The 72,089-nt window shown below is 42.1% G+C and overlaps 1 protein-coding gene across 3 annotated transcripts; it reads left to right on the top strand.

Annotated features, from left to right (window-relative positions):
• Window positions 1-18,252: 18,252 nt before the first annotated feature.
• SLAMF6 (SLAM family member 6) lies at window positions 18,253-46,618 on the top strand. Of its 3 annotated transcripts, none has more exons than XM_060197670.1 (8): window positions 18,253-18,845; window positions 33,520-33,687; window positions 39,132-39,389; window positions 39,752-39,874; window positions 40,257-40,286; window positions 41,221-41,300; window positions 44,320-44,394; window positions 45,109-46,618. In XM_060197670.1, the coding sequence occupies exons 1-8, from the start codon at window positions 18,797-18,799 to the stop codon at window positions 45,154-45,156; spliced, it is 831 nt and encodes a 276-aa protein (XP_060053653.1). In that variant the 5' UTR covers window positions 18,253-18,796; the 3' UTR covers window positions 45,157-46,618. The 3 variants fall into 3 exon arrangements, with proteins under 3 accessions (XP_060053653.1, XP_060053652.1, XP_060053651.1); XM_060197668.1 differs by having other exon boundaries at window positions 18,256-18,845; window positions 33,520-33,855; XM_060197669.1 differs by lacking the exon at window positions 40,257-40,286 and having other exon boundaries at window positions 18,255-18,845; window positions 33,520-33,855.
• The last annotated feature ends 25,471 nt before the right edge of the window (window positions 46,619-72,089 follow it).

A 72,089-nucleotide genomic window follows, 5' to 3' on the forward strand; every position in this document is an offset into this window, starting at 1 on the left:
CTTAAGTTAGTAATTTTACTGACTTCAATCACAAAGACTAGACAAATCAGGAGGCTGGAGGAGTAGAGGCTCTATGAAGAAAAGAAACATTTAGCAGCTATCTGATTAGCGTTCTGCAGTTACGCATTTATTGGGGTAGTAAGGCATATGAAAAACATGTTTAGAAGAAATAAGCCATAATCTAGAAACATACAGGGCCATTGTCAGTCTGATAAGGAATACCTCAGCAGCAAAGGCAGAGAAAGTGTTCCTAAACCTGGGTTGCCCTCTGTGTGATAGGTGGCATATATAAAACCTGTAACCGTGTCCACAGAGATAGAAATAAATTTCAACTTAACAAACTGAGGGATATGTGAAACATCCATTTTTCAGAATCAAAGTTTAAAAGTCTACAGAGAAAAAAACATCCATAAAGGGGAGAGGAGTCACGTCAGTCTAGGCATAAAGGAACAATGGTTCATGCTATACCAGAGAAATATCCAATCATTTAACTAGAGTTTAGCACTTTGGTAAAAGAAGGACTGGGAATTAATAGCTGGTCAGTATGCACCATCATCCTAGCAGGATCATTTTCATGGTCTTTGTAAAGAGGGTATAGGGGTTATACGGTATAGCTCAGGTGCCATAGGGAAAATGACAAATTTTAATTTGCCCTGCACGGTCAATACCATTAATTTTAGAATGTGCTTGAGCACTAGAGAGGTTAACTAGAGCACAGTGGCAAAACATCAGTAAAAGCTATGGAGAGAGGACAACAAACACTGGTAGATACAGTTTCTGTTCTTACACTTTTGGTTAAAAGACACAGGAGTGTATAATAAATAGCATGCCACAATCAACAATGGCTTCTATTTGAGTCAATATATACATACATAGCTCATATTTAAATAAATCATTTCCCCATAGAGAAACTAGAAGGTTAAAGACATAAGTGATACAATGAGGCAATCCGTTAAGATTCAAGCCGGTAGTAAGTGACTATCCTTCAGAGTCATCCAGTAGTCCTCATTGCTTTGCAGGCTAGAAAGCCAGGGCCCTGCTTTTTGTTATCTGGCAGAGAATTATCTCCTACATAAGTTCTGGATGGACAGTGGATTGCCCAATGAAAGCCTCTTTTACAAAGTGGGCATTTGGTTAAGGGAGGTTTTGAATATCTATCATCTCCAGATACCTTATAATTAAATCGTTCGAGATTCATGATTTTAAAAAATACTGTCTAGAGAGTATAGGTCCTGAAAAAGAATGACAGAGGACCTAGTGAGGATTGTATTGCTATGTGGAAAACTGAGAAATATTATGCATGTACAAACTACTGTATATACTGTCGACTATAATATATTAATCTCCCAATAAAGAAATTTAAAAAGAAACAGACATCACAGAAATCCAAAGTATTGTGTAAACCTTCTATGAACATCTATATGCCACAAAGCTAGAGAACCTGGAAGAAATGGACAAGTTCCTAGATACATACAAACTTCCAATATTAAAAAAAGAAAAACTAGAATTTGTGAACAGACCAGTCACAGCCAGTGAAATTGAAAGTCATCAAAAACCTTCCCCAAAAAAATATACTCATGAAGGAGGCCAAGAGATGGACACCTGGTTAAGTATACACATTGCAATGTGCAAGGACCCTGGTTCAAGACCTTGGTTCCCACCTGCAGTGGGGGAAGCTTGGCCAGCGGTGAAGAAGTACAGCAGGTGTCTCCATTTCATTCTCTCTCTCTGTCTCCCCATTCACTCTCAACTTCTCTCTATCTATGTTTAACTAATAAATAAATATTTTTAAGAGCCAGGTAGTGGCACACCTGGTTAACACACATATTACAATGTGCAAAGACCCAGGTTCAAGCCCCAGATCCCCATCTGCAGGGGCAAAGTTTCACAAGTGGTAAAGCAGTGTTGCAGGTGTCTTTCTGTCTCTCTCCCTCTCTATCTCTTCCCTCTTCTCTCAATTTCTGTATGTCTCTACCCAATAAATAGATACAGATAATAAAAATAATATTTAAGAATAAATTTTTTTGAAAACTAAAAAAAAAAGATTAAGGAGAATCAATAAAAGCTTCATTAATTTCTTAGAGGAATCACAGGCAATCTAACTATCAGAACAAGAGGCCCTGAAGGAAACAGAAGGAACTGGATAAGTGATCGTGTGGGTGATGAACAAGATCACCCCAGTCCCTGCAGCTCAGCCCTGACTGATAGCATGGGGTTCATATGGAACGTAGGTACCCGCAGCTGTCCTACCGTGGCTCCAAGGGTTTCCCAGGATTGAGCAGGGCGTTCCAGTGAACAGTCACAGAAGCATTTCCCATATATGCTGGCCAGAATTAAATCCCATGAACAGTGCCAGACTGGAGAGCAGAAACTACACTTAACAGAAAGAACCTTCCATCTTATAAGAGCAGGCAGGGTTACAGGAGCTGGAGGGACAGAGTTAACCAGGAAAAGCATGAAGAAGAGGGAGAAAAGGAGCACCCTGGTGAGGACACCTGAATCTGTGTGACTCTGGGTGATTCCCCAAATACACCAGCAGGTCCACCTCCCTTCTTATATAGCACAATAAACTGATGGCTAGAGGGTTGCTAGCCTGTCCATTTATACCCCCTATACTAGCCAATCAAATGCAGACTCCCCAGTTGGGCTGCCCCTGGACTCACAAGTCAGGTTACTTATGGCTCCTTCTGCTTCCTTTCCCCCTTTCTTTCACTCTAACCCATTTCCTCCTTCCTTACAGTGAGGAGGATGGCTTGTTTCCCTGTCCTCAGGGTACAGTATTGAATGATGGGGCATCATGACACTCTGGAGGACAGGATCTTGAGTGAGACTACCTGCTGGTTTAAACCATGCACTAAATAGAAAGCGTAGGAGCACCTTCTAGCAGTCAAGATGAGCAGGACAAGATACTTCCTTCAATCAGTGTGACTTATGTGGAGTTCTACCCATTTTGTCTTTGTGCTTTCATTCGGTGCCAGAATGAACCCAGGACCCTCTGCATACAAGATGGACACTTTCCTGAGCTTCCTGGCTGATTTAGCACCTCATGAATAGTTCATGTCTGTAACAACAGCTGACATCATGGCCCAGGTCTGGTCCATATGTTGGCATATTCTTGTGGCAACACCCATTTCATCATTCAAGGCGGAAGTTATTGTTACTCCCATTCTACACATGGGTAAACCAAGGCACATAGTATTAAACTAACCTAGCCTCAGGGCTGTCTCTGTAATGGTTCATGACACAGCTCACTATCATTTCTTTCCACATTTCCACAGGTAGGAGAGACTGTTGCAAATGATTCTTAAGAAAATGACGCCAATTAAGGGAAACTTAGGGCAAAAGCAGATGACCCCGTTCAGTCTGTGTGGTGTCCTTCCTCTCTTCCCAGATGACCTGTCAAGTGCAATTCCTATGGGTTCTACTGCTTTCTTTGCATTTATTTATTTATTTATTTATTGCCACCAGGGTTATAACTGGTGCTTGGTGCTGACACTACTAATCCACAGCTCCTGGCAGCCTTTTTTTCTTTTTTTCTTTTCTTTTTTACTTGACAAGACAGAGAAAAGTTGAGAGGAAAGGGGAGATGGGGGACACAAGGTGGTACACCTGGTAAAGTTGACACATGTTATAATATACAAGGACCCAGGTTCAAGCCTGTGGGCCCCACCTGCAGGGGGAAAAGCTTCATGAGTGGTGAAACAATGCTGCAGGTGTTCTTTTTCCCTCTCTCTTTTTTACCTCCCCCTCTCCTCTCGCTTATTCTGATTCAATCCAAAGATAAATAAAAATATTGTTTAAGAGAGGCTTCTGGGAGACGTGGCCATGGAATAACTGGGATCAAATCACCTGTCCTCCCAGAACAACAAATAAATACAAGAGACCGAACTGAAGTCATAATCTACAGCTGAAAGTGCTGCAGCCTCAGGTGGGTGCATGCATGCAGTTGGACTGGAAAGAGGTGCCGGTGTGGGTTGAAGAACAGCAAAGTCAAATCAGAGCTCTGGGCAGTGCAGGCACTAAGGAGCACCATTTTGGCAAGTAACATTGTTCCTAGTGCCAGAAGAAAAGATAGAGGCTTAAAACCTCTCAGTCTTTGACTCAGTGGGGCTTTAGCCTTCTGAATTCAAAGCAAGGACAAAACATAAAACAGGGCATTTGTGACTGCAAGACAACCCAAAGCAACACCCCACCCCCACCCCATCCCACAAGCTGCAGATTATACAAACAGGAGAAACCTAAAGATCACAATAGCACCACCTGCTGGCCATCAATAATGAGCACAAAAACTGCACAGGTAGAGAAACAACAAGCAGGATACAAGTAGTCTTGGTTGAAAGCCCTTCTCACTGAGCACTCAATAGATATCTTGCCATTCTCTTCTGGTCTGTAGTGTCTGTGTGGAGAAGTCTGCTGCTAATCTTATGGGTTTTCCTCTGTACGTGACTCTTTGTTTCTCTCTTGCAGTCTTCAGGAGCCTTCCTTTATCCTTACTCCTTTCCAGTCTAAATAGGATGTGTCTTGGTGTCTTTAAGTCTGGGTTGATTCTGTTTGGGACCCTCTGGGCTTCTTGAATCTTTATGTCTTTGATGTTGTCTAGACTAGAGAAATTCTCAGCTACTATGTCTTGAAGAATGTTTTCTTCCCCTCCCTCTCTTTCTTCCTCTGGTAAACCAATAATACGTATATTATTTCTTTTGAAGTCATGCCATAGGTCTCTGCTTTTGTTTTCAGTATTTCTTAATCTCTTTTTGAGATCTCTTACTTCTTTTTTAGTTGTCTCTAATTTGTCCTTGATCTTGCTAATTCTGTCTTCAGCCTCATTTATTCTATTCTCTCTCCCCTCTACTGTTTCCTGGAGTTCATCTATTTTGTTACCCTGTTCTGATAGAGTTTTAGCTTGTTCAGCTAGTTGTATCCTTAGCTCAGCTAATTCAACTTTCAGCTCTCTAATAACCTTGAGATAATTAGTGGTTTTTTCCATAGTCTCATTTGTTGTCTCTGCATTTCTGATGACAATTCTTTCAAACTCTTTACTCACTCCTGTGATTATTTCCTTAACTAGTGTTTGGATATTGACTTCGTTATTTTGTGCTTCAACCTTTGGGGGATTTTAGCTGGACTCTTGTCCTGGTTCATTTCTCCAATATTTCTCCTTGTTGGTTTAACCATTCTATATAGTACGTTATGAGATCCCTCTCTCAGCACTTTTCAAATTACTGATCACTCTTGCCTGGATTGTGAAAATGGACAGTTTTTTCAATATTATTTTAATCCCTGAGTTGGAGCACAGTGAATTAAAAGCCTCTTTTGTTCTTTTTCTTCCCTGTAGACTATGGGAGCCTGAGGGCTTTTAAACTATAAGTAGGCTTTTTATCTTGATCCCTCACTCCTGACCAAGTGATAAAGCATGGTGGGGCAGAGATAATCCAGTGGTTATGAAAAGAGACTCTCACAGCCCTGCCACTAGGCCACTGAGGTATAGATCTTCTCCTGAGTTTCCTGGTTAGTTCTCTGTCCCCTGGTGTCAGCACAGGGCCTCCCCCCTGCTGTTCCTGCTTCTGAGGGCAGTAGCAATGGAGACTCACAGTTTTATTTGGTAAGTCTTAGGGGAGTCCTCTCCTCCCTTCAGCCATCTTTTTGTTGGTGAAACAGATTGGATGTAGTGTCTCAACTGGTAAACTTCCAGACTATTACCAGCCATTTAATCTCTCCCTAGGCTCCTCTCTGTCCATGAGCCACATGTATTTGCACTCACCAATGATTTGGTGGGTTCCTGAATTCGTTATAGTTCTGTCTTGTTGTGATCCCAGATGACCTCCTTTGGTATTCCTAGTTGACCCAGGAGAAAAGAAGAGAGAAACACAGCTGCTGCTGCTTCGTAGCCCCGCCTCCCAGAAATTAATTCTTATGACTTTGTTTGACTCAAAGAAGGTCAGGAAACTTGGAAAGTTAGGGCCTGAGGTCCAGACTTCTTGTCATCAAGAGGAACTCAGTATGATCTACCAAACTGCATGCCTTACCTGTTGTGTCCCCAATAACTACACTTTGAGTCACAAACTTTACCTGTTGAATGACTATGTACAGATAACAGTTGTTTGAGGAAACTAAAAGCAACAAAAAGTGTTTTTGTGTATTTAATCTGTTTTTGTGTATTTAATCAGTGTGTCTGTTCATTAAAGAAGCTTGGATATAAGCAGGTCTGCAGGTGTCTATCTTTCTCTCCCCCTCCCTATCTCTCAGCCACTCTCAATTTCTCTGTGTCCTATCCAATTAAAAAAAAAATTGTCCTCAGGGAGTCGGGCTGTAGCACAGCAGGTTAAGCACAGGTGGCGCAAAGCACAAGGACTGGCATAAGGATCCCGGTTAAAGCCCTGGCTCCCCACCTGCAGGGGAGTCGCTTCACAGGCGGTGAAGCACGTCTGCAGGTGTCTATCTTTCTCTCCCCCTCTCTGTCTTCCCCTCCTCTCTCCATTTCTCTCTGTCCTATCCAACAACTACGACAACAATAATAACTACAACAATAAAACAACAAGGGCAACAAAAGGGAATAAAATAAATATTTGAAAAAAAAATTGTCCTCCAGGAGCAGTGGATTTGTAGTGGAGGCATCGAGTCCCAGTGATAAGCCTGGAGGCAAAAAGAAGGAGAAGGAGCAAGAGAAGGAGCCTGGATATGGGTCTCTGTTGGAGAATTATACAGATGCAGGTTTTGCCACTCCCTGTGCCCTTTTCAACCAATCCTGTCCCGTCACGTCACTCCTGGTGGTTGCCCAATAAAGCCCTCCCACTTCCACGCTCTCTCTCTCTCTCTCTCTATCTCTATCTCGGTGCCCGCCCTCTCACTCTCTCTCTCCCCCGGGTGGTGAGGTATCGGGGACGGCCATTTTCGGCTGATTCCACGTGGCCTGAGCCACCCCCTCCTGATCCATTAATAAAGATTTGTGTACCCCATTTGCTCCATATCTCCTCTCTCTCTTCTTCGTGGTGCAGCCCAACAGGTCTCTACATATGGGGCTGAGTTGAGTTTATTGAGTGAGTGTCATAGCAAACAAGGGATCCAAGACATAAACATTTCTGATAAATTGATACAGAGCAGTAAAATTTTTCATTATTAATAACACAAGAATTGGGGCCAGGTGGTGGCACACCTGGTTAAGAGTACACATTACAGTATTGTTGTTATGCTTCACATTGGTTTGGTCTAGCGCTCCCCCCACCAGGAGATTTGGTTTAGCCCTTGCTAGTTTTCACGCTACTCTCTTCTCCCTGCCCCCTATCCTACGTACTTCCTGAGTTCCTGCCGCAGCGGCCAGAGGAGAAGGATGCAAGACAGATCTGTGTGGTGATTAGTTTAAGAGTCCCTCTCTGCCGTGGGAGGAGAAAGACAGAAGAGCACATGTTTGCCCGCTTGTGAATAAAGATTAAACTGTGTTCTCAGCTCAGCCATGTGTCTCTGGTTGTCTCTGTTACCTTCCCATGAAGCCAGCCCGGTTAAAACAACACAGTATGAAAGGACCTGGGTTCAAGCCCCTGGTCCCCACCTGCAGGGAGAAAGTTTCATAAGTGGTGAAGCAGGGCTGTAGGTGTTTTTCTGTCTCTCTGTCTCTTTCCCCCTTTCTCCCTTCCTTCTCAATTTCTGGCTGTCTTTATCCAATAAATAAAGATTTAAAAATAATACAAGAATCACTGAACAGATAAGGTGAGACTAAGGAAGCTGCACTATGGTGGTCAGTGGTTAAAAACTAGCAAGAGGGAACTAGCACAATAGTTTATACAACAGGCTGTCATGTCTGAGATTCAGAGATCCCTAGGTTCATTCTCCAGCACTATCATAAGCTAGTGCTGAACTGTGCTCTGGTAAAGAATAACATAATGGAAAAGAAAGAAAGAAAGAAAGAAAGAAAGAAAGAAAGAAAGAAAGAAAGAAAAGAAAGAAAAGAAAAGAAGGAAGGAAAGAAGGGGGGCCAAGTAGTGGTGCACCTGGTTGAGTGCACATGTTATAATGCACCTGGGTTCAAACCCCCAGTCTCCACCTTCAGGGGGAAAGCTTCACAAGTGGTGAAGAGGGCTGCAGTGTCTCTCTGTGTCTCTCCCTCTCTACCACCCCATTGCCTCTTGATTTCTGGCTGTCTCTATCCAATAAATAAATAAAGTTTAAAAAAAAAAAAAAAAGCCTACATGGCAAGAAAAAAAATTGTAAAGAAAGAAAGGGAGGGAAAACTAGCTGTGTGCATTTAGGTTTTTGATTCTGCCCAAGTATCAGGAGCCTCACTAAGCCTCACAAAACATATTAAAGTCTTAGCACATTGTGTGTGTGTGTGTGTGTGTGTGTGTGTGTGTGTGTATTAGTGCATTTTGACAAAGAACTAAGACTAAAAGTCCTGAGCTCTGACTAGAACATTCTATTGAGACTTGCAAACTTGGAAAAAATGCATCAAAGAGCAAAACCACCCTCTCTTTGATGGTGAGGACCAACTCTTTGTCAGACAGCTCCCAAATCCACCCCCAGACTCCCATGGTCTCTGAGTTTAAGTCCCATCAACTCAGAGACCTGAACTTGGACAGATCTTTGCAAGTGAGAAATAGAGGGGTTTTTTTTTCTTTTTTTGACAAGATTTTATGGGGGGCAAACAACATAATCTATCTTGCTCACAGATAATTTTTAAGTGTGATAATCTCAGTCATTTTGTTTATTACCTATTTTTCCAACTGTCAATGTGTCACCTCTGCATAAATGTTAAGAGTTGCCTTGCTTTGATAAAATTAGCTTTGGAGTGAGTGAGGGAAGTGTAATAGGAAGTTGGTGAGGAGGATATCTAAGTCTATAACTTGGATCCACCTGCATATCAGACTTCAGGCTCAGGGGAAAAAAAAATTGGTATAGTCATGGGCCCTTTGGAATATAACTAAAATAGGCCTACTAGCTATCTATAAAACAGGGACATTTCCCCCCCCCCCCAACTCTTCATTTGCACTATTCCGGCCTTTAGGTTCATGGTTAGTCAACAACTTGTTTGGCTTTATACTTTAGTTATCTTTTCAACCACCAGGTTCCAGATGTTACCATGATGCCAACCTGACTTCCCAGGGCAGACGACCCCACCAATATGTCCTGGAGCCCCGCTTCCCCAGAGCCCTGCCCCTCTAGGGAGAAAAACAGGCTGGTAGTATGGATCAACTTGTCAATGCCCATGTGCAGTGTGGAAGCAATTACAGAAGCCAGACCTTCCACCTTCTGCACCCCACAATGACCTTGGGCCCATACTCCCAGAGGGTTAAAGAATAGGAAAGCTATCAGGTGAGGGGATGGGATATGGAGATCTGGTGGTGGGAACTGTATGGAGTTGTACCCCTCTTATCCTATGGTTTTGTCAATGTTTCCTTTTTATAAATAAAAAATGAAAAAAAAATGAGTAAAATAAGAAAGCAGAGGGAAAAAAAGAGTCGCCTTAAATTCTGTGTGCACTCAATTGCATGTGGTCTCTCCTTGACCTCCTGACTTGCCTCCTATCTATTTTCCCTGTGAGGGATAGCGAGCTGTTATGACCACAATAGCTAACATTTACCCATAACTTTCTATACACAATTCCCTGTCCAATCCCATAACTTTCTTTCTTTTTTTTTTTCCTCCAGGGTAAGTGTGGAAGCTTGGTGCCAACACTAAATCCACAGCTCTTGGTGGCCATTCCCCATCCCCATTTTTTTAATTCAATATAACAAAGGAAAATTGAGAGGGGAGGAGGAGATAGAGAAGGGGAGAGAAAGGCCAACACCCACAGACCTGCTCTACCGCTTGTGAAGCGTCCTTGATGTAGCTGGGGAGCAGGGGCTTGAACCATGGTCCTTGCACATACTACTATGTGTGCTTAACTGGGTGCACCACCACCCAGCCCCCTACCCATAACTTTCTATACACAATTCCCTCTCCAACAAGATGTTTCTAGTCAACCAGGAGCATGTCAGGCTATTAGTTTGGTAACATTTGTATTCAATGTTGCATGAATAAGACATTTAGGGAGCCCAGTGACCCTTGTAATTGGACACAAGGGCAACTAAAAGGGGCAAATAACCAATTAGTGTAAAATAAAAAATAGAGTCCTACATTTAGTCATTCTGTTCTAAGATAAACTGGAATCATATTACTAGTACATGAAATAAATGTACTGGCTCATTTCAAGGCCATAGAAAGATTAAAATTCACCCACTCCTCTGTCATAAATGAATTTGCCCTTCATTTTGTAAGTAAAGAAACTGAGTCACGGAAAGGCTTCTCTACTCATCCAAATAAATAATAAAACCAAGATTCACTAGGTATCATGAGATAGAGCATATGTTCACATGTATCCATAAATCAGAGCAAAATATATACCTGAAAAGCAAAAATACATAATAGTCTGCAGTGAGTACCCCCCAACACTTCATCTGCACTGTTCCAGCCTTTAGGTCCATGATTGGTCAACAATTTGTTTGGCTTTGCACATTAACTCTCTTTTCAGCCACCAGGTTCCAGATGCCAGCATGATGCTGACCAGATATCCCTGGGCAGACGACCCCACCAATATATCCTGGAGCTCCGCTTCCCCAGAGCCCCACCCTACTAGGGAAAGAGAGAGGCAGACTGGGAGTATGGATCAACCAGTCAACGCCCATGTTCATCAGGGAAGCAATTCCAGAAGCCAGAACTTCCACCTTCTGCATCCCACAATGACCTTGGGTCCATACTCCCAAAGGAATAAAGAATAGGAAAGCTATCAGGGGAGGGGATGGGATAAGGAAATCTGGTGGTGGGAATTGTGTGGAGTTTTACCCTCTTATCCTATGGTTTTGTTAATGTCTCCTTTTTTAAATAAATAAATAAAAATTTTAAATAAATAACTAAAACCAGGATTCACTCCTGGGGCTCCCACCCAGGGTATATGCTGAATTTCATTCACCTCCTTTCCACCAGTATATTAAATATGAATATTATTTATTTATTATTGGATAAAGACAGAGAGAAATTGAGAGAGGAGAGACATGGAAGGAAAGAGACAGAGATACCTGTAGCCCTGCTTCACCACTTGTGAAGCTTTCTCCCTGCAGGTAGGGACCAGGGGCTTGAACCTGGGTCCTTGAGTACTATAATGTGTATGCTTAACCAGGTGCACCACCATCTCACCCCTGTAACTCTCCATTAATAAAAATTATCTGCAAATGTTTTTTTTTTGTAAGTGCTGAAAAGACAATGTTATGGACTATTTCTCAGAAAATACACACACACAAAATAGTTACTAATGCATCTATTTTTATTGTGTGCCTTGTTTTGGTTTTCCAAGAAGAGAAGAGGTAAGGGGCACACCTGGTAGAACACACACATTACAATAAGACTGAATTTTAACAGTGGTCTCAAATTGTTAGGACATTTCTAATAATGACTTGTTCTTTGAAATGTTGACTCTCCTAAAAGCTTAGACCAGGAAGAACAGAAGCAACTGGTGAAGTTCTTTATAAGACACAGCTATATACAAATAATGTCAAAAGACATAAATTATGGTGATGTCATGTATGATACAACAAATCCTAACAACGGGATTTTCAAAGTTAACACAGTTGCCAAATAATTTGATTATAGCAAAAACTATCTATTGCCTTCTTAAACCCTAAGACAGCAGGAAACTCTCACTTCCTCTGTAGAGCCTATATTTCCCCCAGTCCTGGGACCTCTAGGGTGGGGCTCATTTTCCTGCATGCTTCTCTCAATTCCTACCAAATGATATTGCATCTGCCGATCCCAACCTAATCAGTGCAATGTGTACCACGTTGGCATGCTTCACTTCAGACTATGTCCAGATATGCCAGGTGTGGAGTGTCAACTCCTCAGCCTCATTACTCAGATGAGACCTTTCCTTTCTCATAAGAATCTCTAATTCCATTTCAGGTGGTTCACTTCCTAACAAAGCCTCAAAACCTAGATATAGACCAGGTCCCATGAGATAAAGCATATGCTCACATGTATCCATAAGTTAGGGCAAAATATATACCTGAAAGCAAAAGTGCCCAATAGTCTGCAGTGAGTCAGTATATGAAGCAAGCTAGTGGAAAGGCCTAAAAAGACACCATAAAGTTCCTAATAAAAGAGTTTCTACTTAGACCTACATATACTCCTCACCTACTTCCTATTATACTTCCCTCACTCATTCAAAAGCTAATCAAAAGTGAGGACTTATCAAAGTAAGGGCTACAAAAGCTGAATAAGGGCAAGAGACTGGCATTTGTTAATTTTTTTTAATTTTTTATTTATAGAAAGGAAACATTGACAAAACCATAAGATAAGAGGGGTACAACTTCGCACAAGTCCCACCATCAGACCTCCATATCCCATCTCCTCCCCTGATTGCTTTCCTATTCTTTAACCCTCTGGGAGTATGGACCCAACACCATTGTGGGGTGCAGAAGGTGAAAGGTCTGGCTTCTGTAATTGCTTCCCCACTGAACATGGGTGTTGACAGGTCGATCCATACTCCCAGGAGACTGGCATACTTTAATGATGACTCTTTACTCACTGTCAGGCCACCCCATTAGCTGGGGCCCTAGTAGGGAAGTCCTGGGATTCCCAAACAGACACAATGGGCCTAGACCTTGGATAGATCCCTCTCTCCATTTTCAGTGGTCATTTCCATCAGGAACAATAAAATGGACCCCTTTGGGGGCCCCTGTAGGACCTTGCCCTCAATATGGATCAACAACGGTAGAGAATTTCCATCCCCCAAAGGAGGCTGGTTAACATAATCTATCTACCACCTGAGGAAATGGGTCCTGATATTGGGGCAGCTTGAAACATTCCTACTGAGGACCACAGAATGTGAACTCAAACCTACAAGGATACAGAGGTCACATAGGCTCCTACGCTGAATATGGGCCCCAGATCAGATCAAATTGATGAGGTTTACAATTAACAATATTTATACCCCTTTCCCATACTAGGGAGCTACTCTCTTCCCTGATCCAGCTTTCCAGTCCTTTTTCCAACCATGACATCACCTCCCCAGACAATAACTTGGATCCGCTTGCATTGCAGATTTCAGGCTCAGGGAAAAAAAAAAACTGTATGGCCACAGGCCCTTTGGAATATAACTAAAATATGCCTACTAGCTATCTACAAAATGGAGGACCCCTAACTCTTCATCAATACTATTCCAGCCTTTAGGTACATGATTGGTCAACAATTTGTTTGGCTTTGTATGTTAACTCTCTTTTCAGCCACCAGGTTCCAGATGCTAGCATGATGCCGACCAGACTTCCCTGGACAGACAACCCCACCAACATGTCCTGGAGCTCTGCTTCCCCAGATCCCTTCCCCACTAGGAAAAGAGAGAGACAGGCTGGGAGTATGGATTGACCTGTCAACACCCATGTTCAGCGGGGAAGCAATTACAGAAGCCAGACCTTCCACCTTCTGCATCCCACAATGACCTTGGGTCCATACTCCCAGAGGGATAAAGAATAGGAAAGATATCAGGGAAGAGGATGGGATACAGAGTTCTGGTAGTGGGAATTGTGTGGAGTTGTACCCCTCTTATCCTATGGTTTATTCAATGTTTCCTTTTTATAAATAAATTTTTTTTAAAAAAATGAAGGGAAAAAAAGAAATCGAAACAGTTATCAAGAAACTTCCCAACAATAAAAGTCTAGAACGACAAAAAAAAAGAGGGGGGGGGGAGAAGGAAGAAGAAAGGAGGGAGGGAATACAGGGAGGGAGGAAGAAAGGAGGGAGAAGGGGGGAAAGTCTGTTAGAAGCACTGGATTCATCATGTAGACGCTAAACTTCAGTGATAACCCAGGTGGAAATTTAAAAAAAAAAAGAGGTAAAATAAGGAGCCATCAGCAATATAACAGCTCTGTGCTAATCTGGACAACAGGCAAGCCTGGAACAAGCATGGGGCCATGGGATCCAGGAGCATGAGACTGAAAGGGGGAGCTAAATCGAAAGAGTATTGCAGAGGCAGGAGAACGGTACCAGGAACAGAAGCCAGGGGGCAGCAAAGGCTGGTAGCTGGAGGAGGGTAGACTCCAGAGAGGACACGGGATCTGAATGGTTAAACCACCTCCTTGCCTGATAAGGGCTCTTAGTCATCTCTCACTTACAGGGCCATCACCTGATGCTTCTTCAAGTTAAGAAATATTTGTGGGAACTGGGGTGGGGTGGGGTAGGGGAAGTAACAGCTAAACTAGTAGAGCAACTGAGCCAGAGGCTGAGTGTTGAGGTGCACTCAGTTCAGTTCTAATGGTACTAAGTCCTTGGTCCCCACTTGTAGTGGGGAAGCTTCACAAATGATGAAGCCATGTTGTAGGTGTCTCTCTCTCTCTCTGTCTCTCTCTCCCCCCCTCTATCCCCCTTCCCTTGTCAATTTCTCTCTGTCCTATCCAATAAAAGAACGGGGGGAAGAAGTAGAGCACAGGATTTGCATGCCACTTTAATATCTGGTATTGCATATACTGGAGAGATACTCTGCATTTTCTCTCTCTCATTAAATAAAGAAAATACTATTTTTAGTTTTAAAAAAGTTTATTTATGGGGGTCGGGTGGTAGCACACTGTGTTAAGCACTCATAGTATGAAGTGCAAGGACCCACAAAAGGATCCCAGTTCGAGCCCCCATCTCCCCATCTATGGGGGTGGGGGTTGCTTTGCAATCAGTGAAGCAAGTCTGCAGGTATTTATCTTTCTCCTCCTCTCTCTATCTACCCCCCCCTCTCAATTTCTCTCTGTCCTATTGAAAAAAATCAACAGAAGCAGTGAATTCATAGTGCTGGCACCAAGTTCCAGCAACCAGAGGCAAAAAAAAAAAGAGAGAGAGAGAGGTTTATTTATGAGAGAAAGAGAAAGAACTACAACATCAATTTGGCACATGTGATACTGGGGATCAAACTCAAGACATTATTCAGCCTGAAAGTCTAATGCTTTAGCCGCTATACCAGATTTCAGGCTGTAACATAAGCTTCTGAAAGAGATAATGGGAGGAAGGAAGGAAAGTGGGTTTGGGGACCTACCCTTGGAGTCCCACCAGCCCTGACAATGGAGAAGAAAGGAGTCCTCAGAAACAGAATCTGGGTCTGGGGAGTTTAATCATTGTTGCCACAGAACTAGGGGTACAGGCCTCAAGAAGAAATTACTGTGCATGGCTCTGGGAGAAGATGCTGAAAGGAAGTGTGTGTGATAACAGGTGGAAGCTTTTAATGCCAAAACCACTTCCTCTAGCCATTGCCTAACTAGGGTGCCCCACGCTTCTACTCTGAGCACCTCTGAGTGGCTGTACGTTGCCACCTCTAAGCTGTCTCCCAGCACCCCAGCAGCATGTCTTCATCCTCTTCTGGTTGGGCTGAACTTAAACAGTTAACCCCGCCCCTCAAAAATATACAGAGCCCTTGTGTAAAAACACTGTCAGCAGGTGCAGAAATGGCTACAGAAGAAAAGGAAACTTGGTGGCAGTGTCCCAGTCTCTCTGATGCTCTGTCACATCTCAAGTCACTTCATCTACATGAACCTCTAGAACACTACCACCTGCTCTGAGCATCATCCCCACAGGAGTCTTCCTACATCCTACCCCCACCCCTACCCTCACCTGCACCTCAAGTCTGATGTCCATATTTTGCTCCCAGGGGCTATACTAATTAGCCTTATGCCAGTTTTCAGATCTTGTCTTGAAGTTTTCCTCCTTGTGACTACCCATTTTAAAAGAATTTTTTTTCTCATATGAGATGGAGTATCACATAAGATAGAAGCCAGGGCACCATTCTGACATGCCAAGCCAGAGATCGAACCAACAGCCTCAGGATGCAAGTCCTACATGATACCCTCTAAGCTCTTCCCCCCCACAGCTGCTTTCCTTGTACTATCTAACTAATGTCTGTCATTCCCCACTAGATGGTAGGTACCATCAAGACAAAGACCATGTCTGAGTTTACTCACCACTTGTGCTCATGGTGACTGGCCCTGCACATGGTACATCAAAAGGCTTCAATGAACAATATTTTCATGGGTCAATGAAGATGCAAAAACTTGTACACACTTGGACCACCTCACCTGGAAGGTGATGATTCTTTGGCCCATGTATCAATGGCAAAGCTTATCATCAGTCTATTTCCTCCCAAATACAGCCCTGTAATGAGTTTAAAGATTATTCCCTGTGCCTGCAACATAAAGAGGCATCAGAAAACCCAGAAAATAGTAAACATGGAAGGGCTGGCAAGAGAGCTCACCTGGATAGTGCATCTGCTTTGTTATGGACATGAACCAGGTTATAGGCTGAACCCTTTTGCATTAGAAAAAGCTTCAGTGCTGCAGTATCTTTCCCTCAGTCTCTCATCTTCTATCTGGGAACAAAATCTTGGAATGATGACACCTTGGAGATAACAAAAAAAAAAAAAAAAAGGAAGAAAGAAAGAGGAAAGGAAAGGAAAGGAAAGGAGGAGGAAGAAAAGAATAAGAAGGATGAGGAGGGGAGGGGAAGGAGGGAGGGGGAGAGAGAGAGAAAAGGAAGAAGAGGGGGCCAGGCAATGTCACACCTGGTTAAGTGCACACACTACAGTGCACATGGACCCGGGTTCAAGCCCCTGGTCCCCACCTGCTTCAGGGGGAAAGCTTCACTAATAGTGAAGCAGGTTTTCAGGTGTCTCTCTGTCTCTTTCCCTCTATCTCTCCCAGCCTTCTCAATTTCTCTCTCTTTGTGTCTCTGTCCAATAATAAATATATAAATAAACAAATAAAATAAAGTTAAGAAGAAGAAGAGAGGAGGAGGAGGAGTTAGCACTGAGGACTAAAACTACTCTGCTTTGAAAGGTGTGATTTTAAAGCTGACTTTAGTAATTGGGAACTTGGATCTTGTGAGTTCAGCTATTTCCTGATTTTAAACAAAGTTATCCTCTGAGCTTAACTGTTGTGGAAAACTACTGGGTTTGTGCAAAACACCTGCTTTCCTTCCAGGATTCTGGATTTGGGTAAGTGCTGGGCACATGGTGCCCATATTACCGTTGTTGATAAAAGTCCTGGACTCCTAGGCTCACACAAGCTTCCCTCATAAACAACACTCCACATACTTTGTCATGATGCCCTGCTGGAACTCAGTGAGTCTCAGTGGCACTCCCCTGGCAGAAGACTCTTGGGAACTTGTACTTCTAAAAATCCTCCACCCCCACCCCATCTACCCATGAACCATTCCTTTTGCTGAGATTTCTTTGCGTCTGCGCACTTTAATCAATCACAGGAAGGATATGACTGTGTGCTGAATCCTATAGCCCTATGAACACATCACTGAACTGAGTGGTCTTGAAAAATCTCCAACACACCTCCAGAACATCTTTGCAATCTACCAAATTTTTTCTCTTTTGATCCAGCAGGAGCTGTGATTAAGTATTCTCGCCACCACATCTGAAATGGCCCTACTAAACCATCAATGTGGAAATGCCATCTGGTGGCAGGGGACAAATGAGTTGCTGTGATGCATGGCATTATATCTCTAGTATATAGTGGAACATTTATGTCCACAAGTTATAAGTAAAGTATCTTTAATCAGAAAAAAAAAAAAAAGGTAGTCAGTGATCTCGTTTCCAAAAAATGTAACAAGTCTGGATGACCTTATAAATTACTTCTACCACCTTCAAAGAAAGGACTATCCCACAGAGCCAGGCAATGCACACCTGGCAAAGTACACCTACTACCATAAGTGATGACCCAGGTTCAAAGCCAGGTTTCTACCTGCAGGGAGGGAAGCGTCACGAGCAGTGGAGAAGTGCTATAGGTATCTATCCTTTTCTCTGTCTCCCTCTCCATCTCTCATTCTCTATCTCTGCCCCCATCTCTTACTCTCACTCTCTACTGAAACATAACAAAAAAGAAATTACTTCCAGGAGTGTTGGAGCCATCTTGGCACAAAGCACCAGTAATATCCCTGGTGACAAAAAGAAAACAACTGAAGAAGGGAAGCTTCACAAGTGGTGGAGCAGTGCTGTAGGTAGGTGTGTGTGTGTGTGTGTGTGTGTGTGTGTGTGTGTGTGTGTGTGTGTGTGTGTGTGTCCTTCTCTAACTAGCCCTCTCTCTTTCTGTCTTACTATCAAAATAAATAAAATACTCAAAAAATTTTAAGGATAATATGGAGATTGGGACAGCTCACCTAGGTAGTGTGCCTGATTTGTCATGTACACAACCCAGGTTAGAATCAGGCCTACACCATCTGGAGGAAGCTTCAGTGCTGCAGTATCATTTTCTTCCTCTTTCTGTCTCTCTATTTCTCTCTTTCTATCTGGGAAAAAAAATTTAGAGCAGTGAAGACCAAAAGAAAAAATAATAATAACTGAACCAGGAGGTGGCTCAGTGGCAAAGCACATACCTGCAGCCCCCAGCTCAGTCCTTAGCACACACACACACACACACACATAGAGTCAAGCAGGGAAAATAGCATAATGGTTATACAAAAAAAAAAAAAAAATCCATTGCTGAGACTTCAAAGTCCCAGGTTCAATACCCACCACCACCATAAGTCAAAGCTGAGTAATGATCTGGGGGGAAAAAAACTAAATAAAAATTGTACTACAGAAACTCAATTTGTAATATAGCATATTTTACTCAAATGTAAATGATGCAAAAAGAGTGTGTTGACAGTGAAAACTTCAATTCACCCTTAAAGTTAAGATTCCTGCATTATGTATAGAAATAGGCCAGCAATTAAGTAAAAACAGTTTGTGCCTCTGAGTGAAAGAGGAAGTAGAAGTTCGCAGCGGTGCAGGGAGTTTTCAGAGTCACAGTCCCACTCCCAGAGCATGGCCCAGCTGCTCCTGTTCCTCATACTGCTCCTTCGCCTGGAAACAGGTAAGTGATAAGGCAACTCATGTGGTCACTCAGGGCTTCTCTGACTTTGTCTAGCTTGTTTTAACTTGAATCACCTTTATATAAGTTGTCTGTCTGTCATCTATTTAGCAAGGTGCCTGACAGGGCTTCCTATAGTCCCTGCCCAGTTGTCTCCTCTCCTCAGTGCAGTGGCTCTGAGTCAGTGTTCCAGTTGAATCTGCTTTGAAGGGAATTATGTGCTGGGATCCAGGAAGTGACCAGACAGGTAAGGACTTATAAATCAGGATGATTGTGATCTAGAGTACTGTCTTGCTTGTAATTTTTACTTTAGCCTCGTGAGTGACCTAGTTTCCAGAACCTCACTCACTTAAAGCATTAACAAGCTGAGACTCAGTTTAGCCAAAAATGTCTGGGCTCAACCAGAACATGAGATCTACTCTTTTTTTGTCTTTGTTTACCTTGGAGTAGAAAAAAAAAAAAAGGCTTTGGCTTGCATCTCCTTCCTCTGACACAAATCAGGGCTTATATGATACTGTGCCTACCAATGACTGCTTCTTCTTCCCTGAGAACCATCTCATGGGAGACAGCAAGTTTTGTTTGGGGATACCCAGGATCCACAAGGACCAGAGTATATGACTGATGGGGCAGGAGGTTGGATGAGAGATGGGAAAGCTAGCCCAGCACTAGCTCTCTCAGAGCAAGTGATAAAGGACTTGATAGTCAATGCCTATGTTGATAGCACAACCCTAGAGCTCAGGAGTTGGCAAGCATGAGGTGCTGAGTTTGCACCCTAGTGATGCTCTGATTCTCTCCCTGTCTCTTACATTAATTTTTTTAAAAACGTAAACATTTAAGAGAGAGAGAGGGAAGGAAGGAAGGAAGGAAGGAAGGAAGGAAGGAAGGAAGAAAAGAAGGGAGGGAGGGAGAAAGAACTGGTACTCATTGAGAAGTTATCCTGCCTCAGGCACCCACCAAGTATTGTCCTTGCCAGACACCCTTGTGTCTCTTGACAGCTTTGAGACTGTCTCATTATTATTCCTTTTTTAGACAAGAGGTTTAGAGATTAGTAGCTCTGCCCCACATTCATCTACCAGCAGGGGGCAACTGTGTGTGAAGCACAGTGAAACCTATATGTATCCAGGCAAGGTAGAAAAAAGGAACAGAAGCAGGACTCACCATAGAATACTAGGGAACGAGCTAGATTAACTGGCAGTGGAGGGAGGGGAAAGTCAGTCTATAAGCCTAGAGATTGAGACCTGGTTTCTGGACAAACATTAGGAACACAGCTAGCACCTGCCCTCATTGACAGAACACTGCAGCTGTGTAAGTGAGAAATGGATAGCTAGAGATCACTTGGATAGTGATGAATGATAAGGAGAAAGTTAATCAAGCATGAAGAGGGGATATGGAGTAAGAGAGGAGACACCAAAGAAGGTGACAAAATTAGGGGGAGGAGGGAATAGAATTGGAGAGGAAGTGTGACTTCAACTCTGAACTGAGTAATCTTGTGTTATGCATGAGGAGATTTCCTAAGAGCAACGAAGCAATGAGGACCAGAGTAGAACTGAGGCTGAAGGCCTTGCTGCAAACATATGACCAGTGAGACCAAAGATGTATGTGAGGGGTGGGGAGGAGTGAAGAGCTTGGGGATCCATAGCAGGTACAGAAAAGGAAGAATTCATTCACAGAGTTCCCTACACCCATCTCTAGAACTAAATATTTGGAATACCCTCATGTTAAAATCCCCCTTCTTAGGGCTCTAAAACTCAATTCCATCAGGATCCAGAGAAAGAATAGGCAAAAAAGGAAAGACATTTGGAAGTAGTAATAGGTGTAGGTATGACTTATAAAGGAAGAGAAGGCAGGGCAATAGGGAGAAAATGGACAAACATATAGATAGATGTCATAGATGATAGATAGATAGATAGATAAATAGATATAGATAGATAAGCAGATAGGTAGGTAGATATAGAAATAATAGTCAACCCATATAGATGACCTTGGGAGAACCATTGCAGGTTCCAGTGGAGGGAATGGGGTCACAGAACTCTGTGTGGTAAGAATGGTGTGAAATTGTTCCCCTGTTATCTTGTAATTTTGTGAATCAATATTAAATCATTAATTAAAAAAAAGAAAGAAGTAAGCAAAATCTTAAAAAAAAAATTCCCTTCTTCCCATTTTCACAGAAACTTCTCATAACGAGCCCATATAGATTCACTGTTCCTGTCTCACTACAAGGAAGAGAAAAAAAAGACTCAGACATTTAAGTCATTAGCTTCCTATCACAGTGACAGGAGACAGAGCATACTTTAGGTATTCCATTGAAGAAATATATATAAGTGTGCTCACAGGGATTCTGAGGCCCGGGAAGAGAGCATGCAGGTGAGAGAACCCTGCTTCTATGCCGATAATCACTTATCTATATTCTACTTAGCTTACACAGTTACAGAGTCACATGAATGTATAGACAGTCATGTTTATAATGGGGGGGGAGGCAATCTGAAGGGGAATTTGTGGCTGTGTAAATGTCACTGAGTGTAACTTCATAACCATTCACACTCCTATGTCACATGGCCCAGCCTATTTGTTGTATATGCAGCCATCATCAATCAGAATGTGGTTATGTGATGGTATAATTACAAAATGTGATACTTGGGAGAAATCAGAAGGGAGAGAGAAATGAAAAGACTTGTTCTGGACTGAGTAAAAAGACTTTCTGGGAAAGAAGCAGTGAACCTGATATTTAAAGATTGTAAGGAGGGCAAGGGAGACAGCATAATGATTCTGCAAATGATTTTTATGCCTAAGGCTCTGAGGTCTCAGGTTCAATCCCCCAGTACCACCATTGGCCAGAACTAAGCAATGCTTTGAACACATATGCATACATATACATATACATATACATATACATATACATATACATATACATATACATATACATATACATATACATATACATATACATATACATATACATATACATATATATATAATGGAGAGAGTTAGAGAGAGAGAGGAGTTATATAGGCAGGGTCTCATGAAAAAGCATTTGAGACTTGAAAAAAAATTTTTTTACCTCCAGGGTTATTGCTGGGGCTCAGTGCCTACAATACAAATCCACTGCTCCTAGAGGCTTTTTTTTTCCCCTTTTGTTGCCCTGGTTGTTTATCATTGTTGTTATTATTGTTGCTATTATTGCTGACATTGTTGTTGGATAGGACAGAAAGAAATCAAGAGAGGACAGGAAGACAGAAGGTGGAGAGAAAGATAGACATCTGCAGGCCTGCTTCACTGCTTATGAAGCGACCCCCTGCAGGTGGGGAGCTGGGGCTCAAACCCGAATCCTTATGCCAGTCCTTATGCTTCACGCCACTTGCTCTTAACCTACCACCCGGCCCCGGAAAGAAATTTTTTTGATGCCAAGGGAATCAATGACATGTGCAAAGACCCTGGTGCAGTGAGAAGGATCTCGAGTGACTGGCCAGAGACCCCCTGTGCCAAGAGTATGGCACAAATAAAATCAATTCTGAAAGCAAATATAAAGCCTGTATCCGTTCAAGTGGGTTGGTCACTGTTCTCCTCCTTCCAGAAAATATAGCTGACAGAATAAAACATGACAAATATACCTGCTGGGTATATATTCCAGTTTTCCAACTGGAATCAGTTATCCGCGAGGCTGACCTTCTGTTGGGACTTATTTGCTTCTTGATTCTCTTTCTGGATAGGACTTGTCTAAGTTTCATGCACAGGGCTGGCATGATGACTCATCTGGAAGGGCAATCGCTTTCTCCTGTGTGTAACCCAGATTCTAGCCTGGCCCCTCACTAAACTGGGGGAAGAAGCTTTAGTGCTGTGGTGTCTTTCCCTCTCTCTTTCTCTCAGTCTCTCTCTTTTTCTGCCTGAAAACATTGGCCGAGAGCAGTGAATCCCCAGAAATGACAACAATAAGAAGTGTTCATATGCACAGGAATTAGTAGAGAATCTTTTTTAATTGTATTTACTTTTATTTTATTGGCTAGAGATAGAAATTGAGGGGGTCGGACAGTACTGCAGTGGCTTAAGCGCACATGTCACATAACGCAAGGACCAGTGTAAGGATCCGGGTTCAAACCGGGGCTCCCCACCTGCAGGGGAGTCACTTCACAGGTGGTTGTTTCTCTCCCCTTCTGTCTTCCCCTCCTCTCTCCATTTCTCTCTGTCCAACAACAATATCATCAGTGACAACAATAATAATAACCACAACAACAATAAAACAACAAGGGCAACAAAAGGGGAATAAATAGCCTCCAGGATCAGTGGATCAATGGTGCAGGCATCAAACCCCAGCAGTAACCCTGGAGGCGAAGAGAGAGATAGAGAAAGAAAGAGAGAGAGAGAGAGAGAGAAATTGAGAGGGGAAATAGGAAGAGAGAAAGAGAAAGATCTGCAGCACTACTATATCACTCATGAAACTCATGAAGCTTCCTGCTTTGAATGGGGACTGGGGGTCTGAACCTGGTCATTGCACATGGTAACATGCACTACCATCTAGCCCCTGAGAATCTTACATCAGGATTTTGGGATGGGGACTAGCTTTCTACATTTCAAAAAAACTCTCAGGTTACTCTCAGTGCTGCTTAGGATTTAAGCCACAAGGTTCTGGAGTTCCTAGGACTCTATTCGTAAGAGAATTGAAAGGAGGGACTCAGAAACTTCCTCTCTGAGTGTGTCTGCAAGTGTAGACATTGATATCTGAGGCAGAGGTGAGAATGGGAATGAAAATGTTTGTGGAGCCAACCATTTGAGTGAGCCAGATGATGCTGAGGTTTGGACTAGTTATCTAAGTCATGCAGGATCTACAAAACAAAGTAGCCTGGGGCCTGGGGGTTATCCCTACTGAAGTGGTTGGCAATGTGGTTTTTTGAGATAGCCTTCCTCAAAGCAGCTGTGTCTTTGCAGCCAGTGTCTTGGCAATCATACGTGTGATCTGTTGTTGGCTAAAGCATCCTGGACGCAAGACTCCATGTATTTCCTTGATTGCCTCTTGTAATTTGTTTTTTAGCCTATTTAGCTGGTATACTCATTTTATTGTTTACGCTCTATATGGCATATATATACATATATACATATGACCTTTTGCTTCTTGTTAGACCTATTTGTTCTTTGGGACCTAAAGTGAGTCTCTAAAAACAGCAAATCATTGAATCATGTCTTTAGTGATGCTGATTAACGTCTGCATTTTGACTGGCACATTTACATTTGAAGCAGTTACTGAGATAAGAGGCTTTATTTCTTGCATGTTTAATGTTTTCTATCTTTCCTTCTTTTCTCTCTTTTTTTATGCACAGTTAATAGTTTTTAGTTGTGATTCCTTTCTCACTTCCTCTTCTGTGTATTTCTTAGTTATTTTCGCCGCTACCTCGGAGGTTATTATTAAATTCTTCGGGTTTTAGCAATCTAGTTTGAATAAGATCATCTAAGCTCTGACATTGCACAAATGTACGACTAGGCAGTTCATTTCATTCCCTTTATGTTGCCACAAATCATATCTTCATACAGGTGTGCTCACTAACAACCGTTTATAAGTTGTTTGTTTATATTTTAAAGCATATATAAATAAAGGGCCAGGGAGCTAGCATCGGGGGTAATGCACCGGAAACTCAAGCTTGAGGCTTGGAAATCCCAGGTTCAATCCCTGACATCACTATTAGCCAGAGATAAGCAGTGCTCTGGTCTTTGTATATGTCTCATTAAAATAAATAAATCTTTAAAACAGAAATTAATAAAAGGTGAGACACAGGACTTTGGTGGAGAGCACAGTGTCTTACACACACCATGTGTGGGTATGAAACTAGACCCATTATTATTTTATAGAACAATGTTAAATTACAAGTAAGAAATTAAAATTTAAAAGAAATAAAATTTAAAATAGAAATAAATGCCCAATAATTCTGGCAGGTATTTCTTTTTTAACTTTTGGACATTTTCTACTTTGTTTTATTTATTTATTTTAATGCAGAGAGAAAGATAAAGCAAGAGTCCAGTGTACTGTTCAACTCTGGCTTATGGTGGTGCTGGGGTTTTAACATAGGATCACAGAGCCTCAGGCATGAAAATCTTTGGCAGAACCATTATGCTGTCTCCCCAGCCCCCTGGCTGTTGTTTCTCTATGTGATTCCCCACTCACTGGTTAGGGCTTGAGTTTAAGTTATCATTTTTTTAATAGTTTTTTATTTCTTATGAATAGTTTGTTACAAGATTAAAAGATTACAATGTATAGTTTCACACCACACCCACCGCCAAATTTCTGTGTCCTGACCCTTAAATCTCCCATAATTACCATAGTTCTCAAAAGTCTTTTTTATTATTTTGTTTTTAATTTTTCTGTTGGGAGATTAATGGTTTATAGTTGACAGTAAAATACAATATTTTGTACATGCATAACATTTCCCAGTTTTTCATATAACAGTTCAGCACCCACTAAGTCTTCCTCTGCCATCATGATCCAGGACCTGAACCCTCCTCCCACCCCAGAGTCTTTTACTTTGCTGCAATACAAAAACTCCAGTCCAAGTTTTGCTTAGTGTTTTCTCTTCTGATCTTGTTATTCAATTTCTGTGGGTGAGATCACCCCATATTCATCCTTTTGTTTCTGACTTGTCTCAACATGATTTCTTCAAGCTCCATACAAGATGAGGTGAAGAAGGTGAATTCTCCATTGTTTAATAACTAGCATTCGGTTGTATATATATACAAACTTACTCAGCCATTCATCTGTTGTTGGCTACCTGGGTTGCTTCCAGGTTTTGGCTATTACAAATTGTGCTACTATGAACATAGGCATACACAAACATTTTGGATGAGTATGTTTGGTTCCTTAGGACATATCCCCAGGAGAGGAATTGCAGGGCCACAGGGTAGGGCCACTTCTAGGCTTGCGAGACTTCTCCAGACTGCTCTCCACAGGGGTTGGACCAATTTACATTCCCACCAGTGGTGCAGAGGGGATCCTTTGTCCCCACAACCTCTCCAGCACTTGTCACTGCTACCTTTTTTTTTCCTTCTTTTTAAATTTTTTTTATTCCTTTATTGAGGAAATTAATGTTTTACATTCAACAGTAAATACAATAGTTTGTACATGCATAACATTTCCCAGTTTTCCATATAACAGTACAACCCCCACTAGGTCCTCTGTCATCCTTCTTAGATGACATCCTTCTTGGATTCCAGTTCAGGTTCTACATGTGTTTTCTTTTCTGATCTTGTTTTTCAACTTCTGCCTGAGAGTGAGATCATCCCATATTCATCCTTCTGTTTCTGACTTATTTCACTTAAGATAAATTTTTCAAGGTCCATCCAAGATCGGCTGAAAACGGTGAAGTCACCATTTTTTATAGCTGAGTAGTATTCCATTATGTATATATATATGTATATATATGTTTATATATACCACAACTTGCTCCGCCACTCATCTGCTGTTAGACACCTAGGTTGCTTCCAGGTTTTGGCTATTACAAATTGTGTTGCCAAGAACATATGCGTACATAGATCTTTTTGGATGGGTGTGTTGGGTTTCTTGGGATATATCCCCAGGAGAGGAATTGAAGGTAGATCATAGGGTAGGTCCATTTCTAGCCTTCTGAGAGTTCTCTGGACTGTTCTCCACAGAGTTTGGACCAATTTACATTCACACCAGCAGTGCAGGAGGATTCCTTTGGCCCCACAACATTTGCTGCTCCAGCATTTGCTGCTGTTACTTTTCTGATGTATGACATTCTCACAGGAGTGAAGTGGTATCTCATTGTTGTCTTTATTTGCATTTCTCTGACAGAGACTTGGAGCATTTTTTCATGTGTTTCTCAGCCTTTTGGATCTCTTCTGTGGTGAATATTCTGTCCATGTCCTTCCCCCATTTTTGGATGGGGTTATTTGTTGTCTTGTTGTTGAGATTTGCAAGTTCTTTATATATTCTGGTTATTAGCCTCTTGTCTGATGTATGGCATGTAAGATCTTCTCCCATTCTTGGTTTGGGTGGTAGTTTCTTTAGCTAGGTTTATACCCATAGGTTTATGCTTGTCTTAGTCTTCTTTGTAATTGGATTCTTTTCATTGAAGATGTCTTTAAAATTTATGGGGAAAAGAATTCTGCCAATATTTTCTTCTAAGTATCTGATAGTTTGTGGTCTAACATCTAAGTCCTTGATCCACTTGGAGCTGCTACCTTTCCTGATGTGTGACATTCTTTTTCTTTTTTAATTTTTTATTTATCAAAAGGAAACATTGACTAAACCATAGGATAAAAGGGGTACCATTTTGCACAATTCCCACCACCAGACCTCCATAGCCCATCCCCCTCCCCTGATAGCTTTCTTATTCTTTAACCTTCTGGAAGTATGGACCCAAGATCATTGTGGGATGCAGAAGGTGGAAGGTCTGGCTTCTGTAATTGCTTCCCCGCTGAACATGGGCATTGACAGTTCAATCCATACTCCCAGCCTGTCTCTCTCTTTCCTTACTGGGGAAGGGCTCTGGGGAAGCAGAGCTCCAAGGCACATTGGTGGGGTTGTCTGTTGAGGGAAGTCTGGTTGGCATCATGCTAGCATTTGGAACCTGGTGGCTGGAAAGAGAGTTAACATACAAAGCCAAACAAATTGTTAAACAGTCATGGACCTAAAGGCTGGAGCAGTGCAGATGAAGTGTTGGGGGGGGGGGTCCTCCATTTTTTAGATAGCTAGTAGGCATATTTTAGTTATATTCCAAAGGGCCTGTAGCTATACTACTGGTTTTTTGTTGTTGTTTTTTTTCCTGAGCCTGAAATCTGATATGCAGGTGGATCCAAGTTATTGTCTGGGGAGATGATGTCATGGCTAGAAAAAGGACCAGAAAGCTGGATCAGGGAAGAGAGTAGCTCCCTACTATGGGAAAGGGGTATAAATATTGTTGACTATATACCCCATTGATTTGATGTGATCTGGGGCCCATAATTAGCTTAGGAGCCTGTGTGATCTCTGCATCCCTCTAGATCTGAGCTCACATTCTGTGGTCATGAGTAGGAACATTCCATACTACCCCAGTATTGACCCATCTTCCTCAGGTGTAGCATAGAGTATGTTGTCCATCCTCCCTTCTGAGGATGGAACATTCTCTGACATTGTTGATCCAAGTTGAGGGCAAGGTCCTATGGGGGCCCACAAAGGGGTCTATTGTGTTGTTCCTAATAGAAATAACCAGTAACAATGGAGAGAGGGATTTAGTCGAGTTCTAGGCCCATCAAGTCTGTTTAGGAATCTCAGGATTTCCCTATTAGGGCCCCAGCTGGTGGAATGGCCTGATAGCAACTAAAGAGTCATTGTTAAAGTATGCCAGTCTCTTGCCCTTATTCAGCTTTTGCAGTCCTTGCTTTGATAAGGTTAGCTTTGGAACGAGTGAGAGAACTATAATAGGAAGTAGGTGAGGAGGGTATCTAGTGGACGCTATTTTATTATGAACTTGATACTGACTCACTACAGACTATTGTGTATTTTTGCTTTCAGGTATATATTTTGCCCTAATTTATGGATACATGTGAACATATGCTCTATCTAACAGGACCTGGCCTATATCTAGGTTTTGGGACTTTGTTAGGAAGTGAACCACCTGGAATGGAATTAGAGAATACCATTAAAGGAAAGGTCTCACCCAAGTGATGAGGGTGAAGGGTTGGCATTCCATGCCTGATGTCTCTGTACACAATCTGAGATGAAGCATGCTGAGATGGTACTCATTGCATTGATTAGGTTGGAATCAGTGGATACAATTTCATTTGGTATGACTTGAGAGAAGCATGCAGGGAAGTGAGTCCCACCCCAGAGTTTCCAGGATTGGGAGAAACATAAGCTCTTTAGAGGAAGCGGGAAGCGGGGGATTCCTGTTGTCTTAGGGTTTAAGAAGACGACAGTTATTTCAATAATCACATTGTTTGGCAATTGGGTTAACTTTGAAAAATCCCTTTGTTAGGATTTACTGTATCATACACAACATCACCATAATTTATGTGCTTTGACATTGATTATTTGTAGATAGCTGTGCTACCAGTTGCTTTTGTTCTCCCTGGGCTCAGCTTTTAAGAGAGTCAACATATCAAAGACTCAGCCTATGTATTAAAAAGACTCAGTCTGTGCTTTAAAAAGTTTGAAACATTCAATCAGTTTTTCCCCTCTCATATTACTTAGTGATTTATGTGACTACAAATTAATAGGCGTGTACATAAATATGTTCCATCCCAGCCACTGCCCCCCCCCCCCCCCCCCATCAAGCTGAATATCCACCCTCACCCTCCACCCAGGGTTTTTAGTTTGGTGCCCTACTAGATGTGTGACATTCTTACAGGAGTGAAATGGCATCTCATTGCTATCTTTATTTGCATTTCTCTTCTTCTTCTAGCATTTGCCCTTCTTCCGTAGCCAGTCAACAGCTTCAGGTTGAGCCTGATGTCTGCTTGTTGCTGGCTTTGAAAGTGACTGGGATCCATGTGGATTCAGTCAGCTAGGAAGGATCACTTTCCCCCTGACAATCAATGACTTGAAGTATTTTTTGTTGTTGTTGTTTTTCATGTTTGTTGACCTTTTGGATCTCTTCTGTGGTGAATATTCTGTTCATATCCTCTCCCCATTTTTGGATGGAGTCATTTGTTTTCTTGTTGTTGAGATTGGTGAGCTCTTCATATATTTTGGTTATTAGCCTCTTGTCTCATGTGTGGCATGTAAAGATCTCCCATTCTGTGGGAGGTCTGTTTGTTTAAGTGGTGGCTTCTTTTGCTATGCAGAAGCTTTTTAATTTGATGTAGTCCCATTAGTTTATTTTTATTTAGTCTTCTTTGTAATTGGATTTATATCATTGAAGATGCCTTTAAAATTTAGATGGAAAAGAGTTCTGCCAATATTGTCCTCTAAGTACTTGATAGTTTCTGGTTTAAAATCCAAGTCCTTTAGCCACTTGAAATTTACTTTTGTGTTTGGTGAGATATAGTGGTTCAGCTTCATTCTTCTGCATGTTTCAACTCAATTTTCCCAACACCATTTGTTGAAGAGAATCATCTTTCTCCATTTAATAGTTTGGGCACCTTTGTCAAATATCAGGTGTGAGCATCTTTTTTTTTAATGTTTTAGCTTTATTTTGTTTTATTGTTTTTATTTGTTTAATTTATTTGATATGACAGAGAGAAATTCAAAGGGAAAGGGAAATAAAGGAGAGAGAAAGAGAGAGACCTGTAGCACTGCTTCACCATACATGAAGCTTTGACCCTGAAGGTGGGGAGCAATGGAAGCTTGAACCTGGGTCCTTGCACTTTGTAACACATGCACTTAAACAGGTGTGCCACTGCCCAGTCCCTTAGTTAGCATCTTGTATGCCTCTGTTTCAACCTGAAAAACAAGACTAATAGCAACCTCCATCTGTCTTCGTTTATCTAACAATGTCTTAACTTTCCCCATATTTTTGGAAGAAAAGTGTTAAAAGATAGTGAATTCTCAGATGGTAGGTTTTATTCTTTCACCACTTTCGATACACTAGCCCACCAGCACACCACCCTAAGGTAGCCACCATGTTGACCTCTGACTGCATAGATTCGCTTTGCCATGGTTGACTCAGTCTAATGGAGTCATTCATTGTCATGTATTTGCTAACTGATTGTGTGTGTGCGTGCGTGCGTGTGTGCGTGTGTGTGTGCGTGTGTGTGTGTGTGTGTGTGTGTGTGTGTGTGTGTGTATTATTCACTCTTGTAATTTCTGAAGGAACAAGGTACAGATGACATGTAGCAGTGTGGTCATGTGCTGGTGGGACAGAAGTGCAAAGGGAATTGGTGATGCCATGCTCAGTGTACTGCCAGGATCCCCAGGGACATCTCCTTCCACTCAGAGGCTCTGAAAATTAACCTCCAGAAGGTTGACATCATGGTCATGGGGATTTTTTTGCTGGTCAACTCAAGCACATCCAGACTGATTCTCTGGTCACATCAGACATAAAGACAAGATGTAGCAATAATTAGGGCATGATATGTTGGACACAGAACAGATGAGAGACCACTTAGTGGTCTGAGAAGTGCTAAGTCTTCTCAAATGATGCTAAGAAAGCATCTCTTTAGGAATTTATGCTATATTCCAGTTTCAGACTTCCTAGATTCCAAAACGGCGGGGTAAAAAAAAAAAAAATTAAAAATCACTGTGACTGGGTGAGCAAAATAGCAAATAGCTCACTCTGATAGTGTGCTGCTTTGCCATGTACACAACCCAGGTTGGAGCCTTGTGCCTACTGCACTGAAGGAAACTTTGGTACTATGGTATCTATCTCTCTACTATCTATCATATATACATAATCATTTTGCTTCTGATGTTAGCAGCTCTGAGATTAGATAATGATAATAAAATCATTACATGCTCCTTTCAAGTTATATTCACTATTTTTATATTGTTTCATTTGTGTACCTGGGCCCTCACCTATATGTGAGTTCATTGTTCTAGGACATTTTTTCATTCAGATAGGGAGGGAGAGAGAGTGAGAGTGAGAGAGAGAGAGAGAGAGAGGAGAGAGAAAGAGACCACCGCACCAAAACTTCCTTCAATGCCATAGCACCTTCCATGTGATCCCTGGGCTCAAACCTAGTTCACAAGCATAGGAAGGCAAGTGCCCTACATGATAAGTTGTTGTTAAAATTTCGGAGGCTCTAGCCGGGCAGGCTGGCTTCGCGGGCAGGTAACAGAGACGCGGAGACAACGGCTGGGCAGGGAAGCTGTATTTCTTTATTCAGGAACAACGATTCATAAACTAAGACCAACTAATCACCAAACAGAACTCTGCTGTCTCTTTGCGGCGGCACAAGCACTCTCTCTTACTCCAGAACCCAGGAACCCTCTCTCTCTTCCTCTGCAACTCTGGAACTCTGGAACTCTGGCGGGTTTCCTAGGGGCGGGGCCAAGCGGGCCCGCGAAATTAGCAGACCTGATCTAATTCTCTTGGCGGGGGAGAACTAGAACCCAATGTAAAGCATACAACAATAAGTTATCTCTCTAGCCCTGTAATTATCAATTGTGTTTCCCTAGCTATTAGACAATATTTCCAAGAACAAAAAAGTAGCTTCTGCTGTCATGAAAGGAACCAAAATTCTTGAAGTCAACACAATTGATTTTAATTCTTTTTTTTCGTTTTTTTTTTTTTTTTTAATTCTGGTTCTGTCACTTTCGTGTGTGCTCAGCCAGGTGTGTCACCACCTGGCCCTGAATTCTGTCAGTGTGTGTGTGTGTGTGTGTGTGTGTGTGTGTGTGTGTGTGTGTGTGATTAATTATAAGTTACAAGATTGTAAGATTACAAAGTATAGTTCTTTTTATTATCTTTTTTATATTTTATTTATTGGATAGAGACAGCCAGAAATTGAGAGGTAAGGGGGTGATAGAGAGGGAGAGAGAGACAGAGAGACACCTGCAACACTGCTTCACCACTCGCAAAGCTTTGCCCCTGCAGGTGAGGACCGGGGATTTGAACTTGAGTCCTTGTGCAGTGTAACATATGCACTCAACCAGGTACGCCACCACCAGGACCACAAAGTATAGTTCTATACCACACCTACCACCAACATTCTGTGTCCCCACCCTCCCACCTCCCAAAGATAACCACCATACTTCTCTCAGATCCTAAAAAGAATTTGCTTGTTTCTGGCTTTTTTTTCAAGCTCATGTGTATCAGTTCTCTAGACTCCACATATGAGCGAAACCATCCTATAGTTATCTTTCATCTCTTTACTCACTTTGCTAAACAGAACTACCTCCAGTATCCCAAAGGACACAATATTATCCTTTTTGATTGCAGAGTAGTATTCCATAGAATATTTACCTCCTAACTTCTTGATGGACATTTAGGCTCCCCCCCTTTGACTATTGTGAATAATATGGGTGCATATGTCCCTTCTAATTAGTGTATTCATTTTTTAATTTTTCATTTATAAAATAAAAATATTGACAAGACTATAGGATAAGAGGGGTATATTTCCACACAGTTCCTACCCCCAGAAATCTGTATCCAATCCCCTCCCTTGATAGTTTCCTATTATTTATCCCTCTAGGAGTATGGACCCAGGATCATTTATTGTTTTCATCTTAACCTGTGTAATGACAGAAAAGGTAATTAGCTCTCTGCCACTGTTCCTCTATATGTGAACAGAGGCTATCATGTCCATCCTAGACAGCTCAGAGATGTTGTTGACCTCAAATGATACAGTGAAAGGATAACTGTAAATCCTTATTTCTAGCCCAAATCTCAGATGCCTGCTATGTTGGACACAGCGTAGGGAATCTATAAATGCTGAGGTTTAATTATGCTTCATCAGCAAAGATGAACAACTTTTTATCTATGACTACATATAGCTGCCTGTGCCCCTCACATGTCCAGAGAACTCAAAAACTGGGGTCAAGTCTCAAGATGGTCTGACTCTGTCTACATTGACTGATCACTCCTGGTTCATTAACCAACAGTCCGTTAACCAAGAGAGTTGCACATTGTGTTGTGAATGGAAACTTTCCCCTTGTCCATTTCAACCCTTCCAGTCCCTTTTCTCTCCCTCCCTTCTCACCATGTCTCTCTTCCCTATCAAAGAGCTCTAGCAAACTGGCAGAGTTGGGACTGAAGAATTAGGGAGCAGAGGTGTGGGGTACAGCAGGAGTAATAGCTATTTCCTTCTGTTTTTACAGGGACCACAGTTTCACAAACCATCTCAACCCGTTTGGATGTGGTAGGAACGTTGGGAAAGTCGGTAATTCTTCCCCTGAGGATTCCTGAAGGAGTGGAGTTTACATCTGTTGCCTGGCTTCACAACCACACATCTACTATTGCCATCTTATATATAAACCCAGCACAAGGTTCACAGTTCTATGTGGTTGATCCAGTATGGCAAGGTCGACTGGAGCTCATCCAGCCCTACTCCTTGCAGCTCAGCAACCTGACATGGAAAGATATGGGATCCTACAGTGCTCAGATAAACATAAAGAACTCTAAACTATTTTTCAATTACTTTCTGCTGATCTTCAGTGAGTCCAAGAGTGTGGTTAGTTGTATATACATTAAAAGATGTTATGGTCCTCAAATAATGTGACCGCAAGTATGCACTGTAGCCCAGAGGAAGGGTGTATGTCATTTGGGAGCAGGCCAAGCCAGTAGAAAATAGTCCCATGGCATGGAGTGGTCAACTAGAGACAACTCAAAGTAGAACCAAAATCTGTGCCTCCAAGTCCAGAACCAGCTGCCTCTCTCTCCTCTCTCTCTCTCTCTCTCTCTCTCACACACACACACACACAATAAAATAGTCCCTTTCAGCTAAAATATGACAAAAGATGCAAAACTAAAATGACCAAGATTAAGACCATGTACATATTAAGCATGTCATGTAACCCTGTTAAAAGACTATAGAGTGTAGTACTGTCCCACTCCTGAGGTAAGCATCATCTCAGCAGCAGAGAAGGAATATGACTTCCAGGGAGGATTGATACCTCCCAGCATACAGAGCTGTTTTACCAGTTGGTACAACTCATGTGAGGAAGAGCCTCTAAACTAGAAAATGCTCTCCCCTAGTTGAGAGGAAAAGAGAAACATCTTTCCTATCAAGATCATTTAATGTCTAATAAAATATTCCCCCAGATAGTTGAATGAAATGTCTTCAACTTAAAGTTATGGCAGTAAGACAGCTTATAAATAAACAGAATTCTTCTTCCCCCCAAACCCCTACTCCCCAATGAAGCTCATAAACACTGTGAATGGCTATAAGCTATTCCATTAGTGGTTGGGGGGTTTTGTTTGTTTCATTCTATTAGTGGTTGGTAGTGATTTTGTTTGCTTATTTGTTTTGCATCACCAGGGATTCACTGCTCCAAGAAGACTTTGTTTTTTAAATTATTTATTTATAAAAAAGGAAACTGACAAAAGCATAGGATAAGAGGGGTACAACTCCACACAATTCCCACCACCGGATCTCCGTATCCCATCCCCTCCCTTGATAGCTTTCCTGTTCTTTAACCCTCTGGTAGTATGGACCCAAGGTCATTGTGGGGTGCAGAAGGTGGAAGGTCTGGCTTCTGTGATTGCTTCCCCGATGAACATGGGTGTTGACAGGTCAATCCATACTCCCAGCCTGCCTCTCTCTTTCCCTAGTGGAGTGGGGTCCTGGGAAATTGGAGTTCCAGGACACATTGGTGGGATTGTCTGTTGAGGGAAGTCTGGTTGGCATCATGCTAGCATTTGGAACCTGGTGGCTGAAAAGAGAGTTAACATATAAAGCCAAGCAAGTTGTTGACTAATCATGAACCTAAAGGCTGGAGTAGTGCAGATGAAGAGTTGGGGATCGGGGGTCTCCATTTTATAGATAGCTAGTAGGCATATTTTAGTTATATTCCAAAGGGCCTGTGGCTATACTAGTTTTTTTTTTCTCTGAGCCTGAAATCTGATATGCAGGTGGATCCAAGTTATTGTCTGGGGAAATAATGTCATGGCTGAAAAAAGGACCAGAAAGCTGGATCAGGGAAGAAAGTAGCTCCCAAAACTGGGAAAGTAAACCCTATGAATTTGATGTGTTCTGGGGCCCATATTCAGATTAGGAGCTATGTGAACTCTGCTCCAAGATGACATTTTTCAGATGAGGGATGTCACACCTCTAAAGCTCCCCCAGTGATGTGAGGCCAGGCTTGAAGATGGGACACACACAGGGCAAAGCAGGCATATTATCCAAGTGAGCTATTTTGCCAGTTCACGTCCTTAGTGGGATGTTGTAGAGGTAAGTCCCAGTGAGTTGTCAGTTATAAAAGACAACATCAGAGACCAGTGGGAGCCCAGAGTGCTGATCCATGGAAGTCAACAGAATTTAAACTTCATTCACTGGTTAAGATCTGGTGCCCAAAACAACACTGTGAAATTTTTGTCATAAATGGGTGCCTGCTAGTCAATAGTCTCCCTGAATATTCAGCAAGTTTAGCATGTCTGATTCACTAGCATGCCCCTGAAATAAAAGAACACAGCTCAGGTTACTGTGACAGGGAAAGATGGTATCAGGGAAAGTTCTCAACAGGAAAGCCAACTAAGGAGCAAAATTCCCCTGGGACAGTATACTCCTTTCCTAGGTTTGCCTTAGACATCAGGAACTTGGTGACTTCAAAAAACAGACAAGTATCCTCTCCTGGTGCTTTAGGCTAGGATTCTGAATTCAGAGTGTGGGAAGACTTTGTCCTCTGGAGGAACCTAGAAAACTCTCTGTTCTTTGCCCTTCTTGCTGCAGATTGCTGCTTCTGTCCTTGGCATGTGATCACATCGTCCTGGCCTTCTTCCCAAGGCACATCACCTCCTTTTCTCTGATCTCTCCTTTATATCTGTCTCATATGCATTTCTGCTTTTCTTCTGTAAAGACACTTATCATTGGAGTTAAATTCACCCAGGTAGTCCAAGTTCATCTCCTCATCTAACTCAATTACATCTACAAGGACCCAGTTTCCAAATAAGATTCTAAGAATTTGACTTGGACATATCTAAGGGGTGACAGGGAGAGTCATTATTCAACCCACTTAGGATAGAAATACTCTGGGTAACCAGAGGTCTTCAAGAGAGCAATGGGGCTCTGGAAAGAAGAGAGAAAATCCAGGAGAAAGCCTAAGTAGACCCACATCCTAAACCCCATCACACTCACCAATGTGATGTCCTCCTTCTGCCACCCTCCCGATGACCAGTCATCACTTCTACATCAACCACTCTCCCAAGACTCCATACCAGTCCCTCCCTAGAGCCTTCTGTAGGAAATCTCCTTCCAAGCACATGCACAGAGATAGGTAAACTACACTAACATGTTTACAATCATGTAATTTTAAGATATTCTGAGTGGGTGTAGGGGCAGGTAATGAGCAATATATCATTATTAACAAATAGTACTCCATGTAAGGAAACTATGAGCTCTGTGGAGAAAAGAGATTCAAACAGTACCAAGAGCATAAAAAGTGTCAGAAGTCCCTTTTCTGTGGAGTAGTCACCGTAGATTTCATTGAAAAGACAGCACTGGGGTCAATGGTTGAGAGAGACGAGGGGATGAGTGTCTGAATTAAGTGCCATCCAGCAAAGCATTTGCTCTGTCTGAGATGTTCAAGGAATCTCAAAGAAGTCAAAAGTTATTAAGAAGCACAGTTAGGGAAGAAGAGTTGGAAATAAGATTCATAAGGAACTATGGGCCATGGTCATTCAATGCTCTGAACACCCATCACAGGAACCTGAGGCTTCTACATCTGTGAGACTGTGAACCATTGTAGAAATCTGCAGAGCAGTGATGTTACTTGCAGAGAAATGATTGTTACTTGTTTATAGGGCCTCTTTAGTTGCTCTCTCGAGAAAAGATGGTAAGAGATAAGGTTGAAAGACACAGGGTAAATTAGGGAAAGAGGCTAGCCTTCACTGGGGGCATAGAGAGGAGCAATGGAGGTAAGGATGGAGAGATTCTGGATATACTTTGGAGGTAGAGCCAACAAAGTTTCCTGATATGCCTATAAGATGAAAATAAAATAAGATGAGGGGCTGCTTCCCAGTACCACAGAAAGGCCAACACTGTCGCAGTAATGTTTATAAAGGGGGAAAAGGCACTCTTATTGAATCCAAAGCACAATGCAGGAAGTGAGAAGTCTCAAGTCTACCACGCTGTCTCTTTGTTTCAAAGAATGTATATATTTATATGTGCAGGATAAACAGAATGAGTCCTGAAGGAAAACCTGGACGTAGGTCTCCAGATAAATAGAACTGGGGGCAAGGGAATTTGAGTCAGATCACCTGACTTCTTAGATGATGATGTGTTTCTTCCTAAACATCACTTGTGACACATTTACTTCTCAGCAAAGTAGTTCACAAGAAACAGAATGAGAAAAAACTTTTTTTTTCTAAGTCCCACTTCTTCATGTCAGAGAGCCCTGTCCCTGTAGCACCATAGTTTCCAAAAGATGATTCAGACAAATTCAGGGCTTTAGGGACAAATAGCTGGTTGGATACAGTTGTTTTCAGATAAGGTCAGGCTATGGTTGTAGAGTGGGCAGGTTTGGAAAAACAAAAGAACATGTTTTGAAACATGAGTTTCAGATACACATTACCCCAGTGGAAATGTCAGGTAAGGGGTTATAGACTCATTCAGTGGGGAACGGTAACAATGTAGATGTTTGTGCACTGTCATGGACAATGGGCTAGGGTAATATGATACTCATTCCAAAACTTGTCACTGGTCTCACTTCATCCTTACAATTCCTTGAGAAGGTGACATTATCCAGTTTCACAGTGTAGGAAACTGAGGCTTACAGAAACCACAAGTTTGTGCCTGGTCATGTTTGCCTTAAGAGGCAAAGTCATATTTCTAAGAAAGTTCCTCCTTCCCAAGCCCTACACTATTGTAATCACATGAAAGTTCTGTTTCTGAATATGTCCTTCACTCCCAGTCAGTTACTACAATAGAAGCAGGGTCTCTTCTGTTTACACAGTAGATATCAATCATCCTAAGTTTTACTGGGTCACTTTCTTTTTATTTTATTTATAAAAAGGAAACAGTGACAAAACCGTGGGATAAGAGGTATACAACTTTTAACCCTCTGACTATGGCAATGTCTTTCTGCACTGCTCTATGTCCCCTTTGATTCCCAAGCACCAACATCTTGGGCAAGATGTGTGGTCTGTGTTCTCAGAAACATCTGTGTCACATGTCACCTCAAATGTTCCAATGCATGGATCTTCTCTGCTTACCAGAATTGTGGGTTTTCTGTTTCTTGACTCTTCCTTTTCTAAATCTTTGGTTCTTGAAATTTCTATCTCACTAAGCTTTCACTTCAGGGTCTTTGTCTTCAGTGAGCCAGTTTCCTCAGATATTAGGATACCTGGCTCCCCAAGGAAGCTAATCTCTCTCTCTCTCTATCTCTCTCTCTCTCTCTCTCTCTCTCTCTCCCCTACCCCAGTTTAGGAATTCTGATGCTGAAAGACATGGAGTCCTAGTGTTCAGTCTTCTGGTTCTGATCAAGTTGGGGAGTAGGGGAGGGTATGGGCTTGCCTGAGTATCAAGCCCATACTTTGAGGCACAGAAAAGTAATGAGGTCAGTCTGATTACCTCCCTCCATGACTACTCTGTGTCATACTATTGTCCCTGGTCTTTGGTCACCCAGACCTTGTTTTAATCATTCAAGCAAACACAAGCCAAGATTTTTACACTCTGCAGTGAGTGACTAAGGGAGTCATGAAGCATTGGGAAGGGGAGGGGTGTAAATTTTTTCACAAGCTTTTGTCCTCAGTCCAGACTTTTTCTCACTCACAGAGCAACTGGGAGACTTACAAGTGACCCATAATGTTCGTTGGACTGAGAACAGTACCTGTAAGGTCCACCTGGCCTGCTCTGTAGTGGATCCAGGTGACAACGTCATGTTGCAGTGGCAGGTCCCAGGAAATACAAGTGAAGTCAATCTCACTCTCTCCTGGGATCGAAGGAAATGGAGTGAAGAGAACTACACCTGCACCGCCAGCAACCCTGTTAGCAATGTATCCTCCTCCGTCTCTCTCCGGGTTCTCTGCACAGGTAATAGTCTGCCCTGTGTCTCCGTAGCTACTGTGGGTGTATGTACCCTCATGCCCCCATGTGACCTCCAAACTAGTGATCCACTGGTAGAAGGTCCAACAATGGTGGGAGAGGAGACTGGACAGCCAACTCAAGCAAGAGCACAGTTCTCAAGAGACAGGATTATTGTCCTGAGGTCAACCCCTTCCAGAAAGCCTACTCAGTTACCCCCTTCCAGAAAGCCTACTCAAGACACAGCCCCTGGAGACAAATCAGACTAGTTTCCCAAAAGATGACCTTGTTAGGGCTCAGGGGAGGCTTCAAGCAAAACATTCAGGTCCTCGCTTATGGCATCAAAAGCATCTTGTCTTTTCCCTTTTCAGAACTGCATCCTGACCAGAATTCCACACAGAATATAATTTGGGTTGTTTTTATAATATTCATCATCATCATCACCATGACCATCACCATCACTGTGATATGTTGTCACAAGAGGAAGAAAAGACGTAGGTTTCCTTTGTTCTAGATGACTTTTCTTCAGGGTTTCAGAGACCCAGATTCTGGGTCCATCTCTAGCCTATCTTGGGAGGCAGGGTCAGGGGAAAGGATGTCCACTGGGACACTCACTGGTGGCCACACACCCTCTAGTGGTGTCCATTAGGAATAGGAGACAGCCTCGGCCTGCCTTCCTGCATAAGGATCCTGGTTTGAGCCTCCCTGGCTCCCCACCTGCAGGGAAATCACTTCACAAGTGGTGAAGCATGTCTGCAGGTGTCTGCATCTTATTCCAACTCCTCTAGGGACATCTGGGGGTGGGGTGGGGAGCAGGACGTACAAGGCAGATCCTGCTGCAGTCACCAGATTCAGTGTCCCCAATTTTGTTTTCAGATAACGTTCATGTATTCACTTGGCTTCCTGGTGAGTTTCTCTGACTCTTCACTCCTAACCGAAAGCAGTTGGGACTGTCACGTGTGCTGGGAAGGGACTGGGTAGAGGGTTAGACAATGAAAAGAAGGGTCAGAGGGAGAGAAGGTGTGAGGGGATATGAGCTGTGACCTATGGGACCTACAGGGTCCTTCACAAGTCCATGAACTGGTCACCCGCATGGTTCCTTGGAGTGGGTTCAGGTCTCCCATATACCCTAATGGAGAAGTTAGTGTTCTATCTGTCCCCAGCCAGCAAACCTGAAATAAGGACAGGAATATCAGAGGCTCAGGCACAAATACCCAGCCCCATGATATTGTTCAACCAGAGTCAGGACACTGAGTGGGCACAGCCAGAAGGGAGTAGTGACACAGAGAAACAGGAACAAGATGACCTCTATTTGACACTGTGTCTCAATCCTAGGAGAGATTCAGCACTACACAGAGGAGATGGCAGGAGGCTCAGAGTCAGAGATTGCCAGTCTGTTGGACTTTCTGAGCCTCTGGTTCCCTGTCTCTGCTATAATCAGAGTCCCTAAAGACTTGGGGAAATGGGATGATGTCACTCAAGTCGGGCCACCTGCTTTGTTGTGCTCCCAGGAGGCTCTGCAGGTGCCAGGGGCCCTGGTCATGTATGAGTCCAGATTAGCTCAGAGTCACAGGGGTCTTCAAACTACCAATAACCCTAAGATGAGCCAGAAATGCCTTAAGAATCTGAGAAGTTTTTATTCTAACCCAGAACTTCAAATGCTATCCAAAATGAATGCACGGCCCCTAGAGAATAACCCCCAACTGTTACGCTCATGGAGTATCCAGTTCTGGGAAGAGGGGGGAGGCAGAGGGGGGGGGAGTGAGGGAGAACAGGAGAGCAAGTACCCAGATAATAGGCCTGTACACTGATGTCCCTCTTGTGCCTTCTGTGTACCCAGAAGTGACTGTGAACAACACAGAGTACTCGCTAACCTCCCCTGGAAGCACTGTATATGCCCAGGTCACTCATCCTATCAGGGTAAGTCTTTTCAGCTTAATAATATTCTGTCACTCTCCACATACTTGCCACTATGGCCCTATGAGTCAAATGGCCAAACTTCCACCACCACCACCAGGAGAGAGAAAGCAGTAACTTAGGCAGCCCCTCAAGCATGAAGAGACTCCCTCCTACCCTCCCTTCTGGCCCCCTGACAGCTCACTACCCAGGGAACCCAATGACCAGCTATTCAGTGAAGACCACAGTCTCGTCTCCCCTCCATCTCAGCAGCCACTTGCCCATGGGTCAGAGCTCAGATGAAACTAAGAGCTTTGGGCCTGGCAATGGCACATCCGGTAGAGTGCAGATGTTGCCTTGCACAAGGATGCAGATTCACGCCCCCACCCACAGAGAGGAAGCTTCAGGAGCACTGGAACAGTGCTCTTTGCCTCCTCCTCTTTATCACCCCTTCCTTCTTAATGTTGATATAAAATCAATTAATTAATTAAAATAAAGACCGAGAGTTTCCAAAGGAGAGAATTATCAGCTTGGATAAAGGAGAAATGTGGGTGCTCAAGAGTCCCCCTTAAATAGATGAGAGGCAGGAAGTAGCCAGTTCACTAGCTCACCCCCCCAGGAGAGGACTGAGCACCCCTCCCCACCAGTACCATAACAGGATGCCCTTGGTCAGGCATCAGGGATTCCCCCACCCCCACCCCCAAAATGCAGGTGGCAGGTTTTAAATAGCACCAGACATTATGGGTGGTCCCTTTCCATGTCATTCAACCAACCACAGCAAAGTGCTGGCTAGAAGTATTTGTCTTAGAACAAATTTCCCCTCACAGAGAGGCTCCATGAGCACAGAGGGAATTCCAGGCTCTCTCTCCTGCTGGGAGATATATTGCCTTTCCAATTTCCTTCCAAAGACAAGGTAAAGTACTCTTTTTTTTTTTTTAATGCAATGCAAAGGACATGGATGCAGGGCCTCATGAACATGCAATACATTATTCCCCCAGCCCAACCTTTTAGTTCTTTTTATTTAAAGAAAGAGAGATAGGAGAGAAAGAGAGGGAGAGAGGAGAGACACTATAGATTTGCTCCAACATCCATGGAGCTCCCTAAGTGCTGTTTATTGTGCTCCTAAGTGGTGCCAGAGCTAGAACCCAGGATCTTGTAATCTACAAGAGAGCCATCCCCTGGACTAAGATGAATCACTCTTAAAAAATCAAGTTGGGACCAAGCAATGGCACACCCAATTGAGCACTCATACTACAGTGCACAAGGACCCGGGTTCAAGGTCTCAGTCCCTACATTCAGGAAAAAGCTTCAAAAGTAGTGAAGCAGTATTGCAGGTGTCTTTCTTTCACTCAATCTCTATCTCCCCCTCTCTCAACTTCTATCTATATTCAAAATAAAGAACGTGTTTTAAAAAAAGAAATTGGGGGCCGGGCAGTAGCGCAGCAGGTAAAGCACAAGGACCAGCGGAAGGATCCCAGTTGGAGCCCCGGATCCCTACCTGTAGGGGAGTCGCTTCACAGCAGTGAAGCAGGTCTGCCGGTGTCTATCTTTTTCTCCCTCTCTCTGTCATCCCCTCCTCTCTCCATTTCTCTCTGTCCTATCCAACAATGACGACAACAATAATAGTTAACAACAACACCAATAAACAACAAGGGCAACAAAAGGGAAAAAAATGGCCTCCAGGAGCAGTGGATTCATAGTGCAGGCACCGAGCCCCAACAATAACCCTGGAGGCAAAAAAAAAAAAAGAAAGAAATTAATTGCTAGCAATTTTGAATTTTCTTTTCAAAAAAATATTTATTTTAACTGTTTTACAAGATAGCAAAGTCTGAACATCACTCTCGCATATGGTAATGCTGGGAACTGAACTCAGGACCCCATACTTGCAAGTCCATCATTCCACACACTGTGAAACTTTTCAGGCTGCCTGATGAATCTTCTTTAGCACAAAAGTTGTGCTTTCAAGAATTTCAGAGGTCTAATCAGTCCCAAAATAGTCCTTCATTAATTATAAATGTCAAAATCTATGATTAGAGGAATTTCTGTTATGAATCCTGTCCTTAGTGTCCCAAGCAGGTTTGTATTCCTAAGACCAGTTACTACTCTTTTGCTTCCAGAGCCCCTAGTTTGAGGATAACACACAACCTGTACCCAAGCAGTTAGACCCATGGAACACAATGGGCCAGGCATTACCTGGGTTACAGCTGACAAAAGACTGAGACAGAGATAAAATCCAGTAGCCATCCAAGGAAAAAAGTTCTGGAATATTTTAATTAAAAAATTAGAAGGACTTTGTGGTAGTGTGGCTGGGGGGGGTTAATAATCAAAAGTTTATTACATTGTGGTACAGCAATATGGAATTAGATTTTAAGTACAGCAAAATAAGCAATTATCGGCAGGGGTAAGAATAGGCCTGAAAGGTTTATTACCAAAGTTCAGATTCACATGTGTACAAGTCCTGGGAGAAGCCGCCATGGTGGGGCCGCAGGGAGCCTGGGAGAGCAGAGCACAGGTACAGAGCACAGGAACAGTGTACAGAAACAGAGAGCCTCTTCCTTCTGTCACTCTTAAGTCTCATCCTGACATCAGCCCTATGCTAATTACTTGCAGTTCGTCAGGTGTATGCTAATTACATCACAACGCTGGAACATGGAGAAAGAAGGGAGTAGGACACAGGGCAGAAATTTTTTTCTTCCCATCACTTTCCAGTAAGATTGACCTTCTGGCCCTTGGATTTTTCTGACCCACTGTTTGGCTAGGGCAGTGCTTACTCAGGAGGTTCAGGAAATAGCTCAGTATCAAGGAAATAGCTCAGCATTTGAGTACAGAACTTGCATGCCTGAGGCCTCAAGTTGAATTTCTTGCACCGCCAGATGCCAGAGCTGATAGGTGCTCTGGTCTTCCACCCCCTCGCTAGCCCCACCCTGCCTTCCTGCTGGGGAACTTTGGCATCACCCTCAGCTCACCTGCCTTGCCTGAGAATATATTCATGCATTCTTCTTTGGGAGACTTTGGAAGCCAAATGGGTCTGGTCATGTTACAGGCAATGAGAACCCCACCACCCATGAAAAAGGAAGACTCCTCCACGATTTATTCTACAGTTCAGCAGTCCAATGAGGTAAACCCATGTTCTTAAAGCCTCACCTCTCTCGCATTTTTATGACTTTGCCAAACAAGTAAGAAATACAGGGACCGGGGGTCAGGCGGTGGTGCAGTGGGTTAAGCGCATGTGGGACAAAGCGCAAGGACCGGCGTAAGGATCCTGGTTCAAGACCCCAGCTCCCCACCTGCAGGGGTGTTGCTTCACAGGTGGTGAAGGAGGTCTGCAGGTGTCTATCTTTCCCTCCCCCTCTCTGTCTTCTCCTCCTCTCTCCATTTCTCTCTATCTTATCCAACAACGAACATCAACAATGGTAATAATAATAACCACAATGAGGCTACAACAACAAGGGCAACAAAAGGGGGAGAAAATGGCCTCCAGGAGCAGTGGATTCATGGTGCAGGCACTGAGCCCAGCAATAACCCTGGAGGAAAAAAAAAAGAAAGAAAGAAATACAGGGACCCTTTTATGGGTGCACAATTGCCAATAGAATACAGAAAGTCTCAGGGTGGCACTAAAATGTGTCCAAGAAGTAAGCTTATATTAGAATCACTATGAACTGCTGAGTTTTTAATTTGCTGCTTATTGTTGTTGTTATTTTAATTGAACCCTGTTTCTGCTGTCAATGTTCTCAGCCTATTAGAACTTTCCAGACATTTTCTGTGCCCAGGAGGAGTGGCCCAAGATTTTAATCCCTACTAATCAACTTCATTTCCCTCTTTTTCCCATTAGAATAAACCTATTTCACCCAAAGCCACTGCTCTTAACAATGTCAACTAAGTTGCTGAAAGGCCTCAAAGGAATTCAAGTCTAATGGTTAATCTTTGGATCTGACCTCACAGGTGAGAACAGAGCTAGGTTTCTACCTAGCAATGGAATTTAAACACCTAGGCTTATCAGTTCCAGTTCTCCAGACTTAAACTTGCTACCTAGTTGGAACGTCTAAGGAACAACAATTTCTGCAACATTCAATGCAAATAGCATTTTCTTGTCTGCTCCATGTCAATATCCACTTTAGCAAACCCACCTGAATATTAACATTTTCTTTTGAAAACAAAGAAAAGTTTTCTGTGAAGGTTTGGAAACTGTAAAAGCTAAGTTGCTGTTGAAAGCTCCTAATTCAGAAGGCCACCACATGTCTCCTTCTAGAAGCAGCAGGACTGTGACTCTTGGGAAGAGAGCAGTGTGGGGGATATATGTGTCTTCTTCCAAGCTGGACAGTCCATTCTTATATCCTCATACATATTCGCTAGACATACCTCCTGGGACAAGTTGCCTAACCCCTTGGGACTTAACTATCCTAGACTGGAAATGGAAGAGGATGCTAATGTTAGATGGAGATTAGAAGCCGTTACTCACACCAAGAATCTGATTCTGCCTACAACTTCTCAACCACCCAGTCTTTGGACTCAAATGTATATATCTTAGACCTCTCACCAAATCGTCAACCATAATCTATAACCAGCCTTTATCATCAACAGGGAATAGATAATGAATTCTGAACAGGTCTCCTCAACTTTTGCCCATCTCCCTCCAGTCCACTCTCCAAAGCCCAGCCTGAGTAGTATGTTTAGTAGAAATGTTGTCCATTATTTCTACTGTAAATCATACAAGTTTTACCCAATGCACTGGGGGAAGAAATTATCTCTCCCAGGCTGGGAGTATGGATCGACCTGTCAATACCTACGTTCAGCAGGGAAGCAATTACAGAAGCCAGACCTTCCACTTTCTGCATCCCATAATGACCCTGGGTCAATAGTCCCAGAGGGTCAAAGAACAGAAAAGCTAGCAGGGGAGGTGATGGGATATGGAGCTCTGGTGGTGGGAATTGTACCACTCTTATCCTATGGTCTTGTCAGTGTTTCCATTTTATAAATAAATAAATAAGAAATTATCTCTCCATGACCCTAAATGTGTTCTGGCCCATCTCCAACTTCAGCTAAGGCCATCTTCATTTCCCCAGATCTCTTTTAATCTCCTGATATTATTTCAGTACCTCTATTAGGGGAAAGAATTTAGAGCCATTCACTTAACTTCCTAACTACCTGGATCCTTCTTATTCTTTAGGTGATAACTTACATCTGTCATGAGCAGCTGGGGAGGTGGCTCAGTGGTAAAGTGCAGGACTAGATTGTATGAGGCTCCAGGTTCAATCCCAGCCTCAGTATAAACTGGATCTATACTCTGGCTTCTCTCTCACAAAAATAATATATCAGATTAAATCATATTATATTATATATCAGATTATATGTGTCAGGTCATATTATATGGAGTGTGTGTGTGTGTGTGTGTGTGTGTGTGTGTGTTTACCAGAGCATTGCTCAGCTCTGACTAATGGTGGTACAGGAAACTGAATTTGGGACCTCAGAGTCTTTTTGCATCACCATTATGCTATTTCACCCACTGTATCAGATTACTTATATCTTATTATATGCATATCAGAATATATATTTTCCCACCCAGGAGACAGTGCAACAGAGCAATGGAAAGTGAGAGAGACCAAAACACTGTTCAGCTCTAGAATATGATGATACCAGGGATGGAACCTAGGACCTCTCTCATTCTGTCTTACATAAAAATAAATACATTTTTAATAGCACTTCTGGTACCAGGAAATAGCTCAGTTTGGCAGAGCTCACACTTTACCATACAACAGAACCCTGGTTCAAGTTCCCAGGACCACATGGGGCTTGCATAGCACTCCAGAAGCCTCCAAAACAGAGCTTTCCTCTCTCCCTTTCTGCTTCTTTCTCCTCTGTCTCTATCTGAAATTTAAAGGAATAAAACAAGTCTTCCAAGAGTAGTGGAATCATGCAGGTGCGAAACCCCAAAAGTCAAAAAATTAAATCACTTCTAAAAGAGACCTTGCCAGGTCACTGAAGTACTGTGATATCTCTATTATGTTGTCACACTTTTTAGGTCATTTATTACTTGTCATTAAATATTTATTTTTTTATTTTTTATTTATAAAAAGGAAACATTGACTAAACCATAGGATAAGAGGGGTGCAACTCCACACAATTCCCATCACCAGAACTCTGTATCCTATCCTAGCCCCTGATAGCTTTCCTTTTTTTTATCACTCTTGGAGTATGGACCCAAGGTTATTGTGGGATGCAGAAGGTGGAAGGTCTAGCTTCTGTAATTGCTTCCCAAATGAACATGGGTGTTGACAGGTCAATCCATACTCCTAGCCTGCCTCTCTCTTTCCCTACTGGGGAAGGGCTCTGGGGAAGCAGAGCTCCAGGATACACTGGTGGGGTTGTCTGTCCAAGGAAGTCTGGTTGGCATCATGCTAGCATCTGGAACCTGGTGGTTGAAAAGAGAATTAACATACAAAGCCAAACAAATTGGTGACCAGTCATGGACCTAAAGGCTGGAATAGTGCAGATAAAGAGTTGGGGGAAGTCCTGAGATTCCCAAACAGACATGATGGGCCTTGACCTTGAATAAATCCCTCTCTCCACTGTTACTGGTCATTTCTATCAGGAACAACACAATAGACCCTTTTGTGGGCCCCCATAGGACCTTGCCCTCAACTTGGATCAACAACAATAGAGAATGTTCCATCCTCCAAAGGGAGGATGGACAACATATTGTATGCTACACCTGAGGAAGATGGGTCGATTTTGGGGCAGCTTGGAACATTCTTACTCATGACCACAGAATGTGAGCTCAGATCTAGAGGGATGCAGAGGTCACATAGGCTCCTAAGCTGATTATGGGCCCCAGATCACATCAAATCAATGGGGTTTACAGTCAACAATATTTATACTCCTTTCCCATATTAGGGAGCTACTCTCTTCCCTGATCCAGCTTTCTGGTCCTTTATCCAGCCATGACATCATCTCCCCAGACAATAACTTGGATCCACCTGCATATCAGATTTCAGGCTCGGGGAAAAAAGAAAAAGAAAAAAAAAACTAGTATAGCCACAGGCCCTTTGAAATATAACTAAAATATGCCTACTAGCTAAATATTCATTTTTATTGTATAACGTCTATTATTCTACCAATACTTTTGTGCCACAAGCTTCTCAGGAACATATGTCATAAAAACTGTGTTTATCCTTGTAACCCCAGTACCCATCAAATGCCTAACAGTTATATTTTATACATACATACATAAATAAATAAATAAGCAAACAGTGGGATTTTGTGGTGACTAAGTAAGACAATGCACCTGAATTCCTTATCACCCTGCTTAGCACATAGAAGCACTAAATAAATATTAGCCATTGTTGTTGTTATTATGGTTGCTGTTGTTATTCAATTACATTCTCCTGAGCTGACAGAATATTCTTATGAAACCTTTGGCACAGTGAAAAGGAAGAACAGGATAGAGGAGATAGCATAGTGGTTGTGTAAAGAGACTTCCATGCCTGAGGCTCCAAAGTCCCAAATTCAATCCCCCACACCACCATAGGCAAGAGATGAGCAGTGCTCTTCTTCTTCTAGCGTTTGCCCTTCTTCCATAGCCAGTCAACAGCAAAGTTGTCAGGAGCTGCTTGTTGCTGGCTTTGAAAGTGACTGGGATCCATGTGGATTCAGTCGGCTAGGAAGGATCGTCAGTTTCCCCAATGAATGGGTACTCACAGGATGCACCACGAGAAGGTCGATCCAATGCAACCCAGCAGTGCTCTGATAGAAGGAAAGAGTGGGGGGGAATCTGTTCCATATCACTTACTTCCTACTTTTCTCTGTTCAACTTAGCTTCTTTAGATAAGTATTTAGTAATGTCCTTTGCCCATTGTTCCATGGGATATTTGTGGTTTTCTGTTTTCTTTTTTTTTTTTTTGCAACTGAATTTTAGAAGTTTCTCCTTTGATTTGAACATTAATCTTGTAGCTGATATGTAATTTTCAAATGTTTTCTGCCATTCTATAGTTTACCTTTTCTTTTTATTGATTATGTCTCTGGCTATGCCAAAGCTTTGTAGTTTGCTGCAATTCCTCTTGTCTGTTTTTTGCTCTAAAACAAATAGTTCATGTCCTCACATCTAGCCCCATTTCTCCCCTACCCCCAATAAAAAAAAAATGCCCTAAAATGGCACCAGTGTACAGATGAGGGATCTTGTCTCTGCTTTCTGGAATTCTCTGCATCACTTGACATTCTAGAAGCACTCACCCCTTCACAATTCCCTCCTCAGGAAGTCATATCTATCCCCTCTTTTCCTGCCTCCTGACCAGCCCCCTCTCTATCTCTCTGTGGCTTGGCTTCTCTGATGATTCCCTTAAATAGATTCCCTTATTCCCTTAAATAGATTTGTTTCCCTTCTCTACACTGACTAGACACCTCCTGAGGGTCCCATGATCACCTTGAACTCTTTTTTTTCTCTCCCTTCCATTATTTCCATAGACTGATTATGATTCATACTCCTGTGACCCCAGGAAAGGAGAACTTTTCCATCATTGCCCTTCTTGGGATCAGATAGCAATCTAGAGCTTGAGGTACATTCTTGCTACTCTAAGACAAAGGAGAAAGTAACCTAAACATCTCCCTTCTAAGAACAGAGATTTCCAAGAGAGGAAGGGTACAAGAAAGGGAAGCCTGCTTGTTTGTGATAGAGGCAGAATTTGCAACTCAAAAGGGCATGGCCAATATTATGTATTTAGAAAACACCAAAAGACTGTGACCCATCCCTCCCACCCACTCCCAACCCCCACTGGCCCAGGAAGCTGCATGTCTACCCCCTCACCACAGGGTTTTTACTTTGGTGCCCTACTTACAATTTGGTCAGGTTCTGCTTTTAGTTTCCCTTTCAGATCTTCTTACTCAACTCATCTGTTGATGAGTGGGATCATCCCATACTCATCTTTATCTTTCTGACTTAGCTCACTTAACAATTCCTTCTAGCTCTGTCCAAGATGGGTCAGAGAAGGTGGGTTCATTGTTCTTGATAGCTGCATAGTATTCAATTGTGTATATATACCACAGCTTTCTCAGCCACTCATCTGTTGTTGGGCACCTGGGTTGCTTCCAGGTTTTAGCTATTGTGTGGAATTGTACCCCTCCTACCCTATGGTTTTGTTAATTAATCCTTTCTTAAATAAAAAAAAAAAAAAACAGGCACTAATAAAGAGGGAGTGTTCAAACTGCCTCTCTTATCCTAAAAAAAAAAAAAAAGAACTAATTCATTCATTTATAATAAGGTATGACATAATGCATATTTAATAGGCATCATCAGTACCTTCACCAACATATTTATGATTTTTGTCATTACTATAATAACCTGAATGCATAAAACATTTTATCTTGTAACATGAAAATATAAATCAGTAATGATAAAAAAAAACAAAAGATACCTACTCAACCATGAATCCCACAAAGTATTTTATTGGTTGTACAGTTGCTAATTGTTCATTTGTTAATAAGCCTATAACTGCTCACTGAGGCCCTAGATTTGGATCTTTTACAATAAAAATTGTGTAGCCTCTGTCCTCAGGAATCAAAGGGTTCATGGATGTGCAAGTATAAAACAAAACAAAATAGGCAGATATGATTCGGTGTGTGACTGGACCCAGGAAAAAAGGCCTTCAGGAACACTGATAGCATCTTAGAACTGGCTGTGCATATGTGTGCCACCTCTCTGACATTGTCTTTGTGGAGGGTTCAGACCCAGCTTCTGGCAACATCTCAGCTCCTCGAGGAGTATTGGGTGGCAGTAAAATTCAGGGTGGGGGGATTCCCAAGGGGTGAAGAGAGAAGAAAACATGTGGGAAACCTGAGTACCAGCCCTGAGCAGGATAATCCCAGAGATGACAAGAGTAGGAAGAGAAGGGGGGGGGGGAGTCACCAGGAGCAAAATCTCAAGAAAAAAATTCAAGAAAATGGAAAGTGTGACAAGTTCTGCAGAAATGTCAAGATAAAATGTTAGTAAGTGCAAGGTCAGTCATGACCACAAGCTGAGCAATTTGAGTTTTAAGTGTCTTGTGAAGCTGACACCTTGCCCTTGCTGTGGTCAGTGTTTGGGGCACCACCCAGCAGCCCTTGAAGACTCTGGCCCTGGTCTTGCTATTGGCTCTTCATTCCTCCACACAGCTCCATCCATGCTGTGGGACCTTCCATTGGTCCCAACTTCCAGATTCCAACTTTCTCAATACCAGGTCATCTCCCCTTCCACTGCTTTAGTGTTTCAGCAGCACCGACTTTGTCTTCTTCTCTGCCTTCCCTCCCTTGGCTCTGCTTCTCTGATGATTCTTGTCCTATTAATAGGTTACTTAGTCTAGATTCTACTGATTAGACTCTGCCTGTGGCCATACCCTAGTAAAAAACATTACAGCCTGATATAATGTTAGTTTCCAGCATACAACTCTCTAATCACCACCTTTTTATTTCACTCCCTCTGCTACCCTCACCTGCATCAATGTCTTAGCATCCATTCCCAACCTACAGTCTGCTGATTCAGCCACCCTTCACCATCCCTCATGTGCCTCACTGCCCAGCTTCAATGCCAGAGCCAGACATTACCATCACTCCCTCCTACATGCCCTCAACTCCCATGTTCCATTTTGTCTTGCAAAATAAGTCACCTCTGCTGAAGTCATCTCTGGGGCTCTTTGATGCCTGAATTTGCATAACTAAAGGTAGCCGAAGGAAAAAGCCTATTACTATCATGTTATGGTTAGCTTCACTTAATTTTATGATTCTCCAACCTTAATGCCACCAGGAAATTAGATTTATTTCCCAAGTTCATTACTTTTATCATCTAAATAATGAGGCGATGAGGGCATGGAGAAAAGGGAGCACCAATCTTGCAATAATTCCTCATCCATCCTCATCCTCCGTTTCCCTACTGAGAAAAGTCAAAACAATCTGGAGGGCATCTCCATGCACTCCACTATGACAACTAGCTATGTACTTGCATCTGTGTCATATCTGCCTTCTGTGTATGCTCTTTCTCTCCCCCTTTCTCTCTCTGTAACTGTGTCTGGATTTAATTGTCACACAAGGAACACTTCATCTACTCATGCACTGAAACCCATCTCCTCTGACCTGGACATTGTTTTTAGCAATATCTGCTTTAGTCAATTCCCTCTCTGATGCATCTTTCCCATAGGACTATAAATATGTTGCTATTTTTCTCATCTAGTAAATAAATTCAAACTTTTTGAGCCAAGTAATGGCACACCTAACAGAGCACACACATTATGATGTGTGAGGACCTGGGTTTAAGCCTCTAGTTGTCAACCACAGGGGAAGAAGCTTCATGAGCTGTGAAACAATGCTAGAGGTGTCCCTCTTTCTCCCTCTCTCTCACCTTCTCTCTCCCTTTTTATTTCTCTCTGACCCTATTAGAAAGAAAAAAAATGGCCACCAAGAGCAGTTGGAGGCATCATACATATATCAAGCCTCAGGAATAACCCTGGTGGAAATAAGTAGTAAGAACTTTAAAATAAAATTCAAAAATTAATAATAAATCTAAAATTGTGCCCCACCTCTCTCTTGTCTTATGCTTTCTCTCCACTCCTTTCTTTTTTCAGCAAAATGTCTATTTTTCTTTTCCTATTCTTGTTACTCACTGATGACTTCACTCCAATAGTAATTCATCTGTCTTCATAAGTTTAAATATCGCATACAGTATAATGCTCACAATTTCCCAAATCTGTGCTTCAGTACCATTTAACCATCAGACTCCATCCTTCTTCCATCTGGATCAAGACATCCACTCTTAGATTTCTGCATAAGAAATATCTCAGGCACTGCAAAAGGCTTTAATGCCTATGGCTATGAAGCCCCAGGTTCATCACCAACCCCCCACTCCACCAAAAGCCAGAGCTGAGCAGTACCTTGGTCTCTTTCTCTCTATAGCTCTCTCATTAAAATAAACAAAATAATTTTAAAGGATTTAGTAAATGCATTTAGAAAAAAAAATAAGTAAGTATCTCATATGTAAAAGATACAAGCATAGACTCCCAATCTTCTCCCAGCCTATTTTTCCCACTGTTCCCATCTCTGTAAACAGCAAACTGCAAATATATCCCTCTGGTTACTCCAGATTTGGTCCTTAGTTCTCAGACCCCACATCTATTTAGTCATCATTGTTGGTTACTGGTTGTCCCTCTAAGTCTTTGTTGTTGTTTGTACAACTGAGGGCTAATACATGTATGATTTTACCACTCCAGGCCATTTTTTTTTTTAATTCAAAGAGAAAACAGATGGAGAGGTGGGGATTAGGGGGAGACACCACAACACCAAAACTTCCACCATCACTGTAACACCTCTCATGTGATGCCAGGCTTCTCCTCAAATCTTGGTCAAGCAGAGCACTGTAATCACCTTACCCAATGAGCTATTCCTCCAGTGGTTCTCTCTTTAAGAAAGATCACAAAAAAAAAAAAAAAAAAAAAAACAGGAAGTCGAGCGGTAGCACAGCGGTTAAGCACAGGTGGCGCAAAGCACAAGGACCGGCATAAGGGTCTCGGTTCAAGCCCCTGGCTCCCCACCTGCAGGGGAGTCGCTTCACAAGCGGTGAAGCAGGTCTGCAGGTGTCTATCTTTCTCTCTCCCTGTCTCCCCCTCCTCTCTCCATTTCTCTCTGTCCTATCCAACAACGAAGGCATCAATAACAACAACAATAATGACTACAACAATAAAACAACAAGGGCAAAAACAAAGGGAAAATAAATAAATATTTAAAAAAAAAAAAAAAGAAAGAAAGATCATACTCTCTGTGGTCATGAGTAGGAACATTCCAAGCTGCTCCAATATCAGGACCCATCTTCCTCAGGTGTAGCATAGAGTAGGTTGTCCAGCCTCCCTTCGGAAGATGGAACATTCTCTACCGTTGTTGATCCAAGTTGAGGGCAAGGTCCTATGGGGGCCCACAAAGGGGTCTATTGTGTTGTTCCTGATAGAGATGACAGGGATGCAGAGGTCACATAGGCTCCTAAACTGAATATGCTCCCGAGATCATATCAAATCAATGGGGTTAACAGACAACAATATTTATATAACTTTCCCAGTTTGGGGAGCTACTCTCTTCCCTGATCCAACTTTATGGTCCTTCTTCCAGCCATGACATAATCTCCCCAAACAATAACTTGGATCTACCTACATATCAGATTTCAGGATCAGAGGGGAAAAAAAGAAAAGAAAGAAAAACTAGTATAGACATGGGCCCTTTGGAATATAAGTAAAATATGCCTACTAGCTATCTACAAAATGAAGAAATGCCCCCCCCCCCGCCCACATACACACTCTTCACCTGTACTATTCCAGCCTTTAGGTTCATGATTAGTCAACAATTTGTTTGGCTTTATATGTTAACTCTCTTTTCAGCCACCAGATTCCAGATGCTAACATGATGCCAACCAGACTTCCCTCAACAGACAACTCCACCAATGTGTCCTGGAGCTCCGATTCCCCAGAACCCCACCCCACTAGGGAAAGAGAGAGGCAGGCTGGGAGTATGGATCGACCTGTCAACCCCCATGTTCAGAGAGGAAGCAATTGCAGAAGCCAGACCTTCCACCTTCTGCACCCCATACTCCCAGAGAGTTAAAGAATAAGAAAGCTATCAATAGAGGGGATGAGATACGGAGTTCTGGTGGTGGGAATTGTGTGGAGTTGTGCCCCTACTATCCTATGGTTCTGTCAGTGTTTCTTTTTTTCTAAATAAAATTAAATTAAATTAAGTTAAATTAAATTTAAAAAGAAAGCTCACACTCAGCTACTTCATTACTGCTACTATAGATCAGCATCACCTGCAATCTAATTTATTGCAATAAACTTTTAATTGAGTTGCTGCTTCCTGACATTCACTCTTTCTTTTTTTTTTTTAATTTCTTTATTGGAGTATTAGTGGTTTATAGTCAACAGTGAAATACAACAGTATGTACATGTGTGACATTTCCAAGTTTTCCACATAATAATACAACCCTCACTAGGTTCTCCTCTGCCATCATGTTCCAGGACCAGAACCCTTCCCCCACCTCCCCAGAGTCTTTTACTTCAGTGCAATACCCTGACCTTTTCTTTTTAATCTATTCTCAGTACACACAGAGTGATTCTCCTAAAACTTCAGCTAAAACATACCCCTTCTCTGCTCATCCCCCCATCATTGGCTTTCATCTCAAAATTCAGCAGAAAGTAGAATTATTAAAATGGTCTAGAGGGTGAAGGATAGATAACAATGGTTATGCAAACAGACTCTTATGCCTGAGGCTCCAAAGTCCCAGGTTCAATCCCCCCCCACCACCGTAAGCTAGAAGTGAACAGTGCTCTGGTAAAAAATAACAATAACAATAATACATAAATAAAAATAAAATGGTCTAGATAGTCATACAAGACTTGGTCTTCCTCTTCTCCATTACTTCTCTGACCTAACTTCCTGTTAATTTTCCCCTCACTCTCTCAGTTCCTTATGAACATGCCAAATATACTACTACCTCAAGTCCCCCCAACACATGTTATTCCCACCACTGGGAGTGAAAAGTCCCTCAAATATTTACATGGCTAGTTCTCTTGCCTCTTTCTGATATTTGACCAAATATCATTTTGTTTATTTTTATTTTTATTGGTGGTGTGAGGGATTAAATCCAGAACTTTGGAGCCCCCAGGCATGAGAAACTTTTTGCATAAATATTATGCTATCTAACCCCAACCTAAATATCATTTTAGATCTGAACAACTTCAATGCTAAAGAAGCAGATTTGACAACAAGGGCAACAAATGGGAAAATAAATGAATAAATATAAAAACTAAAAAAGTAATTAAAAAGAAGCAAATTTGATCATTAGCATATGGATGACAACTGCAGTGCTGATATTAGTAAAGTCATTCAAATTCACCCCAACAGTGTGTATAAAGTGAAAAAAGATGATTCAATGCAAAATCCTGAGTAATCTCACTAAGAATGAGAATCCCAACAAAAAAAAGGAATCAACAGAGAGAAAAATTTATAATCCTAGTGTCTTAAATTCAAGGAAAGAGAGACTTGCAAGAAATAGGAAGTGTACCCATGAATTCTTGAGAAACCTCAAGTAACATGTAATGTTAGTGAATAGGAGTTATCAGAAACCTGACCAGTTTCAATAAGAATTGAGAAATTAATGAATATATGGAAGCAGAGACTGGGTGGGAGATTTCTATGTAAGTAGCTAATAGCATCCAACAAGTATTTATAACACTTCTACTGCCTATTTCATGAAACAAAGAGTTGGGAGATAATAATAAACCAAAAAAAAAAAAAAAATCGAATAGTTCATAGCTGTAATGGACATGGTGATAGATAGTAAGCTCACAATTATGGATTCTGATCTTAAAACTGAAAGGAAGTATAGGAAGTAGAGGATTGGTTACAAGAAATAGAAGGGGTGGGACTCGGGCAGTAGTGCAACGGGTTAAGTACAGGTGGCACAAAGCACAAGGACCAGCGTAAGGATCCCAGTTTGAGCACCCAGCTCCCCACCTGCAGGAGAGTTGCTTCACAAGCAGTGAAGCAGGCCTGAAGGTGTCTGTCTTTCTCTCCCCCCTCTCTGTCTTCCCTTCCTCTCTCCATTTCTCTCTGTCCTATCCAACCAAGACATCAGTAATAACAATAATAATAACTACAACAATAAAAACAACAAGGGCAACAAAATGGAATAAATACATAAGTATTTTTTTAAAAAAAGAAGAAATTGAAGGGCTGTATCACCTTGACTTTCCCAACAATTAAGAGACTGAAATCCACTGAGAGTGAAGGTAGTGACTATAAAAGGGCAGAATAAGAAAGATAGAACAGGTGAAATCTTCGCAATAACAATTTGAGGGAATAGGAAAAGTTAGTAAAATCAAATATGCTATTATTATTATTATTTATTATTATGTGACACTGATCTGTAGAGGTTCTATTCTCAGAATTTCATCCAGTAGTACTCAGTGCTATGAAGCAAACTTACTCATAAAAAGAACAGATGATATGCATCAGGACAAACTACAAGTCAAAGATACTAAGGCAGAAAAAAAATGATTTATTGAACCAAAATAAAGGACTCTTGGGCAGGGGTGGGGGTGGGGTGTTCAGGTTCTGGAACATGATGGTGGAGGAGGATCTAGGTGGGGGTTAGAGTGCTATGTGAAAAACTGAGAAATGTTACACATGTATCAAATACTATATTTTACTGTTGACTGTAAACCATTAATCCCCCCAATAAAGAAAAATAAAGACACAGCTATATATAAATAATGTTAAAGCACATAAATTATGGTGATGTTCCGGCTCCCCACCGGCAGGGGAGTCCCTTCAAAAGCAGTGAAGCTGGTCTACAGGTGTCTGTCTATCTTTGTCTCTCCCTGTCTTCCCTTCTTCTTACCATTTCTCTCTGTCCTATTCAACAACAACGACATCAATAACAACAACAATATGGGGGTCGGGCAGTAGTGCAGCGGGTTAAGCACACGTGGCGTAAAGCGCAAGGACCTGAGGAAGGATCCCGGTTCAAGCCCCCGGCTCCCCACCTGTAGGGGAGCCGCTTCACAGGCAGTGAAGCAGGTCTGCAGGTGTCTATCTTTCTCTCCCCCTCTGTCTTCCCCTCTTCTCTCCATTTCTCTCTGTCTTATCCAACAACAGCGACATCAACAATAACAATAATAACTACAACAAGGCTACAACCAGGGCAACAAAAGGGGGGGAAATGGCCTCCAGGAGCAGTGGATTCATGGTGCAGGCACTGAGCCCCAGCAATAACCCTGGAGGCAAAACAACAACAATAATAATAACTACAACAATAAAAGAAAACAAGGGCAACAAAAGGAAATAAATCAATATAAAAAATAAAGAAAGACAATAAAAAATTATGGTGATATTGTATATGATACAGCAAATCCTAACAGTGGAATTTTCAAAGTTAACCCATTGCCAAATAATTTGATTATAGCAATAACTATTTATTGCCTTCTTAAACCCTAAGACAGCAGGAACCTCCTGCTTCCTCTATAGAGTCTATATTCCCCCCAGTCCTGGAACCTCTAGGGTGGGACTCACTTTCCTGCATGCATCTCTCAATTCATACCAAACGATATTATTACTGACCCCAACCTAATCAGTGCAAGAAGTACCACCTCGGCATGCTTCACTTCAGTGTCCAGAGATGTCAGGCATGGAATGTCAACCCTTCAGCCTCATTACTTGGCCACCAGGTTCCAGATGCTACCATGATGCCAATCAGACTTCCCTGGGCAGACAAACCCACCAATGTATCCTGGAGCTCCAATTCCCTAGAACCCTGCCTCACTAGGCAAAAAGAGAGACAGGCTGGGAGTATGGATCCACCTGTCAATGCCCATGTTCAGCAGGGAAGCAATTACAAAAACGAGACCTTTCACCCTCTGCACCCCATAATGTCCCTTGGTCCATACTCTCAGAGGATTGAAGAATAGGAAAGCTATCAGGAGATGGGATGAGATACAGAGTTCTCGTGGTGGGAATTGTGTGGAGTTGTACCCCTCTTATCCTATGGTTTTTGTCAGTGTTTCCTTTTTATAAATAAAAATTTTTAAAAAAAGAAAAAAGAAAAAGAAAATAAACCAACCAACAGATGACTGGTAGTTTAAGGCAGGTAGGATATAGGATGTAGTCCCAGGATCTTGAGTCTGTCCATTTCCAACTCTTCCTCCACTTTTCTTCCTCCAGTATAGATAGTAAATGCTAAGCACATACTTTCTGGGCTCCCTATACTTAGGGGAGTCATATAACAACTTCTGGTCAATGAAACAAAAATGTAAGGACACAAGGCTCCAGCACTATATAAAATAAAAAAAAATTAAAGTTGTTGTTTCAATAGACATTTTCACCCAGATGGAGTTGATGTACTTTTTCCATTCTGCCAACTAAGCCCATGAAAAACCCTAGTTGTACATGTCACACAAACAAAGGAAACATCTGAAAGTAAACAGAAGGTGACTGGACTAGAGTGCTCGGGATCCAAGGAACAACTTTGTGGTGAGCTCCCTGAGTCTTCTTTTCTTTTCTTTCTTTCTTTTTTATTTTTTCAATTTCTTTATTGGGGGATTAATGTTTTACAGTCAACAGTAAATAAAATAGTTTGTATTTACTGCATAACATTTCTAAATTTTCCACATAACAATATAACCCCTACTAGGTCCTCTGACATCCTATTCTAGGACCTGAACTCTCCCCCGCACCCACTCCAGAGTCTTTTACTTTGGTGCAATACAGGTCTTCTTTTCTTTATGAATGTCTTGACCTTGAACCTGAAGAAATTAGCACATAGGGGCTAGGGAGACTGCATAGTAGTTCTGCAAAAGACTTCCATGCCTGAGGTGCTGAGATCCCAGGTTCAATCCCCAGCACCACCATAAGCCAGAGCTGAACAGTGCTCTGGTATCTTTCTCACTGTGTGTCTTTCTCTCTGTATCTCTCTTTCATTAAATAAACAAACTAATAAATTAATCAAATATTTCAAGAAAAAAGGAAATCAGCATATATAAATACCAGTGGCTATATACAACTGAAATCTGGGAACTTCTATCATATGAGCAGTATTTACAAGCACAAGCTAAAAGGGGTCAGCTAGAGAATGGTTTAAATTTAAAAAGAGAAGAGGCAAGGCAGGTTGCCACTCTGGAGAGGAAAATATCACAAAGTCTGAAAAATGGTGAGGAGGTGGAGAGATCATTCCTTCCATTTAGGCACCAGACTGGTACGAGGTACAAAGTACCACATTCAATCCTCACAACAGATTTGTGGCTTTACACTGTCATTATTTCCATTTCACAGAGGAAGAAAGTGAGACTAAGACTTGCCCAAAGACTAAATGACTTGCCCAAGTTCTCATGAGCAAAAGAGGTAAAGTTGACACTAAAATTAACTGGGGGAGAAGTGATAATATCTCTCTGACACATGAGAAATTATTAATAGATAGATGATATATACATTCATATATAATGATGATGATAGAAAAATAGGTAGGCAGGTTATAGAGAGACAGACAAGTAGATAGATGATAACTGGATGATAGATGTCATAAAAATAAATTAAATGGTGACCCAGAGCTGGCATAATGAATAAAGCTTAGAGTCTCAAGTATGAGATCCAGAGTTCAATCATTAACATCATGTATCTGAGTGATATTCTGATATTCTCTCTATCTCTCCCTCTCCACCCTCTCCCTCACTTATCACTAATAAATAAATAAATCTTAAAAATCAAATAAATAGCTTACCCAGTAGGGTGTACAGTTCACCATGAACAAGGACCCAGGTTTGGGTTCCCAACCACTATATAGTAACACCATGCAGGAAGTTGGGCAGTAGCACAGCGGGTTAAGCGCAGGTGGCTCAAAGCACAAGGACCTGCGTAAGGATCCTGGTTTGAGCCTCCCCGGCTCCCCACCTGCAGGGGAGTCACTTCACAAGTGGTGAAGCAGGTCTGCAGGTGTCTATCTTTCTCTCCCCCTCTGTCTTCCCCTCCTCTCTCCATTTCTCTCTCTCCTATCCAACAACAACGACATCAGTAACAGCAACAATAATAAATACAACAATAAAACAACAAGGGCAACAAAAAGGGAATAAGTAAATAAATATTTTTTTAAAAACAAGGGCAAAAAAAGGGAACAAATAAATATTTTAAAAGAAGAAGGAGGAGGAGGAGGTGGAGGAGAAGGAGGAGGAGAAGGAGAAGCAGAAGGAGCACCGTGCAAAGGGGAAGCTTCCTGAGCGCTTGAGCAGTTTTTGTGGTATTACTCTCTCTCTCCCCCGTATCTCATTCCCATCTAGGAGCAGTGGAATGGCACGAACAAAATCAGTCAAGCCCTGGTAATAAATAAATAAATAAATAAATAAATAAATAAATAAATAAATCCCAGGTGAGGAATCAGTCCTACTTCAGATGCCAGATTGTCAGCTTTGCTCTTACTGACTGGTGATAAATCTGGGTCCTTATGGTCCTCTCCTGGGTTTAACTATTTGCTCAAATGACTCTCAGAACTCAAATAAATGTGTGATTCTGTCTACTGGTTTCCTATAAAAGGCTATGAGATAAACATCCTTGTGGAAGAAATGTGTGGAGTGAGGTCTGGTTGTGGAGCAGAGAGGGGAGGTCCCCTAAGACCTCTCCAGTTACCACCTTCCCAGCACCTCCCCATGTTCACCAAACTCTGTCCTGTAGGGATTTAGGAAGGCTTTATCATGTTTGCGTGCTTGATCTTAACCATGAACTCATTCTACAGCCCCTCTCCCCCTTCTTGGAAGCTAACAAAGCTAAAGAATCCAAGTTTCTCTGCATGGCTTGGTCTTCTTAGAGATCAGCCATGCCTGAGACCACCCATGAGCCTTTCCAGAATCACTAGAACTAAGGACTCTCCCACTACGCAGGGAATTTCACAGGACTTAGGGATTCTGTGTCAGGGGCTGGGTGGTAGTGCACTCAACTGAGTACACAAGGATTCAGGTTCAAGCTCCCAGTCCCCAAGTTTAAGACCCCAGTTCCCAACTGCAGGGGGGAAGCTTCACTAGTGGTGAAGCAATGCTGCAGGTGTTTTCCCTTCTCCTTCTCTATTGCCCTCTCAATTTCTCTCTGTCCTATTAATTAATTAATTAATAGAAATAAAGGAACTCTGTGTCAGGAACTGGGATCTAAAACCAGGTAATAGAACAGGAGATGGTCTCAGTGCTCTTAGTACTTAGAAAAGTACATGGATCTCAAGGGCTCTGTGGTGGGAACTGGGGACAGACACCAGCACACACATTCTTCTGTCATTTCACAGGGGAGATTTATGAGTTTGGTTGCCAATAAATTAAGAATGAGATAAAAGAGAAGACTGAATGAGGAAGTATAGCCAGGGGCACAACTTAGACTTCTTGTTAATATTCAAACAACTCTGACAAATTGGGAAAGTGGTAACAGATGGGTTATTAAACTCAGATGAAAAAAATCAAAGTAAATCTGCATTTACCTTGCATCTTTAAGGAAAAAATTAATTGCACTAGTGAGTTGTTGTTTTTAGATAGCAGCAGTGTGTTTATCCAATAAACTTCTTCCTGTTGTTAGCTTTTTTTCTGTGAAGCTGTCTAGAATATTTAATGAATACCTTCCTCTTTAAATAGATGGTAGTGACTATTATTTCACCATTTCTTGCTTATCCATGTGTCATTATAGCTAGTAATTATCATCCTCCACTAGGTTCTCTAGTAACCTCCCACCATGTCAGAACAACACAGCCTACCTCTTGGAACCAACTCTTCCCACCTATTGCTTTCTTGCTGCTGTGGCTGATTCACACAGAGTCACCATAGATTTACAATCAACAATATTTATACCCCTTTCCCATATGTGGGAGCTACTCTCTTCCCTGATCCAGCTTTCTGGTCCTTCTGCCAGCCATGACATCATCTCCCCAGACAATAATTAGGATCCACCTACATATCAGATTTCAGGCTCAGACAAAAAAAAAAAAAAAAAAAAAAGCACTAGTATAGCCACAGGCCCTTTGGAAATATAAATAAAATATGCCTATGAGCTATCTACAAAACAGAGACCCTCTATCTACAAAACAGAAGACAACTCTTCACCTGCACTATTCCAGCCTTTAGGTCCATGATTGGTCAACAAACTGTTTGGCTTTGTAAGTTTACTCTCTTTTCAGCCACCAGGTTCCAGATGCTAGCATGATACCAACCAGACTTCCTTGGACAGACAGCCCCACCAATGTGTCCTGGAGCTCTGCTTCCCCAGAGCCCTTCCCTACTAGGGAAAGAGAGAGACAGGCTGGGAGTGTGGATCGACCTCTCAACGCCCATGTTCATCGAGGAAGCAATTACAGAAGCCAGACCTTCCACCTTCTGCATGCCACAAGGACCTTGGGTCCACACTCCCAGAGTGTTAAAGAATAGGAAAGCTATCAGGGGAGGGGATGGGAGAGTTCTGGTGGTGGGAATTGTGTGAAGTTGTGTACCCCTTTTATCCTATGGTTTAGTCAGTGTTTCCTTTTTATAAATAAAAAATTTGAAAAAATAAAAATAAATTTTAAAAAATCATAACATGCCTTTAGAGGGGGAAAACAGTGTTCAGGGAAATAGTTCAGTCTATAGAGTGTTCAACTTGTAAGCCTGAAGCCCCTAGTTTCATTCCTAGCATCACAGGTACTGCAGAAATATTTTGGCTTCCCTCTCTCTCTCTCTCTCTCTCATAAAGACTGTCTGAATTAAATAAAATATTACAAAATAAAAGGGAAAACATGTTGTGATATAGAAAGCTCATATCCCACATGATTGAAGCCCTAAATCACCCATTGGGATCCTCTGTGTAAATGAAGGATGACTGAGAAAAATCATATATGGTGACAGGAAATGAAAACCATACTTGCAATGTGTTTTATAGCATGTAATAAAATTTTAGTTGCTTGCATGAAATTAAATTTCAAAAAGAAACAAACAAAAAAAAAAGAATCACCTTAGATTCTGTGTGAGTTGAGTTGGTGAGTGCTAAGAGGTGACCAGGGGCCTCTCCAGCTAGCTGTGGACCTGAGGCATGGATTTAGCACTCCTCAATAGACTGTTTCTCTTCATCAAGTTATTCAAGATCTTAGCAGCTTCTGGAAGTTAGGGACACATTCTACAATTTGACTAGAAAAACTTTGTGAAACTGTGGTCCAGGACATGGTACAGAGGATAAAGCACTGGACTCTCAAGCAGAAGGTCCTGAGTTCAATTCCCGGTAGTGCATGTACCAGAGTGATGCCTGGTTCTTTCTCTCTCCTCCTATCTTTCTCATTAATAAATAAAATTTTATTTTAAATTGTGAAACTTCAGGAGGTAGTGCAGCAGGTTAAGCGCACATGGTGCAAAGCGCAAGGACTGGCAAAAAGCTCCCGGCTCCCCACCTGCAGGAGAGTCGCTTTACAAGCAATGAAGCAGGTCTGCAGGTGTCTATCTTTCTCTATCCCTCTCTGTCTTCCCCTCCTCTCTCCATTTCTCTCTGCCCTATCCAACAATGACGACATCAATAACAACAATAATAACTACAACAACTTGTGAAACTTACTTTTAGTTGTCAAGGGACTGGAGCCAGATTGTGGTACACCTGGTTGAGCACACATGTTACAATGCACAAGTATCAGGGTTGGAACCCCTGATCCCCACTTGCAAGGGGAAAGCTTTGTGAATGGTGAAGCAGTGCTGCAGATGTCTCTTTCTCTCTCCCTATCTCCCCCTATCCTGACTGTCTCTATCCAATAAAGATATAAAATAAAAGGAATTGTCAAGGGACCAAGAAGAAAAAAAAAGCAATTGAGTGAGAAGATTAATTTGTTTATAATTAATGTATTTATAGTTCAGTGTTTTGTGGTTTGATTTTACCAGAGCACTACTATTCATCTCTGATTTATAGTGGTACAGGGAATTGAATTGGGTCCTTGGGTGCCTCAGGCATGAAAGGTGTTTTTTTGGGGGGAGGGTGTTTGTTTAACATAGCCACTATGCTGTTTCCCAGCCCCGGCTCAGTATTAATTATTAAAATACTCCAAAGAAAACAACCCCTGGGTTAAGGGACATAGTACTTCACAAGCTAGAGAACATGGTTTCCAGGGACTGGAGGGTCAGAGTGGGGGTTATGGATCCTGAAAAGAGACAGCAGTCGAAAATAAGTGCTAATTTCCTTTTTTAATTATTATTAGTGATTTAATATTAATTTACAAAATTACATGTCAATAGGGGTACAATCCCACACTGTTCCCAACACCAGAGTTCTGAATCCCCAGTCCTACCATAGCAAACCAACACAGTTCTCTCAAGGTTGCAGACATGAGTTAAATATCATCTTTACAACTATCTGTCTACATAACTGCCCCTTTTTCTTCCAGGTCCAATTCTTCCCTTCCATGCCATTCATGACCTTATTACTACATTCAAATGTCTCTCCCTTTCCCCTCATCTCTCTGTGGGTCCTGATGGAGCTGGAGTTTAGAGCCCTCTTATCCTCTTCCTGCTATCACTTCTCTCCCTGGAAGAATGGATGTATGGATTGTACTGGAAGTATGGATCAAAATTGTCTTTGGGGTGCAGAAGGTAGAAATTTTGGCTTCTGTAATTGCTTCTCTGCTGAACAACATGGGTATTGAGAGGTTGATCCATACTCCCAGCCTATTTTTATCTTTCCCTAGTGGGGTAGACCTCTGGAAATGCAAGGTTCCATGACACATTGGTGAGGATCTCTATCCAAAGAAGTCAGGATGGAATCTTGATAGCATCTACAATTTGGTGTCTGGGAGGTGGCAGGACAAAATGGTTAATGAACAGGAACCAAAAAGCAGGAACAAAGCAGATGAGGTTAAGGATCTTAGGGTGGAAGAAAACTAGGAAGTCCATTTTGGGCATGTTTCTAGGGGCCCACTACTATGATAGTTGTTGCTCAAGTTTGATAGCTAATATGAAGTTGGATGAAACTATTGTCTGAGAAAATGGTATCAGAGTGTAGAAAAAGACTGGAAAGTTGGATTGGGGCAGAAAGTAGCTCCCATTCTTGAAAAAATTCTGTGGATAGAATTAACTATTTACCTCCATCCACCTGACGTAGGGCCCATATACCCAACCCAAGGCCAGGTCCTAATTTCCTTGTCATAAACCAGGTGCTATTCTTTTGGGGCAAGAAGACAGATAAAGCTGACTGGTGAATAGTGGGTTTCCTAACAGGTGCTCTGAGGAAGTACAAACTGACATAAGTTTGAAGTTGGGCTGTCACCTTGTATTTCAGGACCCAGTAGATAAATTTACTACATCAGGACATAGTTCCAAGAGAAAAATGGTGATGGAAAAGTGGTGTCTCTAAATTAAAACAACTTCGGTCATTCAATAGCCAAAGAAAACAACCCAGCTTTCTCTGCTACTCATCTAAAACATTTTTTCCTGTATTTGTGTCTATTTGTTGAAGTTCCTTTCTTAGAATGTTGATTCAAATTTACACTACATTACATTACATTACATTACATTACATTACATTACTAGGGGGGGTTTCCAGAGGTGGGGCTACAGAGCAGCAGCAGCTGTGTTTCTCTCCTCTCCTCTCCCAAGTCAACTAGGAATACCAAAGGAGATTATCTGGGATCACAAGACAAGACTAGAATGAATTCAGGAACCCATCAAATCACCGGTGAGTGTAAATACATGTGGCTCATGGACAGAGAGGAGCCTAGGGAGAGAATAAGTGGTTGGTAACAGTCAGGCACTTTACTATGTGAGACACCACCTCCAGTCTGTTTCAACAACAAAAAGACAGCTGAAGGGAGGAGAGGACTCCCCTAAGACTCACCAAATAAAACTGTGAGTCTCCATTGCTACTGCCCTCAGAAGCAGGAACAGCAGGGGGAAGGCCCTGTGCTGACACCAGGGGACAGAGAACTAACCAGGAAACTTAGGAGAAGACCTATACCTCAGTGGCCTAGTGGCAGGGCTGTGAGAGTCTCTTTGCATAACCACTGGATTATCTCTGCCCCACCCTGCTTTATCTCTTGGTCAGGAGTGAGTTATTAAGCTAAAAGGCCTACTTATAGTTTAAAAGACCTCAGGCTCCTATATCCTACAAGGAAGAAAAAGAACAAAAGAGGCTTTTAAGTCACTGTGCTCCAACTCAGGAATTAAAATAATATTGAAACAACTGTCCATTTCCACAACTGTGAACCCTTTAAGTACCTTACTCAGACACAAGTCAATCCAGACAAGAGTGATCAGTAATTTGAAAAGTACTGAGAGAAGGACCTCATAACATACTATATAGAATGGTCAAACCAACAAGAAGAAATATTGGAGAAACGAACAAGGACAAGAATCCAGCTTAAAGCTCCCAAAGGTTGGGTTGAAGCACAAAAACATGAGGTCAACATCCAAACACTAGTTAAGGAAATAATCACAGGAGTGAGTAAAGAGTTTGAAAGAATTGTCATCAGAAATGCAGAGACAACAAATGAGACCCTGGAAGAAAACACTAATTATCTCAAGGTTATTAGAGAGCTGAAAGCTGAAATAGCTGAGCTAAGGACATAACTAACAAGCTAAAACTGAACAAGCTAAAACTCTATCAGAACAGGGTAACAAAATAGATGACCTCCAGAAAACAGTAGAGGGGAGACAGAATAGAATAAATGAGGCTGAAGACAGAATTAGCAAGATCAAGGATGAATTGGAGACAAATAAAAAAGAAGTAAGAGATCTCATTCTATGTAACCTCCACTAGGAAAAAACTAAATTATAAAAACTTGCATTCAAATACATTATATTTGTGAGTGCTCCTACTGCATCACATAGTACTGTGTACTTTACCTCTCTTTACTGTTGAGATCATTCATATCCATTGTACTTGTGTAAGTAAATAATCTGTCACAGAGATTATCTTTATGCAAATGTCACCACATTAATGGGCCTGTCCACAAACCAGGATTTTGTGATTTGTGAAAACAGACAACAGGCCCCAGGTAGACTCACTTGTGCTAAATAAAACCCACAGAATCAGTAGGACTTAAGTTTGAGAGAGTGGCAGATCAACAACCCAAACGGTTTGTTTTCTTTCACCTCTGCAACAGCAAAGTCACAACATTTGTGGAAATAAGATTGGCTTTCAGAAATACTTCCACAACAAAGCTAAGTGAGGACACAAGATTAAAAAGTCATTCTGTTGTACTGCATTGTTCTGTGTCACCTCCACAAGGATAATAAGTCACAGTCAAGAAAACATACATAGGACACAGAACCTTAATCAGGCAAGTCCAGCTGAACTGAGATCCTGTCACGCAAATCCTTTTGCAATGCTGTGTCTACAACTTTATAATCACAGAAAACAGGAAATAAAAACTATAAACCATGCAGGAGTTGCAACTGAATACTTTTAGGTGACCATGGCAGCTTGGAAGCAGTCATGTTGGAACTTAGTTTCCATATTAGCAGACCCTGAGGTGGAGCTGAAGAGAAGTATTCCATTTATTGTGCACAGTATGCCAGACTATTCTCCCATTCATTTATGGTACACTTGCAAGTTCATAGTTCTGGTTTGAGACAACTTTGGTTCTAGAACCTCAGCCAGGCACTTATAACTCTGAATCTCTGGCCATTGTCCACATCCACTCAAATACAGATGCCCTATCCCTGGCCCTCATGGAGCATAAAATATAATAGGAAGAAAGAGGAAATCGTCTGCACTGGTGGTTCTGGGTATCGAACCAGGCATCTCTGGAGTCTCAGGCACAAATTCTGTGCTCTAACAATTTAGCTATCTCCCTGGACCAAATTCTTTTTTTTTTTTCCTAAAAATTTATTTACTTAGTTTTAAAAAATATAGAAACAAAAGCACTTCTCAGCTCTTGAATCTGGAACTTCTGGGGCTTTAGCATCCAAGCCCTGTACCCTAATAGAGTTATCTATCCAGCCTCAGAATTATATATAGCATGTGGTGAGATAGCACAATGGTTATGCCAACAGACTCATGTCTGAGGCTCTAAGATCCCAAGTTCAGTCCCCAACACTACCATAGCCAGAGCTGAGTAATTCTCTAGAAAAAGAAGTAGGGGGAGGAGGAGAAGGAGGAGGAGAAGGATTAGTAATAGCAGGAGGAGGAGAAGGAGAAAAAGAAATTTTATTTGGTTTTGAGGTAAGAGCTCAGAGTTTAGTCCTCTCTCTTCCTCTCTCACCTTCCCCCTCAAGAAAATAAATAGTCTTTAAGAAAGAGAATTAACTCAATCATTATTTGGTCTCTTCCAAAAATGATTCAGAAGAGGAGTCTGGTGATCAGCTACAGAAAAGACAACTGCCTGATGAACCTCTAAACAAATGACCTTGCCATTATTATCTTTCCACCTTTTCACTAGTTTAACATACTTGATCTCCTTCTTCCCTTCAGCATAGGACAATCTTTCCTTTCATTCAGTCCCTCAGAGCTCTTTTAAATCTAATAGAACCTGTGAGATGGTTAAAATGTGCTAAATTGAGATTTGTTTTCTAGCAGGTTTTTGTTTGCTGCTGTTTGGGGAGAAGCACTTGTTAGATGTGCTAACACACCAACCACTCCCCCTCCTGGGGGTGGGGGAAGGGACTGAAACTAAAACCACCTGTGATGCCTTCTTAAACTTTTTGTAATGGTTCCTTTTTCAGACTAGGCTCCCAGGCCAGAGCTGAACAGAAAGGTCCCTTGAAGAACTGTCCTACCCTGAGAGCTTCCACTTCTCAGATGAGACTAGCCCATCCCTGCAATATCACTGAAGGTTCTCATATAACAAGTCTTTACTCAACCCAGTCTTCTTGAAAGGCAATTTTTCAGTATCAAAGGGAGTTTGTTTATTCCTCTTCCTCAGAGGGCACTAAAAGCATCTGAGCTGTTGTGCAAGTGTGTGTGTGTGGGGGGGGGGGGGGGTGTTTGAATTCTCAACATAAAGCTAATGGGACACTTCTTCCTGGGGGAAGTGAGGCAACACCCCTATTGAGTCATTTCTGAAGTGAGCTTTTCCTGTTTGTCCCTGGTTTTTCCACAAGTGATTATTGGGTTTCTACTTCCACCCTGACCTCTCCTCCCAGCATGATCACCCATTACAGCAGCCCTGGGGCCCCAGAGCACCCTGGTGGCTCAGGTTTCTGATATTGAAAGCTGTTAGGAAACCAGAAATGACTTGTCAAATTTGCAAAATTTCCAGTGGCTGAGCACTTGGGTTGAACTCATGAAGATAGCCTGGCCTGGCTATACCTGTGCTCTGATAATCTTTCTCTTGTTCTTTCTCTCTGCATCTCTCTGCCTTCTTCCCTTCCTCCCATTCTCACTGTTCCCTCTCTTCCTCTCCACCCATCTCTTTCTTTCTTTTTTTTCTTTCTTTCTTCTTTCCTTTCTTTCCTTTCTTTCTTTTTTTCTTTGAGTGTGGTTCTTGATGCTTTGCATCTCCTGGGGCCATGTAATCACAAGGAGAGGAAGTATGAATCTAAACGTAAAATCCTCAGTTTCCTAACTTCCACCAGGCATTGGAAACATAAGAAAGAGAAGCCTACAATTGGGGAGATATCCCAGCCTGTTAGGTCCTGCCTGAGGCTCCAGAGAATATAGGTTCAAACTCAGGCACCTTTATATGCTAGAGCTAAGCAATGCTCTGGTTCTATTTATATATCTCATCATAAATAAATATTTTAAGAAAAAGAAAAAGGAGCTTTTGTGGTCTTTTGAAAGGAGAACCACAAAAATGAAACTTATTTGACTTCTTTTCAAATAACACATACTTGGCCCTATCATTGACCTATTCCGTTTTAAATAACACCAGTGTCCATTAGAATACGATCAGTTATTAGTGGAAGGCAGCTCTCTTTTAAATGTGAGTGCTAGGAGTTGGAAGGTGCATGAATTTAGTCTGGAGCAGCCCCCTGAATGATCCCAGCCTATGTGAGCTGCTTACTTTCTCCTCTTTTTTTTTTATTTATTTTTTTTAATTTATTTCTTTATTGGGGAATTAATGTTTTACATTCAACAGTAAATACAATAGTTTGTACATGCATAACATTCCCCAGTTTCCCATTTAATAATACAACCCCCACTATGTCATTTATCATCCTTCATGGACCTGTATTCTCCCCAGAGTCTTTTACTTGGGTGCAATATGCCAATTCCATTTCAGGTTCTACTTGTGTTTTCTTTTATGATCTTGTTTTTCAACTTCTGCCTGAGAGTGTACTTTCTCCTCTTGACTGGTGCCTTCCAGCAGGGACCAAGGCAGGGTCCCTGGGCACAACCTGCTGACAGGTGCACCCAGCATCATCCTGAACTACTACTGCTGCTTCAGCTGCTCATATTTATAAGCCCCAGGTATATCAGAGCATGTGAAGAGCCTGTCAGGCATAGCAGTGAGTGTTCAATAAATCTTAATTCCTAACCACCCACCTGCAAACCGCATCACAGCCCACTTGGGAAGCATTTAAAAGAATGATTACTGTATTTCCCACGGTTCCCCTAGAGGGAACTTGGGCAGAGCTAGGAACTTAGATTGTGATGGCAAATCAGAAGCACCTACACTTAACCCTGCTCTGCCTTCCAGGACCCCAGTCCTTCCTGGTAGTCAATTCATGCTTTAAAGAAGGGGGTTGGACGTTAGCACAGCGGGTTAAGCGTAAGCACAAGGACAGACATAAGGATCCCTGTTCCATTCCAGCCCCCCCCAATACCCGGGCTCCCCACATGCAGGGGAGTCGCTTTACAAGCGGTGAAGCAGGTCTTCAGGTGTCTTATCTTTCTCTCCCCCTCTTTGTCTTCCCCTTCTCTCTCCATTTCTTTCTGTTCTATCCAGCAACGATGACATCAATAACAACAACAATAATAACTACAACAATAAAACAAGGGCAACAAAAGGGAATAAATAAATAAATATTTTAAAAGATGGGGGGAGTCCAGGAGAACAATGAAGTGGTTTACACAACAGATTTTTATGCCTGGTGACTTGGAGGTCCGGGGTTAAATTGCTGATACTACTATAAACCAGAGTTGAGCAGTACTCCATTTATTTGGTTTTTGTTTTGTCTTGTTTTTTTCAAGACACTGTGACCTAAGAAGTGACTCAGCAGGTAGAGTTTCTGACCTGTGAGAATAAGGTCCAGAGCTCAACCCCCCCAGCATTGCCTAAGTCTGAGTGGTGCTCTGCTTTTATCTCCTACACTAATAAATAAATAAAATGTCTTGGCAGAAAAATACAGGTAGATGATAGATAGATAGATAGATAGATAGATAGATAGATAGATAGATAGATAGATAGATAGATGGATA

This window comes from Erinaceus europaeus, chromosome 9 (assembly GCF_950295315.1).
Source record: "Erinaceus europaeus chromosome 9, mEriEur2.1, whole genome shotgun sequence".
NCBI classification, from domain to species: domain Eukaryota; kingdom Metazoa; phylum Chordata; class Mammalia; order Eulipotyphla; family Erinaceidae; genus Erinaceus; species Erinaceus europaeus.

Bases quoted from the DNA above. Each gene is read 5' to 3' on its own strand.
- SLAMF6 (XM_060197668.1), top strand. From the start codon at position 18,797: ATGGCCCAGCTGCTCCTGTTCCTCATACTGCTCCTTCGCCTGGAAACA. The intron at 18,846-33,519 runs GTAAGTGATAAG...CTGTTTTTACAG, and splicing joins GCTCCTTCGCCTGGAAACAG to GGACCACAGTTTCACAAACC. The intron at 39,875-40,256 runs GTAGGTTTCCTT...TTTTGTTTTCAG, and splicing joins TCACAAGAGGAAGAAAAGAC to ATAACGTTCATGTATTCACT.